General features: G+C 35.6%; 4 protein-coding genes across 4 annotated transcripts; 1 reads left to right on the forward strand and 3 right to left on the reverse strand.

The window, feature by feature from the left end:
• Nucleotides 1-8724: 8724 nt before the first annotated feature.
• LOC108978938 (endocuticle structural glycoprotein SgAbd-4) lies at nucleotides 8725-11642 on the reverse strand. The gene is made up of 2 exons (XM_018949459.1): nucleotides 11295-11642; nucleotides 8725-9227 (listed from the first exon to the last, which is right to left on the reverse strand). The coding sequence occupies exons 1-2, from the start codon at nucleotides 11462-11464 to the stop codon at nucleotides 8990-8992; spliced, it is 408 nt and encodes a 135-aa protein (XP_018805004.1). The 5' UTR covers nucleotides 11465-11642; the 3' UTR covers nucleotides 8725-8989.
• A 10126-nt stretch (nucleotides 11643-21768) lies between these two features.
• Nucleotides 21769-24590, reverse strand: LOC108978940 (endocuticle structural glycoprotein SgAbd-3). The gene is made up of 2 exons (XM_018949461.1): nucleotides 24280-24590; nucleotides 21769-22080 (listed from the first exon to the last, which is right to left on the reverse strand). The coding sequence occupies exons 1-2, from the start codon at nucleotides 24390-24392 to the stop codon at nucleotides 21807-21809; spliced, it is 387 nt and encodes a 128-aa protein (XP_018805006.1). The 5' UTR covers nucleotides 24393-24590; the 3' UTR covers nucleotides 21769-21806.
• A 6724-nt stretch (nucleotides 24591-31314) lies between these two features.
• Nucleotides 31315-42962, reverse strand: LOC108978986 (endocuticle structural glycoprotein ABD-4). The gene is made up of 3 exons (XM_018949525.1): nucleotides 42811-42962; nucleotides 36099-36229; nucleotides 31315-32395 (listed from the first exon to the last, which is right to left on the reverse strand). The coding sequence occupies exons 1-3, from the start codon at nucleotides 42817-42819 to the stop codon at nucleotides 32128-32130; spliced, it is 408 nt and encodes a 135-aa protein (XP_018805070.1). The 5' UTR covers nucleotides 42820-42962; the 3' UTR covers nucleotides 31315-32127.
• A 25469-nt stretch (nucleotides 42963-68431) lies between these two features.
• On the forward strand, nucleotides 68432-69268 carry LOC108978958. The gene is made up of 3 exons (XM_018949483.1): nucleotides 68432-68511; nucleotides 68575-69040; nucleotides 69109-69268. The coding sequence occupies exons 1-3, from the start codon at nucleotides 68494-68496 to the stop codon at nucleotides 69180-69182; spliced, it is 558 nt and encodes a 185-aa protein (XP_018805028.1). The 5' UTR covers nucleotides 68432-68493; the 3' UTR covers nucleotides 69183-69268.
• Nucleotides 69269-72089: the final 2821 nt, after the last annotated feature.

The following is a 72089-nucleotide window of genomic DNA, read 5'->3' on the forward strand; positions in this document are numbered from 1 at the left end:
ACGACTGTTTACGAATAAATTTCATTTTCAGACCTTACAACCACTTTAGGGGCATAGCATTTTCCACTTCAAGCCATGCGTGTCAACAATCTGTGGACGCGGCAGTTACCATAGGAAGTTGTCTGTGAATCTAGGTTAACAAGCCTTCTGCCGACTGCTTTTCAAACACGTGTACATACATATGTATGTGTGGATTTATTTTATTTTTCCTAATCTATGCGATTTGTTAAGTGTGTGGCTTTTTTGGCGTTGCATGAATGTCTTGCTAGCGAAAAAAGAGGTAAATTCCATAGAATACTGTCGAGGTTGTTGGGGCTGTTGAGGCTCAGCGCATAGCAGACGTCTCACGTTTGACATTTGTTGTGTTGCAGCGCTACACTGACGCCGCTTGCCGATTTGAGGCGTTGCCAGCTTACGGTATGCCATTATATGCGTCTCGATCTCAAATTCACTTATTTATTTCTTATTATTTTTTATGATTTTGCAAAATGCTTGTGTGCTTAGTTGGATTCTCCTCGCTTGCTCTTGTGCAACAATGGTGAAGAGGTCGCGTAAGATGTATACATAGTATGACAACATGAAAAGCTTTGTTCTGTTTGTGTTGTTTTTTGTTATTTTGATTAAACTCATTTGCTTCGAATGCATTTTACTTTCAATGCAATTGCAGTAAGATAAATAACTTACGTTGGTAATTTATTGGATTTGTCGCGCTTAGCATTGGCAGTTTAAAGCGAAAATGGAAATCGGCGTAGGCTTTTATTTCAGTAAGATAATTTCGCAATTGACACGCACAATTAAATTCAGAAAATCTGCGTTCTATATTGGTAGTATTTTAAGGTTGCAGATATGTAGGGTTTATTTTTCCATAGCCTTTTTTGACAGATCCCGCGTAAGTCGTGTCAAGCTGTCATATAATTTTCGTTGAGTTTTGTCAGGCATTTCATCATTGAAAGACTTACGCCTGAACAACGTTTACAAATCGCTCAACTTTCCGACTGACGTAAGGAACGACTGGGCGCATTAAACGTCGAGATCTTTGTTTGAAAGTATACAAAATACATCTTGTGCAAGAACTGAATCCGCTCGACCTTCCTAAGTAACAGAGCTTCGCTCTATGGGCTCTGGAAAAGTTCCAAGAGATTCAAGAGCTGACATGTAATCTAGAAAAAGCAACGGTTTGGTGTGGTTTTAGAATCATCGGTCCATATTTCTTCAAAAATGATGCCGGCGAGTACTGTGAATGGAGACCGTTATCCCGTCATGATAACCGATTCTTTGAAGTTGAGGCTCGTGATCTCGGCGACATTTGGTTTCTACAAGACACTTCGGGGAGCAGAAAATTTCACGTTTTGGGCCGGGCCACTAAGATCGTGTATTATCACACTGTTGGAATTTTTCCTGTGAGGATAAGTAAAGTCTAAAGTCTAAGCGGACAGGCCTTGGAGTAAACCATCGCGGGTGTCATTCGCCAGTCGAAATGCGCGAATGAGTCATCGAAAATTGGCCTCAACGGATGGACCACCAGAGAGATAGTTAATTTTAATTTTATTTATTATATTATATTATATGGTATTATACAAGCGATGTAAACAATTTTATTTGAAATGGTCACCTTTCGCTTTCACAAAAGCCCTCAAACGATTCAGCTATTGATCGAAAGCAATAAGCACTCTTTCTATTGACGTTAATGACGCTGCTAGAACCAAAGAATTTTTGAGACTCTCCAAATTTTTGTAGGGTATTCGAGAGGCTATGTTCTACAACTCTGACCACAAACCGTAGTTCAATGCAGCTTTATTAACAGCGGCTATAAAATCAGTTATATTGTTACTAAGGCGCGGCTGGAAGATTTTTGTTTTATGTGCTGGAGCAGAATCTTGATTAACATCTTTATCACGGCTATGTTTTAGAAGCTGCTGGTACATTTTTGCTTAAGTTTTAACCATATTTACTGAAAAAAAAGCAAACATGTCTTTAAAGGATGATTCAGAATGCAGAAATGCAGAATGAAGATGCATTTTTTGCAACTTTGTAAGTTTTTGCGTAGATTTTGTCATTTTGCTTATTAAAACTTTCTTCAACAGTAAATATTTTTTCATTGTAAAAAAATTACTTTCGTTAAAGGCGCCTGGTCCGGACTATAAGGTGGAATCTTCCAATCAGGCTCGTGTTAGTATCGATGTGTGTGGTCTGTTGTTGTCAAGATCGAACACAATCCCTACCCTATTGGTCTTTCTTAGCCGCTTCTGGAAAATTAGTTCCTAAAGTTGGTCCAATTGTCGAAAATGCAGATCCGAGTTAAGATTTTGGCCATAAAGGCGGATTTTCATAGCAGATGATACGCTGGCAATCTCAGAAGAAAAAAATATTTTCTAAAAGGTCAAACGATATGCTGCTGTATTGTCCTTATAATCATTTTCTTGCTGATGCACTCCAATACTCTGTTCCTAATTTAAAGGGTGATACATTTCCCTACTTCGAAAGAATATTATTTGACTCGCCGATGTGTTCATCCAATAAATCCATTAATTGATGCGATATGTGGGAAGCGGCGTCGTTTTTTTGAAATCTAATGTCACTGAGATGAGCTTCAAATTCAGGCCTCAAATAGTCGGTCAATCTATTGTCGCGATAACGGTCGTCATTGGCGATTATGTTTTCAGCGGCATCATTTTTGATGAAATATCAACCGATGATTCTACTTTCCCACAAACCACATCAAATCGTTGTTTTTTCTGGAGGATATGACAGCTATTGAATGTCTTTTGGTTGCTCTTCGTCCCCAGTGCGTCAATTTTACTTGCATACCCGCTGAGCAAGAAATGGGTCTCATCGCTGAAAAAAACTTTGATCGTTGGAACTTTTTGGAACTTTTCAAGAGCCCATAAAGCGTTGTTCAGGCGTTCTCATGATGAAATGCTAGGCGATGCTGAACAAGAATAACACGACGGCTTGAAACGACTCACTCGTGGTCTGTCAAAAAAAAAGGCTACTGAAAAAAATATCTCACCTTGGATCACCCGTTATATACTGCTTTACTCTGTATGAACCTCAGGAAGCCAATGACGATTGAAAGAATTTATTGATAAGACTTTTTAATATGATTGACCTTTGAAATTGATCCTCAACTTAAAATGTGCGCATATTTTCAAGTATGTAGATTACAAAAATCAATATACATACATAATTGTTCAAACTTTTGTTGGTTCACACAGAACAGATTTCCGCACTTTATAAATTAAAAATGGAATCAGATTGATCACGCCAATTGTAAAATATGATTTTGACAAACGCGACTGACACATGGTCGACGCTACCACTCGTTAAGAGACCGGCCGACCGGTGCAGTGCAGTGAAACACAGACGGCGGAGCTACATACGAGTATATTATATATTAGAACACTGCATTTCGGACAACAGCGAGAAGCCTTTTGATGTCTCCCATCGATGGCAATTTATCTAATCCTTATCGTCCTGACGGGGACAACAGACTTCAAGTAGCATTGTTGACTATTTCATAAGTATTTTGTAGTTGGACTAAAATCATGGTATGGGCAATGTTTTAATTTAATTTCTTATTTTTTCTAGAAGTAGTTACCATGCAATGCATCTAAACTTCTGACTCATTCATACACAGCGAAAACGCTCCCGCATGACGATTATATACATATTTCAACTTGCTGCAAGATGCGCTATCGCAAAGCCCACGCCGCCTTAAGAATCACAGTCATACATCATAGAGCGTTACTTTTGAATAAACCAACAACTCACTGTTCAAAAACTCCTATGCAAATGGCGACAACTTCCACGAATTGAGATTTTTGTCATGCAGCCAAACGTACCGTCACTCAGTCCAACAACTTATCTCAGCTATCCGCCTAAGAACTCTATGCTCGAAATCACGCAATTCCATTTCCATTTAATTAAGCCAGAGACATACCTATATGTACGGGAATGCAAAACAACTTGCTGCTTCAAAAGTTGGTATTTTTCTTCTGTTGATGTCTTGCGCAGACGCCACCATTTCCACCAACAAAAACGACAGCTTCGGAGCCGCCGTGGTACAACCGCCTCAAGCTTTTACTGCATTTCAAATAAATCAATGTGAGATATCAAATAGTTGACACATGTTCGTACATGCTCCCACTTACACATATGTATGCATGTGTGTGTGTTAGTGTGTTACTGCTTGGCTTTGCCATTGCTAGCCTAGTGACTTGAAAGTGATCATCAAATCTACCGTTTTCTAGAAGGTAAGCATATTACTAGTCAAGGGCTGTTGGGGAATGCCGGTCACGTGCACGAATCGAAGCAGAAATGCTCGTAACTGTCACATGCAAATTGCATACGAAGTGGCGCAATCACGTTGACGCTGAGCATGTGCAGACAGTACACATAGTCACATACACACACATTTCATGGGATAGCTGAGAATAAATAGCTGATCAAATAGTGTACAATTCTTGTTTTGAATCGCATTATTTTAAGCACCGGTTGAATTGTCTGTTTGCTGTTTGGTGCTAGGCGTTGCCGGCAGAACCACCTGGCGTACAGTGGCGGTCGTTGGACCTTTAATGGTGTGTCAATGTGTTTATATCACATACTGATGTATGCCAGTATTTATAAAATCTATTTTTATTATTTTGTACAGTTAATCAATTTGGCTTTTGTCAGTTGCGAATCTAAAATTATGCTGCTTGGTAGCGCTTCTGCAGTGCTTGAGGTTTTCCTATAGTTAATTCAAAGTATTGCATACATTTAGGATGACTTTGTTTGCAGTTAATGTTAATTTGGTGCACTTTACGGTCAGGCTTTACACTTTGCACATGAAAACAAAAAAATATATATGTATATATGTAAGTAAAACTTTTAATGATAACTTAAAAAAGGAAACTAATAATAGAATCAAAAATTATGAATTTCGAAGAAAAAACGTTAAGCAAAAAAAGATTTCAATTAGAAATGTTATACTTTTCTGTAGCCTGGTAGAAGTAAAATGGTGTCTTCGATTCGCCACTTCGAGCTTCATATTCAGAGTTTGATTATGCCAAACCTTACGTAATCTAATTACAGTAAAATTATCCAGTTGAATTGTAAATAAGAGCTTATTAAATTATTATAATCTCTTTATTCCTATATCTATTGGTTTAGAGCACCCTTTTCGATTTACACCAGACTTAGACGAATAAAAAAAGTTTTGAGAAAATAAGTTGACCCAAAATGTAAATTTCCTGTATATCGCTTCTTATATTCATAATTTGTATACCCTCAATAAGGTTTATTAAGTTTGCCGCGAAATTTGTAACACGAAGGAGGAAACATCGCAGACTATATAAATTATATAACGGGTGATCCATTAGAAGAGTCTGTTTTTGACAATTCCCGAGTGGGTCCTGGCAAGCTGTCACGTTATTTTTGTTCAGTATTGTTTGGTATTTCATCATGGGAAAATTGCGCTTGAACAACGTTTACAAATCGTTCAACTTTATTACGATAATTCCCGTTCTGTAAGGAATGTGTTTCGCTCGCCACCCTGATTCGCGACACCATCACCCATCTTGAGGCCCAGCATTCATTATTGGATAATATTCCACCGAATAGACAACGTCCAGCACGCAGTGAAGAAAATGTAGCAGCCGTAGCTAAGAGTGTATACGAGGACTGTGGAGAACCGGTTCGGAGTCTTTAACAGCAATCACCACAACACGTGCGTGATGGGATAGATACCGAGAGCTGAAGAAGGAAGCGAAACGAATTTGCAGACAAAAAAAGAGAGTTGCGTGAGTACGAGGAGCTTGACAAGTTGACCGACAGATGTAATGCTCAAAAATTCTAGGAAAAGATGCGGCGACTAACAGAAGGTTTCAAGACCAGAACATACCTTTGTAGAACTCCCAGAGACGATCTAGTGCATACTTAAATGATGGAGGAAACATTTCTACAGTCTGTTGAATGGCAGTGAAAGTACAACTGGATTCCCGGCCGAGATATTCAAATATGACTCTGAAGAGCTGATAAGTACTATGCATCAGTTTCTTTGTAGAATATGGTTGAACGCAGGCATGACCGATAATTCGAATTCAAGTATGCTCTGTCCAGCCTCCTCAACATCGCATACAAGGTTCTATCGAGCGTACTGTGTGAAAGACTGAAGCCCACCGTCAACAAACTGATTGGACCTTATCAGTGTGGCTTCGGACCTGGAAAATCAACAAATGACCAAATATTCACCATGAGTGAAATTTTGGAAAATACCCGTGAAAAGAGGATCGACACACACTACGTCTTCGTCGATTTTAAAGCCGTTTTCCACAGCACGAAAAGGAACTACCTCTATGCCACTAATATGGCTGTGTAAGCTGACGTTGATATCTACGAGCGGTTCGATACCAAACAAGGTTGTAGACAATGCGACTTCCTATCGTGCGAATTTTTAAATATATTGCTGGAGAAAATAATACGAATTGCAGAGCTAAATATAGAAGGTTCAATCTTCTATACGTGTGAAAAGCTGCTGGCGTACACCGATAATATTGATATCATTGGCCTTAATAACCGCGCCGTTAGTTCTGCTTTCTCCACACCAGTAAGGGTCTAGTAGTGAACGAGGGAAAGAAAAAATATCTCCTGTCTTCAAACAAACAGTCATCTAGTCCAGTAAAGAAGAATAAGTGTTTTCATTGCTTCGAGAAAAATCATTCTAATGGCAGTAACTAACAATAAAACAGATTATACATTTTACGCCTGAGTTAAAGGTATACAGGTTATCAATTTGTTTCGAAAAATAGGTTCAATAGTTTAAATTCCTATAAAAATTGAATACTAAAACTTATCAGTCATTGAATTTGATGTAATGAATACCGATCTCAATAAGTAAATGCGCTTTATTGTTTAGGTGTTACATAAACTTGAGATGCGGAATCAATCGCCACACTGTTAAAGTGTAAACAACACAAAGAAACCGTCGAAAAGTTGTAAATTCTCATTTTTATTATATATGAGCCAATTGTACACTAAATACGTTCATTCATTCATTATCTTAAGTCCTTTGACAAACTTGTGCTATATTACAAGTATTGATCACAAAACATGTGGAAATGGATCAAATGGACTTACATACCTCTTTTGATACTACAAAGCTATCAATTAATGCCTTAAGTGGGCGGGGCAGCACTTGTTTTCAGTTTAACCCCATTTAATTTAAAATTTGTTACAATAATCTGATTAACCATCATATAACTATAAACATGAATATATTGTATCAACCACAACAAATTGAGCATGCGCGTGTTTATCACTGAGTAACAGCGAAACTGGCACGCGTTGCTATTAATAAGTCTGTCGTAGAAGTAAGTTAAGTAAATCAGCATAATCGCTCATTAAAGTGCAATAAACTATATGTGACACCTCGAAACAATAACATGAAACCTCGAAATCGTATACTGTTATTCACCTGTACATATATGTATGCGTATTTTCCATTATGCGCGAATGCTTCCAATGGCAGATGACATATCAATGACGCGATATAGGCGAGTCAACTGAAGTAGTAAAATAAATAAACCGCAAGTGCAGAAAAATCCCATTTCGGCGAAACCGCAAGTCGTCCAAAGCTACAACAACTAAATATATAGACAAATAATTTACAAGCTTATATATGTATATGTAATATATGTATTCATATACATATATACATATTTACATAACATTATTTAACAGCACATGCGCATGCTCATTGAATTTACTAAATGGCGCGATCATTGTCGACATTAGCACTATATTTACACACTGTCACATTTGCCAGCAGCTTTGGCCTTTTAGTGGTGATAATGTGACAACAAAAACACATCACACACTCACGTGAGCTATTTAAACGGCATTTGGTGGGTGAGCATCGCTCTTGTCAATGGAATGCCGGTGAAGCGATTGAAGCGTAAGCCTGCGTAATCGTTTAATAAATATGCATACGCATGTAAATGTTTTGAATATTATTTATTGTTTTTGTATTGTACTACAAGGACAGTTTTTGATGGCAATTTAATAGTTATCCAAAAACACAAATTCGAGGAAATTTTTGTGTGATGCTGCTGGTGCCGCACATACCTACATATCGGTATTATTATAATCAAGGTTTAAAAAATTAACACATAATTGGTTTTTTATACGAGTTAATTTATCTTTCAGTACTTGGAATTTCAAAAAATATGTGTGTACTTAACAGCTTTCAGCTTTATGCTGTTTTGAAGTATACCTATACCCTTCAAAGCTTATGCATGGATTTATGTATGTACAACATATAGTATGTATGTAGTATATATGTATTTTGGTAATACCGAGACCTTCTCCTGTCAGCATCAAACGAAATAACCCGAAATTAAAAAATAAAAAACAAAAAAAATGTTCGAGACATATTCAGCGTGGGGAATATGGCATGGTATAAAATAGTTTTGATAACTATTACAAATAATTAATTATTTATAAAAATTTATAAAAATTATTAATTATTTTACTATATTATAAATAATCAATCATTTTATTTAATTAATCTTTAATAAATATTTTAAACACAATTATTTTCAATTAATTAATTTGTAACAAAAAAATTAAAAATAATTTTTACCATAACTCATACCTCTCCCTGTACCTTCGCTTCACCCTAGTCCATATATACTTTTGTTTACAATAAAAATCACTACACATACACACATATTTTTAAAGACCAACTTTATTTAGTTTTCACATAATTTTATTTATCATTAAATGGCAGCATTATCGTTTCTTTATTTAATTACTTAAAGTTATGCAACTATTGACTTATGGTTTTTTAACCTTTTCGCTTCTAATTAACTTAGTTAAATGTAATACTTATTGTTTACAACTTATTTCATTACTTCCGCTTTTATTTGTGCTTTATTTGCTTACTCTTTTTGTTGTTATTATATTTCAGTTTTTTTTAGCAAATAATTCTGGTTAAAAGTATTTGCTGGGCTTAAGCTGGCGGCACTGGCAAGTGATCGCCTTGTGGCTGGAAGCCGTTCTCATCGGCTACATAGCGCAGTGTGATGATGTTGCCCTCGGGATCGGAGTATGAGTACAAGCCGGTCTGCACCAACACCAACTCCTCGTGTTCCTCAATCACTTGACCATCGGTAGATTCCTGTTTTGGTACAACAATTTTCTTCAAATAACCAGCATTTTCGACTTTAATGCCATTTGAGGTCTCGTAACTAGAAGTGGGAAAGAGAGTTAAGTTTGAATTTCATATTTAAGATAGCATTGTTTGCAGTGATTTATGTCTGATTTTTCAATAGCATCAGGGTTCTTAAAAAATGTATTTCATTGTTCATCATTAATACTTTGCATTCTTTATTTGTAGTTTATTGCTTTTTAAGAAAGTAAGTTTACCAAGATTCTCTCAAAATGAAGCGAGGGTATTGGGTATATTAGCGCTAGGCTTAAAACGCTAGCCAAGAGAGAGGTAACTTTTAAAATTAGTAGAGTACTTAGCGAGAATACAATTATTGATTATCTGTTACAATTATTTTTTATAAATAACATACTCTTTTCGTGTTCTGAAGTTATTTGAAAAGCTGTTACTTTTCAGTACCTAGTAGTACTGTACAATCGTTCGACTTTCGCCTTTAATTTGTGGTTTTCTCTAGTATGTGTTCTGATTTGAAAGAGAGATAGAGAGAAGAGAGTTTTTTTGAAGGAGTAATGTTTTAGCAGCAGACCAGCAGCGGGGTTTCTGTCATTTGAGTTTCTCGCCTGATTTGTGGTTTTATCTCGTAGGGAGAGAGAGAAAAAAGAGCCGAGTTCTTTGAAGAAGTATATTGCCGGTTTGTTCATTGTCTGTTAGGGACCTAAAATGATTTGAAAAAATAGCTTTTTGGATGTAGCTGGGCACTGCGATAAAACCAAAGTGACAGCACCCATCCCAAAGCACAAGGCAGGCCTGGGTTTAAATAATTTTTCTTTATAAACAGTTATGAGTAGCGATTATACCGAAGATTTTCGCATTTAGGCATGAAAATTCGAAGAATTTTTTTTAAGATGTATTACTTTTTTTTTGGGAATTTATTAGTTTATACTTGTTGTGTTCTATAAAAGGTTAATGTATGAAAACTTTCTCCAAAATATAGACATCATAACAGTGTTATCATTTGCTACTAAAGTATTAATAACAATTCTTTTGCTATAGAATTTTTCGAAAAATCTTCTTAGAAACTCTTAAAAAATTTTGAAATACTCAGAAAAAATTACTAGTATGTTTTTTTTTAATATTTTTGAATACACTCGAAATGTTCCTTTTATTGAGAAAAGGTATTTAAAGAAAACATTCTTTAAATTATAAAAGTCCTAACAATTGCGTGTACTATTAATTTTTTAATTTCAGAAAATTTCGTAAGAGATGTATTTAAATATTTTGAAAAAACCCAGAGATTGAAAATTATTTTTCATATTTCAGAATATTCTCGAATCGTAGGCAAGAAAAAACTCGATTTTGATTTTGTTGATGGTATAGAAAGTTAATAGATTTTTAAATTTCAAAAAACACCTAACTGAGCTTAAATCGCCTTCGTTTGATTTAAAATATTGTCATTGTAAAATTTTCTAATGAAATAATGATGAAATTTGTTAAAGTAATGAAATGTTAAGCTATTATTTAACTATATTGAGCCAAAATATGTCTAAATGCAATAAATGGGATTTTCAAAACTAATTACTCCAATTTTTCATATGAACTGCATAAACACTGACAAATTAGTAAGTAATTAAAGAAATATATTAACACGAATTTTTAAAAGTAGCCATAACTAAGCAAAGAATCTGCTTTAGAATTTTTTTAGTTAGAATTTAACGGCAGATAATATTTGCATTTTTTGACACATTTATCTACTTGTGATTTATCAATTTCTGAATTTACTTTCCTTGTTTAAATTTGTGAGTATATTAATCAATGCTTGAAGTGCGATTGGTATTTCAAACTTGATTATAATATATTTAGCAATTTTGCATTGCAATTATTTCAATTCTACTGAGAGGTGGCAAAAAAATTATAAGCAAATTTTATAAATTAAGCTTTATTATAGCACAAAAATTAATAAATCGAAATTGAAAATTTTTGAAATAAGAGCGCTGTTCTCAAGCTTCAATGAAAAATATTTGTAAATAATGGCATGCAGTGTAAGTAATTATGTCCTTGCAAATACAATTGTTCTTATAAGAAAGACTTTCTAGAACACTCAAGAGTTCTCTTAATAATTAATCACACACACACACTCAATACACACCTGTTATTGTAGCTGCCATCTGGATTGGTGACATCGACTTGTTTGAGTATTGTGGCCGGTGTGGTTGTTGTGGTAACAGACGCACGCGCAGCAGCATCCTCCTCAGCAGGACGCGCCAAAACAATAGCGAATAGAACCGCCGACAACAATACAATGGCGAACTTGTACATTTTTTAAATATATATATATTTTTACTTTAACAAAAATAGCTCCGCGTAGCACACTTTGTTTCGTTTGCTTGGATTTTACTTTCAGTAATTAGCTTTCACAACTGAGTTGCTGATATCCTTTTGTGCCGTGTGACGGTGAGCGATTTTGTAATCCACTTGAATGTCGGAAATGCTATTTAACAACTGGCTGACAGGTACTTAACAGCAGCGCCTTTTTATATACGAAAAGTTTCTTGAAGAATCGCCATAACGCATGTGAAGTACACAGCGAAGAATCGCGGTGAATAATGAGAAAAAAAATAGCGAAAAAAGCGAAGCGGACTCCAATTACCGGCAATGCGTATACTGTAGACATGAACGTATGACTACATGTGCATATGCATGTGTAGTGGTGTGTGAGTATGGGTGACTGCGTGCGTGAGTGCCGGTGAGACAAGGGAAAGATGGGCGCGATAGATAAGAGATATAATGACTACCACTACCACGAAAGGCAAATCTAAAATTGAGTTTGTATGCGTGTGCGTGTGTGCAAATGGCACTAACCGCAAAGGTAAATATTCGCAAACAGCAAATAAATCGTATACATGTATGTTTGTCTGTGCGGCAAAATAGTACTGTACTGGCGAACATGTGCGAAAGCTGAGCACAATTTACATAGTTTAGTTTATTTCTGTCTTCATTAACTTTATTGCGAACGCGCAGTTTTCTGTGACTGCTCCTTTTTCGGCGAATGTGTTGAAAACCCAGAAATGATGAGTAACCCTAGGCATAAAGGAAGAAAAGACTCAATTACAACAACAATCAAGCCCGTACAAATTGTGATTAGTCGAAATTGTGTTCGTCATGCTCCCGATGAAATGTTGAAATTGTATTTCTTTTGTTTCGATTTTTTTTTTTTGAATTTTTTATCGTGCACAAGCATTGTTATTATAAAGTCCAGCGTTTGCTGGACCTACGGGAAGGCGTTACGTGCATAAATGTTGGCTACGAAAAAGCCGTTGTTCGATTCATTAAACAATTTTTGATAATAGGCTGGCCAGTCTGAATGGCAACAGCTTCAGTTCGGAAGCAAGCATATGACTTGCTGTTTTTGGCTGAAACAAGCCCAATGTGTTTCCCATGTATTGATAAATAACAGTGTTTGATTAAATTACGTAAATTAGATGATCGGCGCTATTGTATGGCGCTTACAGAATGTGGGTCACAAGTGTAAAATTCACATTACGTTTGCAAAAACGAAACGGCAATTTCGAATTTGTTTCATTTCAAGGTGTATGTATGTTTTCAATTACTCACGTGACAATAAGATAATTTTTTTGTGAATTGCAAAAAAAATAAATGAAAAATATTTTTTTCCACTTCTTGATTTCGGCATTTTAAGAATACACACAGAAAATATCTGGAAAAGTCGGTGTATTTTTCGGCCTTTTAACTTTATATAACGCATTAAGAGGATGCCTAGGAAACTGACTAAAAGGTACAATTGCATGAGTTAACAAGTAAGGAAGAGCTAAGTTCGGGTGCAATCGAATATTTGATAGTCATGCAGCTTGGAAAGGTCAAAAAGACATCAAAATTCCTTTAGGACTTAGCAAAACTTTATATTAAGTATCGACTTTAGTATCGACCCAATTTAAATATTTTTGCCAATACTACATATCATTAACATGCCACATACTAAAAAAATGTTCCCTGGTTTTCACAAAGTTCATAACATACAATTACCAATCATATGTATTAAAATCAGATGAATGCTCGAAAATCCTGATATAAGTTATAGGAAGTAGTCGTGGCTGTTGTGACTTCACCAATTTTCATAATGTAGCATAATGGTGTCAGCGGAACGTTGCATACCAAATTTGGTTCAAATCGGTTAGTCGGGTCTCGATGGCACGCCCATCGTCAAATCGGCTCCATTTAAGCCCTGTCATACCATATCGGTGGTAAAATCTATTGTCTCTAGCATAATTTAATTATTGACAGCGCTTTTAGTATTGCGTTTCATTCGTTTTCATAGTGTCGGCAGGAATTTTTGTAATATTACTACCCTTAATCACTATGCCAAATACGACCACGATCTGTCAACCAGCGTAACAATTTTTACAATAGATAAAAATATTGAACAAAGTATTTGTCTCATATTTTGTAATTCTAACCAAATTTTGTGTGCGGAATCAATGCGAATTTCGGAAAAGCCTGAAAATTCTGTTTTATCAAAATCACAAGCCTACGAATGAGCCAAAGCCTTCAAAGATGGCCGAGAGATCGGTGAAGACATCGCACCACATTTCTTGACAGCAGTTACCGATGAGACATGAGTAGCAATTAACTATATGAAAACAAGTAAGCAATTATCGGAATGGGGGGGAAAAATGAGACGAAATCGAAAAAAAAAACGCCAAAGCCGCTCAAGAATCAAGATAATGCTTTGTTTTTTTTTTTAAATTCTAATTTCGGATGTACAGACCCTTAATAAAGAGTTCTATTTGGCTGTATTGAGGCGTTTGCGTGAGAAAATTCAACCGCCATATTCCACAGATTTGGTTCCGTTAGATTCTTTCTGGTTCCCCAAACTGAAATTGCCGTTCGCTGACGGAGCTGAAGGCCATCCCAAAAAATGTTAATGATAAATGTTTCGAGGACTGGAAAAATCCTTGGGAAAAGTGTATTTCCTCTGGTGGGGACTACTTTGAGGGCGACAAAATAAATATTGATGAATAATTAAATATCTTACGTTTTATTTACAATTTGCAGGTTTTGTCAGTGTATTTAAAAAATAATGAAAGCTCGGCGACCGCTGTTCAAAAATTTCATATAAAAAGTGTTTTTACTTCGTTAAGTGTGAAGATAAATTGAAATGGCGGCAATTTTAAATCTTGCGTTGATTTTGTGACATCCTGTATAAACTTTTTATAGAGTTCCTTCAGGCTGCAACAAAGTTTATGGAAAACTTAAGGGGCAGTAGGTTCATTTTTTTTCTTACTTTTTTATTTATTTTTTTTGTATTTTCTGTTCCCGTATACCCTTAGAATTAATGAATAAACCCACTTTGTCATTGGAAGGTTTCGAAAAAGGCAAAAAAAAAAAAAATAATAATAACGCTCGACGTTCGGAGCTCTCGAAGTGCATACCCCAAACTTTAAACGAGTTTTTTCAAAGCACACTTTTTTGAACCGACGGGCATGATTCGGGTCGAACTACTCAACCGATTTGCCAAATTTTTTTTTTTTAATGTTCACAAAACGCCTGACTATCTAGATTCATAAAATTTATTGACCATGTTATGACAAAATTTATGTAAAAAAACATGGAGAAAAATAAAAACGTTAATTACTTTTTTATTTATCAACATTTCTTCATGATTATAGTAAGGATGATAACCATTCACGTACTTTTTAAGAATAAATTGGGCTTTTGTGCTCCAGATGATCCAAACAAGGGGGTTTGTTAAACTAATAAAGTGTGATAAATCAATAAATAAATATGTCAGAGACATTAAATTTTACCACGAGTTGATGCGTGAGTGCTTTGTAGGAGCCGTGGTAAAAATTAGACGATAGACAACGTTCTGACCACTTTTAGGTAAAATCATATATCTTGGGGATAGCTCGACCGATTTCAACCATATTCAGTGTATGATACTCTATTGACAATGAATATCAATAAGCAATCAATATAACGGAATGCAAATTTGGACGAATAATGCCTTTCAACTATGCCATCTTAAGACAAAAATAGTATAAATGGAAGCAAAATTGTTCAACCCTCTGGGTATCGAATATGTGGACCCTAGAGCCTATAGTTGAGTTTTGATCGAAAATATCGGCTAATCTATGATGATAAGGTGACATTGTATTTATTTTGAAAATTCTTTATTTATTCTTCCAAATCAATTTCATCCCCTTCAAAGTAATTCCCTCCCGATGCAATGCGCTTATGACAACAGATTTTCCAATCTTCGAAACACTGGTCATTTTCCGGAATGGCCATCGTATAAAAACGGTGTTCCCGGAGCGGTCTTTTGAGCTTGGTGAACAGCCAGAATACGGTGGTTGCGGAACGATATGGATTGAGTTTTTGGCGAAATGATCACGATTTATCGTGGAGGCTGAATTTACCGACCGTAGTGCCAAAGATACCTTCTTTGCCCACCCTTCTTTGCCCACCCTGGCGCTCCAAGCACTCATAAAAGGCATTTTTGGTCACATCGTCCTTCTCTTCCGTCGGGGCGTGGGCGCAAACCAGCGATATGTTGAAGAACCTCGCTTTGATGCGGATTGTGGCTAGACGTTCATTCACCGGAGTGAATGATAGTACTCGGCGACGGAGTCTCTCTCCCACCACAAATCCCACACCAAACTTGCGCTCCTTTATATGGCCACTGTAGTAAATGCCACAAGGACCTACTCGTCTCTGTCCCTGTCTCGTCCATCGCATTTCTTGGACGGCGGTGATGTCAGCCTTTATTTTCATTCGGACATCAACCATCTGGTCAGCGGCACCTTCCCCATTAAGGGACCGGACATTCCAGATGCATGCCCTCAATTCATAGTCCTTAATTCGTTTGCCATGGTCGTCATCAAAAGGGGGGGTCTCTCATCCGAGGCTGTTGTTGCGTTGTCATTGGGGTGGTTTTTTTTACGTGGCGGGTCCCAAACCCAGCGCACAATCCTATGCAGGGAATGTTTCGCCTTCTCACTTTAGCTCACCTTCAAACGGATGTTCTTAGGCTACCCAGAGGATACTTGGTCAAGGACCGGAAGTCGTGAGCTGCTTGAGTCATATGTAAAAGAATCGTTTCTGGCCACTCCCAAGTGAATGGCGATCAGAGAACTTTTTTCACTTGCGTGAACTTCTACACATGACTCCATCCTCCTGACTGACAGTACTACCAACCTAAAAAAAAAATAATTCTCCAAATCCTTCCACGCGCGCAGTTTAAATTCAAATGTCATATATATAGTTGGAATTTGGAGAGAATCATTTCCTGATAATAGTATCCCTCTGCATGAAAAATGGTTTGAATCTTCCTTACTTGTTATATTTACATTTTTCCACGCTTGCGTACTTCGTGTTCAGCCATTTTTAATTGGAGCTCGTACAGAGCCATCCTCTTCAGTATTTATTTATATGTTATCAGTTTTTAATTCCGATTTGGTAATTAAATATCATGTTTTCGATTTTTAAATCCGATTTAGCACAGTAACCTAAGCTTTTAATTAGCACATCTTGGATATTCTTTTTTTTAAGTTTTGTTCCCAAATTCGATTTTAAAATATTTAAAATTTTGATTTAAAAATTACAATTCTGTTCTGCCGGTCCTTCTCAGCAGTACTCGTATACTCACAAGTATATATTGTCATTTATAATATTTTAAGCATTTGAATGTATTAGGAGGTTCCCAGGCCAGGGGTTTGACTGTTTCTACTACTGTTTCAGTTTCAAATATGTAATTAAGCAGCTGTCGAAAGATCTTCTTCCACGTATCACCATTAATTTACGTGTCTCCGTTGTTTATTTCTGTAATTTCAAAATACAACGCAGACACAAAATATTAATTTTTAAATGACAAAAATTCTTTACAGTTACATTTGTACATACCGCACAATAATGCAAAATATATTAATACAAAATAATTTTTCAATGTCGTCAATTAGCAATTTACTTCAAAATATCTGACGTAATTCATTTATTATTATTATTATTATATGTATTTATGTACAATGTATGTATGCGAGGAATATCCCATCCTCGAACGTTAACACTAGACGCGAAATCAAGAAGAAGGGTTTATTAAGCGAAATAATTATAAATTCTATACTAATTGGATATGTAAATCACTTTCGCTTTCAACCTTTCTGAAATGCAATATGAAGGTATACATATGTACATACATTTGTTCTTATGTATTTATGTAGATATATGTACGAATATAACTGCTATAAACCAGAGAAGGTCCACAAACGACTGTGGCAGTTTTGACGCACTAAAGAATAGTTTCGAAACTAAAGCAGATGCGCTAAAAATAAATACAAACATCACAGTTATTGCACTGACACTCATGCACACATATTTACTGCATACTGCGGTAGTAAATATTGTAGATTAAATAGAGTGGCACGAATTCGTCGACTCACTCACCAACTGACCGAGCGCTTGTCTAAATGTCTGCTACATGCCCCGGAGTAATAAATTGATTAGCATATAGTTTTTGTTTTTGTGTGTGTTTTTTTTTTTTACAAAAATTAGCACTTAGACGCGACCAAAACGATACAATAATATTTGTTGTTGTTACTACATTTTAAGTGAGTAGAGAAGTAAACTAAAAATTATGGTAATAAGTGATTTAACTTGGCTAATACATACGTTTATATGCCACGAATGTGAAACTAATGGGTCCTAGGCGTCAGCATACATATATACAGTATTTTATGCAAAAATGAAGCATACAAAGTAGTGTTTCGCTGCAATCGACTGCTGGTAGTTCATAATCGATTTTGCGTTAACATTTTCAAATTCAAATTATTGCTAATATTAATGACCTAGAGCGCCACTAAAAAATACGTATATAAATGTATGCATACATATGCTACAAATACGAGTAAATTAAAAATGAAAACTTAGAAAAACGGTAGTTTTTCTCCACAGTTTCTGTCATATACTTATCATATGCACCAGAAAAATTTCATCTCAGATATTTATTATGATAAAAGAAGTATCCGGAAATTATAAATAAAACGCAAAATATTTAATTATTCATCAATATGCATTTTGTTGCCTTCAAAGTAATTCCACCCAGATGCATGTCAAACTCATAAACCCTTGCCTCATATGCAGTTATAATGCTCTTTATGAATGTGGGATCGGCATTCGCGCGATCAAACATATCCGAAAAGATCTGTTTTCGGTAGTCTTTGTGAAAAAAATTAGGTTTATCGGGACGTGTCCAAAATATCCACCAAAGTCATTCAAACGGCCTCGCAAGAGGAGTTCAGTTCTCTTGGCATCTCTCTAGCACTTGCCTGACGATTTTCAAGCAGTATATTCTGCGCTTTTTTAACATTTCCATTAGTTGAAGAGCTCGATTTCTAACAATCGCAGTGATTCAGGACACCAATTTTGTTTGGAAATACAAAATTTGAGACAAATTCTTTGTACTATATTTTTATCATTGCAAAAATCGCAACACACTATTGAGGTGTATCGACTTAAGCAGCTGCTGAAAACAAACTGGTTGACGCTCATATTTGGTGTAGTAATTAAGAACAGTCTTATCAATTTAGAAAATTCCTTTTTTTTTTTTGTATACATCATATCATTTACATGGGGAATTTAGTAAGAGTTTCTGGCTTCGTTTTTATCTCAATGAACTCTCTACTACAAGGTGAATTCCAAAGTAAACAGGACCTACAAAAAAAAAAAAACAAAAAAAAAAACCTTCTGCTTCAAGACAGCTTTTTGCACGGTCCACAAACATGTCGAGCGAGTGTTTAGCTCGTTGGCCGGTATGGCCGCCAGTATGCCGGTGCAAGCCTTGTGACCTACGGCCTCTACGTCTGCACAACGCTTTCCTTGCATGGGAAAATGCATTTTTGTGAAAAGGAAGAAGTCCGACGGTACCATATCAGGTGAATACGGGGAGTGGTTAATGGTTAAAATGTGATTTTCGGTGAAATAATCGTCCTTCGTATGTTGGTTTCTGAGCAATTTTTGGTCGTCAGTCAATTTGTTTGGAACAAACCGTGCTTACACCGTACGTAGGTACAAGTATTTGGTCGAAATGCGATAAATCGATGCTTTGGAGATGTTCAATTCCATTTCCATGAATTTCAATGATGATTTCGGCTGATTTTTGATGAATTCACGCACAGTTTCTATGCAATTTTTGATGATCACGGATCTTGATTGGAACACATGTTGATCGTCATTTATGTCCTCACGACCAATTTGAAAACGTTGAAACCACTCGCGCACTCTGCTACGGGATAGGCAATCATCACCATAAACTTGTTTCATCAATTGAAATGTTTCGGTAAAATGTCATGAAATTCTCACTTAACAATCGATAATGATAGCAGATTCTAGTGCACCTGTCGAGATATAGATGACGCCACCAGGGGGCGCTAGATTCAAAAAGTCCTGTTAACTGTTAACTTTGGAAAACACCTTGTTAATTGTTCTTACCTTCATCATGTTTTCCTAGTACACAGTTATTTTGCTAATTTTTCGGTTTAAAAACTTGTAATTCATAAGGTTGCTGCTACTGTGAGCTGATGTTTGTGATGATATGTTTGATAGTTCAGTTATTTTTACATTTATACACTAACTGGAAAAGTCGCGAAAAAAATCCATTAATTGGCAATTTCGGGGAGAATTTAATAACGTCCCTCCCACAGGTACTCTCGTCTCTATTTGTAACAAGCAGGGTCAGCTCATTTCCACAAACATCTTTTGAGACGAAGTTTTCTCTAGCAAAATAATGTGCTATTAACAATAAGTGGTAATCACGTTTTGTCAGGTCCGGACTATAAGATGAATACATAAGAATCACCAAACCAACCAAAWGGTATGGCGTTGCCGATTAGACACAATTCCTCTAATATTAGTCATAATTAACAGCTTCTTGGCAATGCCTTACTTAATACTCTTCAATTGTTGATAGTGTAGAACCATATTAAGAGTTTGGATATAGAAGAATAGCTCATAGCATATGGATGATTTCCTACCAATTCCATCCAAAACGTAGTAAACCCGGGAGCCATAACGCTGGCTTTTTTATTGATCTCAACATTTTTGTCTCTGTTTTCTTGAATGTGCCTCTAATTTTCCAAAATAAAATTGACATTATAATTAAATATATATGACTGTTATTTTCTTTTATGTTTTCTGATTTTTATAATCTACTTAAAAATAAATGAGAGCAAATCCTTTTAAATCTTTGGCAGCTTTAATAATATTATCAAATATATTCTCGTTCTATTGGCTTCATAAATTTTGAGAAGTTGTCGTTTGTTTATTGATTATTGAAGTCGCGATGAAAACAAAGACTAGGGAAGCTTCTCATGTTCACTCTTTATTTAATATAAAAAGGAAAGATACGGTTGCACTAACACACTTGAAGAAATTCACGTGTATGTCGATGGTTTGACGTCCAAATATGTTTACGAGCAAAGTCTTTCACTGGTAATCCCCCGGGAAAAGTCCTATAATTTATATGCTCGCTACTATTGTGTGATACAGAAAACTTGAATTTAGCAAAGAGGAGCACATTAACCAAAGATGGCGGCTCAGGTCGAGCTGAATGAAAATAATACAATAGAATAGGAACAAATAAGAAATGTCAATTAAATAATGGTCTATTTGAGGTATGTTTCATGATCTCTTCCAATATTTATGTTTTGTTTTTAAGAAAATTAACACGAGAATAATTTTTTAAAATTATAAATTAAATAGAATTTATTCCATAACCTCAAATTATGGAATTATTTCAACAATTAAGCGGCTATCAGATACATATTTTGACTGAACGTTGTAGATGTAAATGCGGGTGTGTGTGTGTCCACTTGAGGTGTTTAGCATTTGAGGCATTATGTAAGCTGTCATCGAACGTGGCTAAGTACATTTAATGCTTCCAAGCCTAAAGCTTTGATTTGATTATACTTTATTCCAGTCACGTTGTGATTATGGAAATAAATTGCCGACTTTTTGACAAAAGATTTGCAAGTTTATAGTGGTTTTATTGTTCCACCGCTAACGGTTAAAGAAAGCAAATAAAGGCGATGTCGGGCAATAAAAGAAATAAAACAAAATGAACTGAAAAAGTAAAATCAAGTCCAAAATTGTGCGCGCTTTGTTGTAAAAACGCACAAATGGCGAATACTGAAGACAAATAAGTTTATATGAAATACAAAAATATGCTACACACATAGACAAAGCGATATGAGCGTGTGTTTGAACCAATATTTATGCTTGGTATGTTTTGAGTTTGTTTTGGGTGAATAAACTTTGAACGCATCGCTCGCCTACACCCAACCGCCAGTGTTGTAGTCCATCAATTCGTGAATTAAATAAGTTACGCGCATTTAGTTTAAATATTTAAATTATTATTTCTTTACAGAAATTTCGTAATCGCGCACTTTATTATACATTTTTACACATAACATATGGAAATAGACAAATTATATATAATTGCCTTTAACATTGCTTTTAGAAGTCAGTCCAAAATATATTTTTCTTCTACTTATTTAGCGCATTGCATCGCAAAGATCACAGTTCTCTTCTTTTCAACTAGTTTTAGCTCGTTTCCGCTCGCACGTGTAATCAGCTTGCTAGCTTGTTTAGTTTAATGTTTTTTCGCCGCCGCTTCTGGGTTATAGGGATGCTCTTCCAAGTACTTCAAGGTCTTCAGCACCGATTCGGGCACAGGTGGTGGTGTTGGAAGGTGTGCGCCCACCGGTTGGTAGCCGTTCTCATCAGCTATGTACGACACCAAGTACTCCTTGCCGTCATCGGCGACAAAAGCAAATTTACCCTCGATCGACTCGCCATCATGCTCTGCGTCCACCTTCTTCAAAACGCCGTCTTGTGAGGCTTTCGAACCATCGCCGAGCTCGTAACTGTGGGAAACAGAGTAGAAAAATGAAAAACGAAAGATGAATTAAAATTTCTAAGCATTTATTAATAGAGCTGACAACAAAAAAAAAGCATTCATGTTGTTCTTGTTAACAGTACCCGAAACAAGTGGATATCTGAAGCGTTTGTGCGCATTTCAATTTGTCCACACTCTGAGGTGGAGAGATAAAAATTTCGCGATGTTCGTTCGTACGTGGAATGTGATCTAATTTTGTATGGAGCTTGTGCTTGATTTGATGGGAAGATATGTATTTAAGTAGTTTATGGGAGAAATGCTGCGTTGAGCTGCAGGTGTAAATAATTTAAATGTATTTTTTAATAGAAATTTGGTGGATATTTTATAGTTCAGTGTCCAGTTAATATATTCTAAGAATGAATTAAATTTTTGAAACCATTGTTCGAAGATAATTCCTTATCTGCGTCAGCACCAAATAAGAGCGCTACGTGACTCGAAATTGGCGTCTATAATCTAATAAAAAAGTGTAACTATTTATTACTTGAAAAGCAAGAAATGGGTGCTATAAATTAGAATATTATGGAAGATAAAGTGGAACATACTATTTATGGTGTTTGAACCACTACGTGACTATGGACACAAAGCAAAAGCAATGAAATAAAGCAGATTCTTAAAGGTCTCAAATTCAAAAAGCTAATGAATGTGCTCAAAACCTCCTCAGTATATCTCATTAAAACGTGAACAACAATAACTTCTTTCATTCATATAAATCCAGCATTGAACCAAAAAAAGTTTTTCTGTATTTTTTTGTTCTTTTTCAATACTTTAATATGAAGAAAACCTCAACTGAAAATCACCGTATTTTGATGGAAGTTTATGGAAAAAATGTTATAACTGAGCGAAGTCAGCAGTGATTTGTACGTTTTAAAAGCGGTGAATTTGGCCTTGAAAATGAAAAGCGCTCTGGGCGGCTAAAGAAATTGGAAAATGAGAAACTGGCATCATTAATTGATGAATATTGTTGCCAAACAAAACAAGAGCCTGTGCAAATCACTCAAGCAGCCATTTCAAAACGTTTAAGACCAGCTGGACACATTAAAAAACGAGAAATTTGGGAATTAAGAAAATTTGAACGACACGTTCACATGTCAGAAATATTGCTTGAACGCTTGAATGAAAGGAAGCGGTTGCGTGTCGGATTGTGACTGTTGAAGAAAAATAATTCACTACGGCAAAGCTACGGTAAAAAAATCAAAGTTTAAACTTTGTCAACCAGCCAAATCAACCGCAAAGCTAGATATTCATCGTCAAGACATTGAGGTCAGATCGGATACTAATATGAAAAGTAAAGGGAACGACTTTCCATCATAACAACGCTCAGCCTTGGGTTTTGTGACCGTTTCAAAAATATTTGGTCTAATAACTCAGACCTCACCCCTTCTGACTATCCCTTGTTACAGTCAATGCAGAACGCCTTCACTTAAATATAATTTACATCAGAAGAGGGTATAAAATGTTGGCTTCATTCATTCTTGTCATCCAAGCTGTTGTAGTTTTTTTGAAATGGAACCCACAAATTGACATAAAGAAGAATAATATCTTAGCTTCAGACTTCAGAAAAATGAGTTTGAATTATAACTCTGTCATTGTTAATAGACAAGTATTGTCTATTTTGTTTAAGTATCAATTATTATTATTATTAAGTTTGGTGTTTTTAAACTCAATAACAATATTTGTATTTTGATTTAAGACTACCATTTTTCAATTGAGTCATAATCAGCAACATTATTAAAATTGAAAAGTATTTATGTTGGAATAAATTAGAAAGAAGTTCAACTAGTTTTTCTAGCTTCATTTTATTAGTTTAGTTTTTAATAACAATAAAACTCAAAAACTCACATTTGACTCAATATCTTATTAGAATAATGGCTTGATTGTAGAAATATGAATAATTAATGCTTTCAAAATCTTTATTTAATTAATTTTTCTACAGCATAAATTCTTATATAATCCTGCTCATTTTAAAGCAAAAGTAAGTATTGAAATCTCAAGCTACACTAAAACGGTCTCACATTAATCAATACAATAGTTCTTCAATGCTTTCAATTTCTTCCATATGTCAATTCAATGCAACACTGTTTGATTGATTTATGATTCCGCTTTACAACATACACAACATATTCACCACGCTCATTATTCAACTTTCACATTGCTACTTAAGGCTTACTGGTAGTGGAATTTTCCATCATATTCCACCATGGCTTCATTGGAGATCAATTGCACTTCTTCCTTTGCCAGCGTCGAGGCAAAGCACAAACAGACGACCAATAATAATTTCATTTCGAATCTTTATGTTTGACTAGAAATTCACACAAACGATAAGAAGAACAGCTGATACTGTTTTTAATTGAATTTAATTCGACAAATACTATCAACAAACAGATACCAACTACCAGCACAAAATTATTGAAATTGAGATTGAGCAGAGAAGTTCACCTAAAAACGCGACACGCTAAATGACAAGCTCCATGCACTAATGACAGACTTTTATACGTGCGTCAATGCCATCATCCGGCAACAGCAGCCGCCGTCGCCGCCGCACAGATCACTTCGAGATTCTTGATGACAAAATAGCAAAAACAACTCGATGCTTAAAAAGCCAAAACAAAGATAATCTTAAAATTAAGCGACTATTCAATGTCGACGAAAATAAAAACAATGTTTTTAGTGGTATTAAATAAAGTCGTATATTTATAATAAATAATATTGAACTTGTTTTTGACTGCAAGCATTTCATGATTACACATATGCTAATGTCGGTATGTGAATGTGAACCGCGCAGCATACCCTGCAGGAAGTTTTGATAATAAATCATTCTCATTTTGTGAAAACATTTGCCTTTAGATATGAGGGTTAGCTGTAAATAATCAACTGAATTTGTATCCTTCGTACTCATGAGCCGACCAGCGACAAAGCGTTTTGGCACCATTCAACACCCACAAGAGTCGGTTGGCATCGTCTTAGACTTCGAGGAAGCATACTACTGCTTTGTGTTTAGTTACCAAAGGACCTCCTCTAAAAGCAGTTAATTTTAACATGGATGAAAAAAGCAAGATTGTAAAGCCTTAAAAGGGGTAGGTAGTTGTGTATGAGGAAATATCTCTGTCCCGTTAGCATGCTTAACAGTTGTGGTGGTGTAATGCTAACACGAGTTCTCTAGCAGAAACTGGTTGATATTCTATGCTCTAGTATGTAGAAGATACAGGGATAATATTTTTGCCATTATTAAGGGGGTATTCTAGTATAGAATTTTGAAAAACTCGATGTTTTTTTTGCATATTATTAAAGACTGGACCTTTAAGAATATATTCCCAAAGGAATTTTGAAAATTCCTATTATTTACCGACTTATAGCTATTTTAGTGACGCAGCGTGCAAACTGGCTCTAACGGCCGTTAGCGAAATGTAAGTATAGACTGCCTGCAGTTAGACTCAAATCTTTAATCACGTTTTTCTCGAAAGTACTACTGACATGATTTCTCATGTTCTAATGAACCGATTAACTTGAAATTTGGTGTGGACCTTCTTTATATATCTCTCTATGGTTGGAACTAGTACTTTAAAAAATTTAGATTTTTACCAATTTTAAAAAATTTTGATCTTTGCCAAAAAACGGGCAAAAAATTAAAACAGTCACCATTTACTGAATTTTTTTTTTTTTTTTTGTATTCTTAAAATATCAATAAAGAATCTTTATCTGATAAAAAATTGGATAGTAAAAATGTTCTTAGTTTTTTTTTATTGGACTTTAAAAAATGCCGTTAAATAGCATTTTTAAACTAGAATAACCCCTAAGTAGAAATATCCGCTTTGGAGACAACTGGATGAAGGAAAAGGTTATACTAATGCGATCAAATTGAAAGGTGAATTTTGTCTTTCAAAGAATTCTTCTCCCGCTGCAATATATTTATTCCAATGAATTTTCCAGTCATTACAGCACATAACCGTCGTGTGCAGAGCCTTAATCGATTCAGCTTTCATATCCTCAATTGAGTCAAAACAGTGTCCTCGGAGTGGTCAAGAGAATTTGCTAAATAGCCAAAAGTTACATGAAGGTAAATCAGGCGAATGTCGTAGTTACGAAATGATCACGAATATCCAATGCAGTATGAGATGGTGCATTATTCAAAGAAGTGCGATTGAATAAATTCACTAACAGTACTACCAACTTACTCAAGAAAAAAAATTACCGATCCGAAAAACACGCGAAGTATAAAATTCACCTTTCAATTTGACAGTTTCATTCAGATTCAATTTGACAATTTCCGACCAGAAAACCGTGTTTAGATTCCGATTTGAATTATTCTTTATGCGAAATAGAAGTACAAGTGAACACGCTGTTAAAACTGTTGGTTCTTCAAACACAGGAGGCACCTTCTTTTTAAGAGAGAATGTGTGTGTATATATTTAAATGACATATTTTAGCTTACCACAATATCGCGGCAGTCGTTTCTTCTTTTCGCAATTAGACGCCAATTCGAGATTATAAGTACAGCCAGGTCCATCCTCACCTGATCTCTCCAAAGGAGTTAGGTCTCCATATTCATCTGCTTCCCCCGGCGGGGAACTGCTTCAAAGACTTTCAGAGCTGGAAAGTTTTCATCCGTTCGGACATGACCCAACCAGCGTAGTTGCTATTCTATTCGGAACTATGTCAATGATCATCGTTCCATTGATTGTGGTATTCGCCGTTGCCAATGCGAAAAATATCATAAATCTTCCTAAGAACCTTTCTCTCGAAAACTCGTAATGTCGGTTCATCAGATGTTGTCATCGGCCATACCTTTGCAATGAGTGACTCATAGATTTTAGACTTTGTTCTTCGAGAGAGGACTTTACTTCTCAGTTGGCTACTCAGTCTGAAGTAGTACCTGTTGGCCAGAGTTATTTTGCGTTGGATTTCGAGACGACAGGATATATTTAATCTTATTCTCATTCACTACCAGACCCATTACCCTCGATTTCTTATCCAGTCTGGAGAATTTAGAACTAACGAACTAACAGTTATTGGGGCCAATTATATCAATATTATCGGCGTATGGCAGCAGCGGTGCACTCTTATAGATTTCTTATAGATTGTGCCTGCTCAATTAAGCTCTACAGCACCCATAATTTTGAATTGAAGAAGTCGCACGATAGGGGGTCGCCTCGTCTGAAGCCTTGTTTAGTATCGAACGACTCGGAGAGGTCCTTCCCGATCCTGACGGAGTTTTTGGTGTTGCTCAGACGAAGAGGTGGTGAGTGTCGATGAGTGTCGTGAATAATTGACCAGTTGTTAATTTTTCCACGCCAAAGCCAGATTGATAAGGTCGAATCAGTGTGTTGACGGTTGGTTTTAATCTTTCACATACATAGTAAGTTCGATCGAATCTTATATGCGATGTTGAGGAGACCTATCCCATCATAGTTGTGGGGTCCTTTTTGTGGATTGTGGAGCTCGCTTAAATTCAAATTGAATATTCTACAAAGAAGCTGCTCCTTATCAGTTCTTCTCCGCCGTATTTATATATGTAAGTATATTATATATTTATAGTAGAATAGCTTTTTGAAACCTTCAAGGGTCATTGGAGGGTAGCCAAACGAACATTCAACTATCATAAATCAAATAGACTGGAGTCTATTATCTCTCTCTCTCTCTCTCCCTCTCTCTCTCTCTTATTAAAGAAGCTTTTGACAAGAGAGCAGAACTCAAATTTGACTTCATATTTTCTACAGGGTAGCTATAAATTAATTTAAATTAGCATAAATGGAATTTAATATTATCAGAATGCGAATGTATTTTTGGGTGAAATTTGAATTTCAGCAATGCATCAAAATAAAAGGTTTCAGTATAGGCGCCAGCAACAAATTACAGCAACACCTCTGCTAATCAGTATTCTCGAAAATCATTAGCAGAAAGATTTATGTGTGCGCTGTGTGTGTGTGCTCAACAACATTTGTATAAAACAAAACAAGTTAAAGCTTCGAAATCATTTTGGCTTTGTTGTTATTTATATTCTTATATTATATAATCTATATATTTGGATTGTAAATCATAAAATCATAGACCATAACTAAAAGCGGTTATATTGTAACTGATTTTGTCACTTCATTTGTTGTTTATTTTTCAGTGAAACAAATTTTGGCAATTTGCATATAAACTAGATTCATATCTGTATATAATATTTACATATTTCTTTACGAATATTAGCCAGTTGTTTGGTCAGTTGTTGTTGTAGTTGGCGGATTTCAAATAACGACCAGCTGATAATCGTAATATTAGAATAATTAGGAGACAAACAATTAACTTTACGGTACATTTACGGTAAATCGCTTTATTTAACTAACGGCTTTATAAGGTGATGTACAATTTATAATAAATTGAAAAGTAAACTTTTGATTTAATTGAAAGTGATTGCGTCTTAAGTGCGCATATAATTTGATTCTTGGCGAAACTTGTTGGACATATTTTGGGCAGCATGTGTTTAGAACTCCTTTATTAGAATACCGAAGGTTTCGTTTTATTTATATGAAATTTGCAGGTAAGATATAAACTGGAATATATATCAAACTGCTTTTCCTTCCATGGCAACCGTGGGAAGTCCGTCTACTTTGATTAAATTTAATTTAGGTGCTATTATTTTAGTATTAGAGTTTAATGGTTAAACAACGGTACGTACAACTTGTTGAAATATATCATCAACATTGTTTTGTGATTTATAAAACACTCGATTTGGAAAATTGTCTTTTGTCTTGTGTTTATTTTCAACACCATAAAATACTAGTGGAATTTGATAGTTGCAAATATTAATCAATATATACTGCGTCTACTAACAAGATCGACGTGAGGTTAAAATGAAATTTATAAACACACTCCAATTCGGTCAAAGTAATTTCTTTTCTGTTATGTAGATAATTTTACGTCATTTACGATTTGAAAAAAATGTCGGTCTAAAGACCACTGCTCTGGGCAAATCTTTGGTGCCGCATTTCGGCTCTACTGCACTTAATGTTATCTGCGAGTTACCAAAATTTGCAAGCAATGTGTCTATAAGGCGGCGTACCGTCTTGATGGAAATAGAGATTGACTGGAAATCGGTCAACATCGTGTTGCAACGCTAGAAATTGGTGGTAACAGAGTTTCTTGCCTTATTTCGAAATAAATAAGATCTCATCCACAGTTTTTGTGTATGCAATTTCGTTTCCCACGACTTAAGTGGTTTTGTTTAAATGGTGCCCCTCTAAATGGTGCTGGTCAAAATTATAAGTCCCAAAAGCAATAAAAATTTATACTAAAACAGAAAAGAATTCTCCAATATGAAATTTTTGTTGTTAACTTAAAGAAAATTTTTTATATGTGTATGTTTGTTAATAAAAGTTTATCGGAAGGTATGTATGATAAAATGAGAATAAGGTATGTTGATACTACACACCCTGGAGCCTGTCATGCCTCATTAATTTGGATTACGAGTCAATTAAGAACTTCAATGGAGCAGGAGTATATGCGAGGCACATTGTGCCTAGTGGCGAGTTGCGTCCCTAATAGATTTAATGTGCACATCTTTCAAAACACTTAAATGCAATCCAACTTGTTCAAAGAAAATGATTTTGGCAGATCAGAAAATCTTTATAGAGTGGCATGGCATGGCTACCTGTAAGTAGAAGCTTATCCTTAAGTACTTGCTCTACTAATTACAGAAAAACTACCTTTAAGCTATGCCATCACTAAAAATTAACCAATTCAGAACATGATTTTTTAAGCGCCTTATAACGGGTGATTCAAGTAGAGGTGCTTCTTTCAATAGCCTTTTTTTGATAGAGTCATGTTAAGCTGTCATGTTATTTTTATTCAGTATTGTTTGGTAGTTCTTCATGGAGAGAATTATGTCTGAACAACGTTTAAAAATCGTTCAACTTTATAACGAAAATTTTCTTTCTGTAATGAATGAATTTCGCGCGCCTCGCTCAACTTATGGTCAACATAATCGATCTTGGCATTTCATTCTGAGGAACCGGCTTGTGGGCTAGTAAACTCAGCGGTCCATATTTCTTTAAAAATGCTGCCCTCTCTCACCGGCAACGGCGACCGTTATCGCGCCGTGATAAGCAACTATTGGATGACTGAAGTTGAAGCTTGTAATTTTGGCGACACTTGGTTTCAACAGTACGGCGCCACTTCCACACATCGCTTCATTAAATGAATTTATTAAGAGAACACTACGGTGAGCAGACAATTTTACTTTTTGGTCGATTGGCTACGTAGATCGTGTGATATAAACATTTGAGAGAGATAACCTTCAACAAGTAAGTGCCAAAGTATAAACATTACCTATTAAAATTGAAGTTTCTGTGTGTTTTCAGTAAAAAAAAAAAAAAAAATAGAGAAACTAGAAATGATTCGCTCGTTTTATCTATGTGTATGTTTTTGAATGCGAATTAAATCTTTTGGACTGCAGTTTAAACCCCTTATTTCTAATATTATGATTTTTGCTTCACAGGTTAAAAATTTCCCCATTAAAAACATATATAACTTGGGATTTGTCTCTTTTTGGTGTTGAGTTCTTTCGCAACATGTATTACTTATTATTACTATCTACACATGAAGTGTTTCGCCGGCATTGAGTCTAGCAAAAGCTTTTGTTAAATGAAAATTGTGTCACTTCAGTGTTGCTTTTATACTTTAAAATTTCAAAAACTACATATTTCCAAATTCTTTGATGAAGATCTAAATTACTGAAATCCCAAATGCTGAGCAAACAATAACCTTCTAAGTATTCAGTAAAAGACATGTTTTAATTTTTAAAGAATCTTTAATTCTTCGTTTGCATTTCTTAGTTCATTACACAGATTTGCATAACATTTGCGTATAAAATGTACATTTAAGAGAAATGTAAATAATCGTCCATATTATTTACTTTACATATGATACAACAACATTATCTTGATTTATACACTAAAATTTCCGTACGTTTCTCGAGTAAAATATTCAATAATTTCTTTCTTTACAAAATATGCATTTCCTTTACGTGTTTTGTTTATATAAAAAGCAACAACAATATCACAAGGGACCGAAGCGATAAAGTTCCGGCGACTACAAAAACAAATTAAGAACAGCAGCAGAGAGAAAGTTGAGACAGTGTTCAACGAAGTAAGTGAGAGTAATTGAGAGCTCATGAGTAAGAGGTGCAAATTTAAATAGCTTACGCTGTGAAAGTGCAAAGGACTAAAGTAGCGAAAGTGGAAATTTTGAAAAGAGCTTAGAGCATGCTGGTGATATGTTGTATTTGTGTTAAACTTTTAGTAATATTGTGATTAATTGACTTTCGTAGTGCAGTGAAATGCTGAGTATCATTGTAGGCAGAGTATAAGGGTGTAGGATGCGGTGCACACAGCGGAAGTTGAAGCAAAGTGCAGTGGCGTGAGTGTTTTCTACATTTGCTAAGAGTAGTGGGAGTAGTGAGCAAATGCCAGTTGATAACTACTACATTATTAATATTTTTTATTTTTGTTTTGTTTTGTATACTTGATTATTATATGTTTTTGTTTAATATATTTAACGGTTCATTCAGTCAGTGTACTTAGTAGTTTGTTCGAAGCTTTTCCTTACATACATTTACACATCAGCTCGCTACACAATGCTTCAACTCACCAGTGCTATGTTGCTGCATGATTTCAATTTCCATACCCTTCGTGTGTGCATAACGCGTCTTTGTATGTGTGTGTGTGTGTGTATTTGATATAATTATTTTAATTTTTATGCGTATGAGCAACGTGTCCACATTCGTCCCTAGGTAGGGGTTTGTCTAAGTATATTTACATATTTGAGGCTTTTTAGTATAGTACAGCAATCATTTCGAAGGATTCACATGGCAAGGAATATATTGATAAGGATATTAGAGGAATGGATTGTTTAGAACTGTTGCGTTGTCACATTATTACAGTGTGTGTGTGTGTGTATGTGTGCAGCGCGAGAGAAACTATTTTTGTGCTTTAACTGCTTTCTTTCGCATGGCACGCATCGCTTGCGGTTGAAATGCTTAACGACGCTTCGCTGGGGGCAAGCTGAGCAAGTAGTCGAGTGCCTTCTGGATTGCTGGTGGGATTGGTGGTGGTGTGGGCAAATGATCGCCCTGTGGCTGGAAGCCATTCTCATCGTCGGCAGCATAGTTCAGCGTGATCAGGTTGCCCTCGGGCGAAGTGTAGCTGACCGAGCCGCGCGCAATGATCACATCGCTGGTGTCCGGTGAGGTGGCCTTCTTCAGGGTGCCGGTCTCCTCGCCCTTAATGCCGTTAGAGGTTTCATAGCTGGCAGAAAATAGCAATGAGTGGAAAAAGCGTAAGAGAGAGAGAGAGAGTAAAAGTGTGTATTTAGTAAAATGTTTTTTAAACAAATGTATATGCATATATATATATCGGAATCTAAATATTTTATAAAAATATACAAAAATGCTACTTATCAAATTGCCTAGCTTTCTAATATTACTGTTGCTTAATTGTTTTCCAAATGCTTCGCCTTTGACGTAGACACATTGCAAAAGCATTTCGTAAGCGTTTGCAGATGATCAGAACCGGTAGTTGAGATATTTGCTTATTGCCTATTCCAGCATCGAACGGCAGGAACAGGTATTTTTTCGGAATTTCACTTTGATTTAATTAAATGCTATTAACTTTTGTCAATTTAAGTATAGCGCAATAATAAATGAAATTTATAAATTGTCATTGGAAGATTTGCGGTATCGTCTGCTCGGCGGCATTGGCCGTCGACAACGTTGATCAAGTAGGAGGCGCCATAAAATTTAAATGTCTAAATTTCGTCGAAGTAGCATAAACAAGTGAGCCGTAAAATGATCAACTTTGTAGAAAGTTGTGCCATAAAGTATAATCTAATGTAATTTATTTGTATGCTGTGAAATGTTGCTTTGGAATGCACGAATTTTATTTTAATTTTTGTAAAACGATTTTGGTGCATTTTGCAAATTTTAATTAAATTCACACGCAAATTCAAAATTAGCAGAATTGAGGTACAACAAAGATATAGAAGAGAACTTTCACATTAAAAATAAAAGTGAAAAGATTGGACCACTGTAGAATATAACAGCCATGCAAACTGACTGATCAAGTTGTTGTATGGAAGCTTTGTATTTGTAACGGCTATTGTAGCTTCGGTGCAATCGAGCTTAAAGTTTTTTCTTGTTTCAATAACCTATGGGACTTATAAAGAATTTTTGTAACGTTGGCGATGGATCGTCATAACCGAGTTTAATTTCTAAGTGATTATAATATAGTTAAGAGAACTTTACAGTTTCAGAATAATGAGTTCGGAAGAATGTTGGAAAACTTAGACCAACTTAAGTGTTTTACCATGCTTTATAATAGGATATATAGGATTGTAATGGTTAGTTGAATCAATTAGAATATTTTTGCGCAGAGTGAGGTAAATTGCAGCTCTTTCAATACGTTCAACAACTGTTTGGAAACTTTTTTGTTGAAATTCTTTTGAAAAAATTACTTTTTGAACTTAGCCAAGTCAAAGTTAATAGAATAGAAACGCTAACTTTTATTGCCATAAATGATACTTTAGAAAAAATAAACATTGCATGAGGTGCCTTATACTCCAGTGTGTTTTTTGAAGGTTTATGGGTTACATAGGTTTACGGTTTCGAAAAAATCGAATTTTTCCGAGGCTAAGTGTGCAGCCTTTTAAGTCGGTTGGCAAGATTTCTCGAGAACTACTCAACCGATCTTCGTGAACACATTATACAGGTCTTTGAGAAACAATTCTTAAAGACTTGCACAAAAGATTTCTTTCGATTAGAATTGCTTGAAAAAAAAAATTGTTGAATTCTTCACTGAAATTTAAATTTTTTTGTAAAAGTGTTTGTAAAAGAATATATTTTTCCAAAAAATTCATAATTTTTTTATTAATAATGTACATTTGTACCAAATATCTATTAAAATCATTATTTTTTATATGAGAAAAAAATTTTTAATAAAAGGCTGTTTTTTACCCGAGGAAACCCAATTAACCTCTTAAGAGAATTCACAGATCCAAAATAATTAGTTCGACAACTGGTGTGGTAAAAAGTAATTATATAATTTAAAGAATTATAATGGTCAATGTTTTATTCAATATATTTTACTTTGAAATTTTTTTAAGTTTGGTATGAAAACACTTAGCCTTTTGAAGACATATCTATTTTATTTAACGTGAATTTCACAGTGGATTAAACTGCACCTTTTTCAATACTTTATTTAAAAAACTCAGCTGAAGCTTTTATGTTTGAATTCTGCGGGAAATTTTTTTGGAAAAGAAATGAGTTTTTGAGCCACGTTTAAAGATAATCAAATAGCATAGCTTTCTCAATTATCATAAATAAAACGGTAAAATGATGTATGTGGAGTATACCCTTATACCCTTATGGGTTAGCCAAACTACAACTATGCTAAGGAAGTCATACAATTTTTGGTTTAATACGAAAAATGTTAAATAAAACTGCTTTTCTTATTTGAATCCCGAAGGTTATAATAAAAAAAATTTAACTTGAAATTTAACACAAAGGAAAACATCGTTAAGCTAATTGAATAAATATAATTAAATTTAATTTATTTAAATTTGCAACAAAACAAATGATGTTTGTTGATTTCTTTCTACTTTTGGTTTTTTTTTTTAATTTTTATTTAACTTTTTTAACTGAAAATTCGACATTAGTAGTTATGATTTTTTAGTCTGCGCTTAATGTAAACAAGTTAAGTTGAAACTTAATAACCCAGAACATGCAAAATAACAAAAATCGTAAGAAATATAGTTAAGATAATTTTAAATTGGCTAAGAACATTTACTAGTATATTAAAAATTGTTTATTCGTGGAGCAGAAAACCGGCAAAAATGTTGTTTGCACAAAGCTAGTTTTTGGCAGAAATAACTAATTTGCTTTTAAGTTTCAATTTCAAATGCCTGCTTAAAGTGGATAAACTTGTAAAATCAGTATAAATTGTCGACTTTATAGGTCTACAAGTGTCCATTCAGCCATTTATTATCGTAATTAATAGCACATGCACACACTTATGGAATATTCCAAATAGAATAGTTGCGGTTTATTACAAAACTATGTAAATTATTTGCTGCTCTTGATGTAAAAAGTAAGCTTTACCATATGCATGTTTTCTATTAATAATTTTTGTATTGTTGCTGAAGAGTAATATAACTGGGAAAACACTTAAGCTCCGAACTTGAACTTGTCTGCACTCGTAAACTCATCGTTAAATTATTGTGACTTCATAAAATGGCGTCAAAATACATACGTGTTTATTTACGACAAGCTGCAGCTATTAAATTAAAGATTTGGTGGTTAAGCATGGAAAATATCGCAGATAAATCAGCGTTTTATTGAATAAGCCAAACTTGTATGGCTGCATATTTGCGTTGACGTGCGTTGAGTAAATTAAAAATTTATATGTTCGGCATTAGAATCGCAACGACTATACTTATACTAGTAAAATTGTCATTTTATTTTAATTTTAAAAAATGGTTGAAAGCCAGACTCAGCGCTTTGTTTCACGGAAATCTAGTTTATCTCTAATTTATCTTTAATGTTTAACCTTCTGCTTTAAGCTCTTCCTTCTAAGTGAGTTATGACAGCATCAATGATTTACGTGGCGATTTGTTAAAATTTGGCATTCAAAGTCTTTTAAAAGTTGTATAAGCTTTCCTTGTTGACAATTAACTAAAGTTAAGCTGTTAGTAGCGCGCTCCAACGTTAAATATTTTTTGTTTTATCACTTTAATTTTGAAAAGGAATTAATTTTTTTGAAGTTCTTTGCATATTTGGCACATTGAAATTCATAAATTCGTAATACCAGTAGTTAGTTAGCGTCATGCTTGGTTATTTTAAACAGCTGTGGCTTGTATGGCGGCGCAAGTTCGTGTCTTAAGTCTTTTGTGTGATGAAGTGAATAATAAAATGCTAGCGCCGCAAAGTAGGCAATACTTTTGTCGCTTGCTACTCACTTGTAGTTGTAAGAGCCGTCTGGTTCAATATTCGATTCTTGACTAACAATTGATGCACCTGCCTCACCCTGCGCTTGCGGTGCGGCAAACACTGCGGACGCGGCGCAGCCGATCAAAAGTAATGTGATTTGCTGGAAGTAAAAGAATGGACGAGCATTTATTAGTTAGTTATGTATGGAATATATAATGATAAATGATATTTATTCTGATTTTGAGTAATTAAGAAATTATTAGGAAGTGGTAAATTAATACAGTTAGAAGGCCGACAAAAAGCAAATTTAGCAGCATTTTTCAAAGAAAACTAAAAATAGAAAATATTCGGATATGACAACGATTTGTTAAAGGCAACGGCTCAAAGTTCTGATCTAAAGAACGAAAATGTTGGTATATTTTTTTTTTACTGATGCTGATTAGGGTACCACTGGTCGTTCTCATGACAGGCGTGTCCGGATTTTTATCCGGCCAAGGACGGGTAACTCTGCAGATTTCTGCCGCTACAACAATAAAAACAACTCAGGGTACCACTGAACTCTTTTCAAAGCCTCTTCAACTATTCTACAATATCTTAAGGTTTACAGGAGCCAAACCAATATTATTTGTATTAATTTGAGTGAGTTTAAGTTAAACAAAGTAAAACAGTTTTAAGCAACAAATTTAATGAGTTGTTGTTGTTTCAGTTATAGTTGCATTTAATTGTGTTGTTAAAGATTCTAAAAGAAAATTGGAAAAAATTTACAGTGAGTTTTTGAACATTTCCGAGACATTGCTCGTATAAAAGTTTAACTATTGTAATTTCGAGTGGAATTTGACTTTTTAATGCATTTTTCCGAAAATTTTCAGTAAATCCTCAAATGAAGCGTAGAACAGATTAAATTGAAATTCGCTGTTTATTGTTCCAATTGATTGGTTTTTTTCCATTAATGACATGAACTTTGCAGGGAAAAATGTGTGCATATATTTATATATAGATATGTGTATATAAGTACATATGTATATAATACCATCAGTTGTATCAATTTGCAATCACTTGAAAATGCACGTTCTTCATTAAAGCTCAAATCAAATTTTAATTAAGTGTGCTTCCATTGGTGAATACGAAAGTGAATGTAGGTTACAAATGGCGAAAGGCACTCATATTGCAATCAAAAGATAATGCTCAATTAAGAAGCCGAGTGTTTTTGGTATTGATTGCAGATAACATTTATATTTGGAGCAAATAAGTAATTTGTATAGTTATATACATTAAAATGAAGGAATTTAGCAATCAGTTTCCAAAGTGCTAATCGAAACTTTATTAGTGATACTTAGATATAGAGAGAGTTAAAAAAATATTTAATACAGTTAGTATTGCGGTACATGTGCCAGGACAGGCAGCCGAAAGAAAAGAAATTAGAAAAAAAAAATGTTCGCTGCTTTCAAGTATACAATGAAATGCTTAAGCTTTTTGAAAAATCATTGCTTGAATGAAACGAATGTCTTAATTTATTTTTGTGCTTGCTTTGGCTATGTGAGTGCAAAAATTTCAGCTACTGAACTACTATAGCATTATCGAACCACTGCAGCATAAGGCTGCCATACAAACTGTGTGGTTAAAATTAAGTCTTTGTATGGACATTTTTTTTTTATTTGACTGGCTATCTACACGAAATTGGGCGATTGCGAATTCCTTTGATTTCATAACGTGTGCGAATAATGAGAAGTTTGCATAAGTGCTATCAGCAAACGTATTTCACTTTAACCAACTACAACCACAACTTTAACTACGTACATAACTAACTTTGAGTTACTGAAATTTTTCTTCATATCCACACACACACACACACACACACGTGCAATCAAGACAATCGCCACCCTTAATTACGACGGCATAACAAATCACCAACTATTATTGCACAATTGGCAGTAGTTCAATAGTTAATCAATATTTTTACTATTTTACTTATTTCCAGCATTTGCCCATTGTATTTTTGTGGCTGGCGTCGTAACACAGTTGCCAATGATTTATTTAAGTGCCAAGCAACAAAAACTCACAATTACAACTACTCAAATCGACAGCGACTTGACAGCTCATTGCGATGCCATTTTGAACACCTTTATTTATGAACGTGAAATCTACGCCTCGCTTATTTGCACTCGTATGCAATAGCATACTGATAGTGAGCACGAGTGTGAGCACTAATAGGCACAGCAGTGTTTGTTTTTGTTTTTGTGTACTTTTTCAAATACAGCCATAATCAACTGTTTATTTGGCGGCTTTCAATGGGCAACAACAATGCGCTTAATGCATTTAATTACAGCAATTTGYTTGATGCATCATTGTTGTTGTTGTTGGCGGTATTTTAAAGGGCGTACTTGTCGTGTTGATATTTCAATTTGAGCCGCGCATCTAATTTGCATTAGTAATCGCATTATTTGCACGAGACGTGCAGCCCTGCCGGCTTGAGCTGCGCGCGTCTTTGTCAATTTCGCATTTTTGTTTTAATTGTGTGCGTGTGTGTGTRTGTAAGTGCTGTGAAGGCAATATTTAGCGCTCTTTTAGTTTAATTTATTATTTTATTGTAATATCTGCCTGCTGAGTGCCTGAGTGCCCATTCACAGCGTCTATTGTTGCAGGAAATGCGCACTGAAAGTCGAAGTGCCTGACAACGATTGCACGTAAGTGTGAAGGCTTGTTGTTTTTGTTGCGCAAGTCTTGCGTACAAATATTTCTATGCTTTATTAGATTCTTGTAGAGTTTTCAACAGTATTTTCAGACTGCGTTCTTACAAATTTAAATTATTGCCCAATGTTTTCTGTAGAATCAAGTGCATAAATTAAATATTGAGCAAGCGCTCGTTTGCACGTTGTTGTTGTAGTGCTTGGGTAAGCAGCGACCGAAAATTGTTTAAATATTTGCGCAAAATATTTGGTGAATAATGTTGTTGCGTTCGAGCTGCGCCCACAAAAAGGTCCAGCATATGGGACGGTGTTGCCACTGCGACGACGACATGCAATACCACGAAGCGATATGTGCATATGTTTACACATGTGTATGTGTGTGCTCACTTTACGACAATTTTTTTTACAGAAAAACGTAAATTTTTTGCCTGGTTTTGTTTGTCTGTCGACATGTCTGGGTTGATATTTCACGAATAACCACACGCCAACAAGTCTGAAAACAATGCTTGTTATATATGAATAGATCTTACATATGTACATATATAAACACTCAAATGTATTGACATAGCTTTGCTACAGTCTAGTCTGCGCTACGTTGTCATCCGCTGGCATTCAGCAACTCTTCAGTGGCTCTGCGCGCTGCTTGCCAGTAAGCGACTCATCTACGTCGCGTTGACTTTTGCCACCAGACGCTGCTGGCCGCGCTGATCTTTATGTGGTATTTCACCCGCTAATCGCCGCTTTTAGCGGGAAAATTGTGACAAAATTGCCCCCGTTGGAAGCGCCTGTTATGCGCGCCGGCGCATTTGACCTTTTCACATACCATAATGTGGCATGCCAATTGCCGTTGGCTTAGCTGGCGCACCAAGCTGTCGTTGCAGCTCCGCGCCTTAAGCGCGCTATCAGATAATTGAGCAACATTTAATTGTTGTCGTAATGTGATGAGTGCGGAGTTGGCACTGCTGCTGCCATTGTTGCACAGCAGAAGATGCCACTAACGCCGGTATTTAGCTTAATTTTACTTAAGTGCGGTTGTATTTGTGTCCAATTTTCTTGATTTCATTTTAATTGCTTACGACTAGCACAGCGCTCGATAATTTATACTTTTTGAAAGCTTCATTTCCTTATCGCATTCAAAACTGCTGTTTGTGGTAAAGACCTGGACGCTTCGTCTACAATTAAATGTTTGAATTCGATATCGGCGTCTATGTTTATGTTTGCTTTTGCCTTTTGCTGTGGGCGTTCGTGTTCACAGTTCATAAATTTTACTGTTTTTCTGTTTGTCATTTTTTATGTTTGGCTTGTCAGATTTGCTGCGCCAAATGACCCCACGCTTTGTGGCATGTATTAGCTTAAACCATTGTCTTGTGGTTGTTGTACATAAATAAGGTTTATTTGAAGTGCTAAATGTCAATTGAACTTAGTGGGGAGCTTTGTCGATTGTAAATTGTGTTTTATTGCGATTTTTTTTTAATATTTGTTGTTATTGCACGCTTGGAGTTTTCAAATACTTTTTTTATATAGTTTTTGTTGTTAATTTAATAATTTTATGGATTTTTTGATATAAGAGAAACCTCTCATATTGCAACAAAATTTCAGTTTTGGTTATAAAATGGTTATGGATTGGTTATATAAGCCTGTAGAAGCTGAAAATGGTATGTATATATATGTCATATGATGTAGTGGTTTGTTATTTTGAATTTTAGGTGAAGACATATTCATATCATTTTATAAAACGTTAAATATTCAGCATGAACAATTTTATCATTTTTAATTCCATTTGATTATTTTTAAGCAATTAAGTTAACAGACCCTCATTTTGTAGCATTCTTGTGTGAAACTATAGTTTTTCGAAACAACAAAACAGTATATATTTAAAAATTAGTACTTTCAGATAATATTGATTTTTATTAATTTCGAATTACAGGACTTTACGCGCATTTTCTTCTAGGCAAAATTAATGTTGGCTGACTTTCTTAACTATTGAAGGATGAAGATTACCGCTTTCATGGTTCCATTACAGAAAATAGTCAATACAGCATGGAGTCTTAGGTTTATCTGGATATTTGGCCTGCGTTTACAGCTATTTGAAAAAAAAAAAAAATCGCGAAATTTTCACTAAAATTTAAATTTTTTTTTTTTGGTAATATGTCTGCCAAAAATCCAATTTTCAGTTTTGTTTTTCATTCGTTTAAGTTATAAGTTAAGGTTTTAACTAAAAAACGTATTTTTTCACTTTAGGTGATCCTGGAGATATTCTATCACGTCACAATGTCCGAGTTTACTTAATACTTTTTTCCAAAAATTTCAGAATTTCTTTCTTAATAGTGCATTTTTGTAATAATGAAAATTTCCAATAAAATGTTTAATTTTAATCTAATAAAAAACTTTAAAAAATATTGTTATTTTTTGCCGAGGACACCTACATACCCCGTAAGAAACTAGTATGTGAGTTTCTACCATAAATCAGACCACTTCTAAACTACATACTTTATGTTTAAGCTAAGTGCCTGCAGTCGACAAATAATAAATTCCAAAGTTTTATTGTCATTCAGCATTTCAGCAAGGCAATTCTTATATTTGATGACCACTATAGGGGCGTTGAGAAATGAGTTTGATATTGTTGCTTTTCTTGTTTTAAAATAGAAAATGTATATTTTACAATGATTGTCAGATGCTGTTGTTGTTATATTAAAAAGGAATTTAGCATATTTACGTTATAAATAAAATATATTTGTTTTTAAGTACGAAATTGTGGTTTTTAAGTTTAATTTTTTTGTTACTGACATTAAATCTTCATACTGCTGATGCAAAGATAGTAACTTCTAATCTAATCCGCTGTAGTAATTTTTAGCAAGTATTCAAATAAGGAAGACAGAAAGGTTGCTTCATAAATAAATATTACTTTTAACACATTTTAGTCCTAAGTTTTTTTTTGCCTTTTTTTTTAAAGCATAACGCGTGATGTAAGTAAAATTGTAGAACTAGCACAAGAGTAAGTGGTATTCTTTTATTGAAGATCCCTTTAAATTTTATTGTTTTTAATACATGGTTACAATACCGTTATTAACGTTGCACTATCATGCAAGTCGAGTAATGTAAAAAAAGAAATAATCGAAAAGCAATATATTTTTGTAATTTTGTTGCTGATGGTTATATTTATTCGCTTCCGGATCTTCAACTGTTTTGAGCTTGAAAGTATAAGTGAATAAAGTGTGCCACTTTGAGGACAAATTCGATAGTTACCCTAAACATCTTTTAAAGCAAAATTAACAACTCGTTAAATATATGTGTTATTTTTCAAGAAAAAAATATCCATAAAATTTTTCCAAATACATAAATTATAACCCCTAATAGTTCAACTTATAATCAGAAACTTATTATTTGTTTTTTGTTTAGCTGTAGTTACGGCTTAGCGCAAATTAACTCCTTTTTGATAAGTTCTGACATTTTGTGATTGAACTTCATATTTATTGATTTTTAAACCTTTCAAGGATGTAATTCTGATAAAAAATCAAGTTTAGGTTTTACATAATACATCGGAAAATTGTTTGGAGTATTTGATTCTTTGGCCTATAAAGGATGAGATAAGTCACTATTATTATCAGACAATCATTCTTAAAAAAATAGAAATAAGACCCCGATAGTATGAGTATATATATATCTACAAAACTATTATAATGTTTACTGCTCATCACTTGGGTTATACAGTAACTACTTCAGGTCTTCTAACAGATACGATCCATTCTACGAAAATTCGATTTTTTAAAGCTTATTAAATGAAGTAACATTCACAATGTAAGGCTACACCTGCTTGAAATACTTTGTTTACAAACGTATACGAACTCTACTGAGGACATTTCAAGCTAATGAATTCCCAGAATTTTGAATGAGTAACATCTTTGCTAATGAAACAATGCCAATGCAGAGGACCTGAGTTTTAAACCACAAGTTTCAGAGCTTCCTTCAAATATTTTTACACTTTTCGTAAACAGTTTACAAAGCGTTAAATCACTTGCAAGTTATTAAAGCTTAACGCTTACTCGCCACTTACAATTTTCATTTTTTCACAATTTTTTTTCAACACTTGAACACTGTAACGTTATCCTTCGGCGCACTCGGCGTTTACTTGTAACTTTCTGTCTAACGGTGCAAGAACCCTGCTGTTGCTTGTGGTTAATTGCACAAATGCTTTGTTAATGATCTCATAGCTGGCTGGTGGCGATATTTATACGCGCATGCGATGAGATGCAACCGGGATGAGCTGAGTTTCAGCTGAGATAAGCTGAACTATGCGCGCGCTGCACATGGTGTATGGAGAGGCAAGAAGCAGCACCACTATGACAACCGGCAACAGCGACTGCGGCAACAATACAAAACTAACAACAACAATACAAAACTAACAACAACACTACAGCTATTGTACGCGCAGATAACTGAATGGCAAGTATTGCTAGAAGAGGTGTCAGCATCAGCTGAGATGTTGTCGATGCTGACGATAAAGCTGCCGCGATATGATGCTGTTGGTGTTGTTGGCTTCCGCGCCGCAGTCAGCAGCAAAGTTCGAGTTGCAGCCGCGCTGCCAAAGGTAACCAATGCAAAGCACAGCAAGACAGGTTGAATGCAAAGCAACAACAACTCACAAAGTGCTGTATGTACGTAGGCATCAACAACAACAACAACAACGCGTATAAAAATGAGTAAATAGCGTTATGTAGTTACCGGTAAGAGAAGCTGCGACAGCTGCGTCTGCAACCAAGCGCAGTGACGCCGACGTCAACATCGGCAGCGCTGCTCAGTCAAACAAAAGTGCAAGTACAAACCGTTTACTTTTCATTTTTTTTTKTTTTTKTTGTGAGTTTTTGGTTTTGTGCTTTTTGCGAATTAACTCTAAGCTGTGCCTTTGAAATTTGTCTTCGGCAGCGTCGTAACTCAACACTTTGTCGTTGCGCTTGATGCTTTTTCAGCAAGTTTTCAAGATTTATTGAGTTGAAATTCGGTCTGCGGATGTGCACACCTAAGGCCGACGTGAGGTTTTGCGGTGACTTGCTGCCCCAGCGCCTCACTGGCTCGGTGCCACGGTGTGCTTGTTGTTGTTTGTGGACCCTTTACAGCGACGGCTAAAATATGTATGAATGGCTAGGTGACTACGCAAGTATGTGACTATGTCTGTGCGCACATGTTTCACCCATTGCCCTGTCTGTGGTGCGCGCGTTTTGCAGGTTTTTTGCTTAATCTCATTTGTGCGACGCGGCGCATGCGCAACCTTAAGTTGATGAGCTGCCATATCGGATGTGGTGGCGTAGTTTTGATGGATGTGTAAAAGCGATAGGAGCATTTTGTCGCTCCAACTTATTAACACTTCACTAGTTAAAAGTATGTAATGTTTTTGTTTTGTGCGAAAAAGTTGCACTTGCCCTGGCTATCTTCATCTATAATAATATAAATTATAGAAAACGTGTTGCAATTATTAAAATGAAATTCGCCATTGCCAACAACAATTAACTGCGCATATTTATTAGGTGACCCTGCTGGTTGGCGGAAATTTCCGTTTACTGTTAAACAATCAAAGCATTTTGCGTCTAAATTTCTGTAATTAGTTTTTTCTTCATTCTAACATAATCAGTTTTCCAGCGGCAATGCTCTGTGGTTCACGAAATAAATCGTTATTGCCTTTAAATGTATTTCAATCAGTGCTAATCGGTGTGGCGCATCAAGATGATGAGTTGTTGCCGCAGTAATTTTGTGGTGGTGGGGCAGTCGGCAACTCGCCGCCGTTAATGGGTTTGGTTTTGGCTTGTTTCGAGCTATTGCGCGATTCATTACTCGTCGTTGCTTCCCATTTTCTGTTTATTACCTACTTTGCACGCCCGCTGCTGCCATTGTCGGGTCAAAATGTCAATTTTGTATTTTTAATTTGCTTTTGGCGTGTGTATATGTGTGTGTTTGGCGAGGAACAGTGTGGCAAGACTAATTTTTGCTATCATACTTTTTTGCTCTTTTAAAACGTACTTCTAAAAATTTTTCTTCAGAAAATTACACAGAAATGTTTTCTTTATATATTTAAAACATCTTATCATTCACTTAATCACATGAGAAATAATTCCCATATGCAATTTTGTGCATATATACAAGAACAGATGGCAGTCTTGGCTAATAGTTCATTTAAATTATCTTAAGACAACCAACAAAGCGGCGGGACCTATGGATTGCCGGCCGAGCTATTCAAACACGGCGGCGATGAACTGATAATCTTTGAAGAATATGGTCGGACGAACGCATTTAAGTTTGCTTTGTCCTATCCACAAAAAGGGAGACCCCACGATCTGCGCCAACTATCGTGGTATTAGTCTCCTCAGCATCGCATATAAGGTTCTATCGAGCGTACTGTGTAAAAGTTTAAAGTTCATCGTCAATAAACTGATAGGACCTTATCAGTGTAAATTTAGACCTGGAAAATCAAAAGCTGACCAGATTTTCAACATGCGCCAAATCTTGGAAACGACCCCTGAAAAGATAATCGGCTCACACCACCTGTTCGTGCTTCCAAGCTGCTTTTGACAACACGCAAAGGAGCTACCTTTATTTAAATGAATACGGCAGTGTAAACTGACGTTGAGCTAGCAAAAGCTGGAGATAATAATTCGAGCTGCAAAGCTGAATATATGAATGAAGGTATAATCCTCTACAAGAGTGTACATCTGCTGACCCCGATGATACTGACATCATAGGCCTCAATAATAGTGCCGTTAGTTCTGACAGTCATAACTTCGAAGTCGTCAATAGTTTTGTCTGTTCGTCGATTTCCAAGCTGCTTTTACCAACACGAAAAGAACTACCTTTATATAGTACTACCAACTTACAGAAAAAAATTACCGATTCGAAAAATACGCCAAGTATAAATTAAAAATTCACCTTTCAATTTGATCACAATAGTAGTGTGGAAAAGCTGAAAGGTGCACTTCTTGTTGGTTCTAAAACAATGAAAAACAAGAAAAAACGTTAACTTCGGTTGCACCGAAGCTAAATACCCTTCACAGGTGCATTTATGTTAGTAACTATATGTTCAGTTTGTATGGAAGCTATACGCTATAGTGAGCCGATCTGAACAATTTCTTCGGAGATTACATTGTTGCCTTAGAAAATTATCTATACCAAATTTCGTGAATATGTTTTGTCAAATGTGAAAATTTTCCATACAAGAACTTGATTTCGATCGTTCAGTTTATATGACAGCTATATGTTATTGTGGTCCGTTATCGGCAGTTCCGACAAATGAGTAGCTTCTTGAAGAGAAAATGGTGTTTGCAAAATTTCAAAACGATATCTTAAAAACTGAGAGACTAGTTCGTATATATACAGACAGACGGACATGGCTAAATCGAATCAGCTSAACATACTGATCATTTATATATATACTTTATAGGGTCTCCGACGCTTTCTTCTGGCCGTTACAAACTTCGTGACAAAATTAATATACCCTGTTCAGGGTATAACAAAGATTATATCTAGGCTTCAACTCCTTCGAACATTTAAGCTTGGAAAAGTGTTGTGTTGATAGTCAAACATTTCCTCGGCAGCAATTAATTACTAATTTATAAAGAAGTTGAGCAAAATACGCTGACAAGCAGAATATATTTAAATTTAGAAGCGAATTTGCTTAAAAAATATTGTAAACTGGAAAATTATAAAAGTATGTATATTGAAAAAAAAAAAAAACGATTAAAAAAGCCATTTTTTGGCAATAAAGATGGCGAACCCGACTCCCCAAACAATGACGATGGAATAGATGTTCCATTGCCCGACTAAAATGAGGTTCGAAAAGCAATTATCTGCCTGAAGAACAACAAAATAACAGGGGTCGATGAATTACCGATCGAGCTATTCAAATACGGCGGCGAAGATCTAACATATGGGGGGATGAAAGCATGATCAATCAACAAAAAGGGACAATTACCGTGGGATAACCCTTAAATAAAGAGGCTATTATCGAGCGTAGTGAGGAAAGCCTGAAGACCACTCACGTCAGTCCTTTGGGGTAAATCACTCAAGACTGATCTGTTAGTCACCGACAATTGGTATATATTGAGATAAAGAAAGAAAAATTAAATCGACAGTAGATGATCTTCATAAGATTTAGTTAGTTTCTATACGATCGAAATTATGTTTATAGCATTTGAATATCACAAAATTAATTTTATATCAAATTTTTATTTTATTAGTTACAATTTACTAACCGGTCCACTGTGCAACATTAGCAATATGTTTATCTATAACTAAATTTCTGTTTCGGTGTATGACTCTGCATCGCCGTCAAATGAAAATGAAAATTCGCGCAGGCAATTGCGCCGAGAATTTCGTGACAAGATTGCCCCAAAAGATTTCATTCAATGCACTGTGAGCATCTGCTTTTTTTTACAGCGTTTGATTGCTTTGTTCTTGCGGGTGTTGCACATTGTGCTCCTTCACTGTGTGTGTGTGTTGTGTTTCTGGCGTTATTCTTTTTTTCCTTTATAGTGGGATGGGACGCTAAAAGGCAGAAGCGTTGCTTTTGATTTGACTTCGATCGGGTCGGAGCGCAGCATTGTTCACAGCCATTGTCTCATTGTAAAAATGGGAGTACATACAGACACGCTGGTATGTTGAGAAATTTGCAATTAAAAAAACTATATATTTTATATTTTTTGTAAATAATATTTTTTTTTTGTAACAAAAAAAGTTGGTGTGTAGGCGTTAGGAAATTTAGGTGTACAAATATATTTTATTAGTTAAAAGCTTGATTAAAAAATTTATTTTCAAAAATATATTTAGGCAATGATAAATCACTTATATGTTTTTTTTTCTAAAAAATATTTAGACAATTAATCGCCGCACATTATTATGTAATGAGGTGCGACAAGTTGATTGCGCCGCCTTTTTGGACACCAGCAATTTTTCTATATTTTGGGGAATTTTTTTTTTTCGAAATACATACTTGCATGCGAGTGTGTGTGTTTGCTTGTATGATGGCATAATTGAGCAGGTACAAATGTCACTTGTTTCTTGTCTCAGCTGGCATTGGCTCGCAGTCAAAATCTTCAGCCGTGTTTGCGCCATAAAAGCGCTTGCATTGACATGTGAGTAATTCACGTACATAAATACATCTTCTGCCAAGAGGCCCATAAATGCTCAAAGAAAGATGCAACAAGTTTTTCTACTCGCTACCTTGTTGTTGTTTAGTTGTATTTTAACCACTGACTTGTGCTTAAAATTAGTCAATCGATGAGAGAAGTTCAACTTGATGCACACACATAAAATTAATAATAGTTACAATAGAAGAAGAGAAGAGCAGAAGCACCGGTTGTGGGTTGTTGGTTGTTGCCAACCAATTGCCAATTACAGATTGCAATGATCAATGCAGCTGACTTATGTCGTACTTCAATTTGCATGTGTGCGTGTGTGTATGTATGTCGGGTCGGTTGGGATGCCTGCATTTTTAATATCTCAATAAAGTTGATAATAATTTCATTCGAAGGTCAACGTGTTCTTTAAATTCACTTTTTATTCGCATTTGCATCTGATGCCTCACTTGCTCAACTACAGTCACACACACACACACACACACACACACTTACAAACATATTATATATGCAATTTGACTGCAGAAATGTAATGCATGTTCGCTGGTAGTCTTAAAGTGGCTAATTGATGAGCATCAGGTTTGCTATAAAATTGCCATAATGATCCGTTTAACTAATGTTTAAAAGCTTAACATTTGCATAAACTCTTGCTAATGCCCAATATTAATTGCACCATTCAAAGTAAGTACACTTTGATTTGTTATTTAAGATGATTTTTATTTGAAACTGCAGTTCTTAGAGAGCTTATCTAGTTCTAAATATTTTTTTGTTAATAAGCGTTAATGAATTTCCACGGCGTTTAACATTAGAGGGTTTCTGACAGAACCTTGTTGAAAAGGTGAATTACTTGGGAATCATTATTGATATTAAGTTACGTTGAGGAGAGGTTGAGGAAGGTATTAGTTGGATTATATTGTTGTAAGGGAGCTATTGGGAGCAGTGGGGTCTCTCACGAAAAGTCTTGCTTTGGCTTTACGAAACCGTATTTAAACCAATATTGTTCTGTTGGTATTTGTCTGATGGAACGCGCTCGGTAAAGCCACACTCACTAAAGAGCTGGAACGTGTTCAACTAGAGGCTTTTATTGGCATCAGTTGGTCACCATATATAACACCAACGATGGCACTTACTGCCATTCTACTGAAGGTACCCTTGGACATAGCCGGCAGATGCATTGCTGCAAAGGGTGCTATCGACAACTGAAAATTGGACACATTATGTCCCAGGTTCTATGGGGGAAATTTTGAAATACCTCCCACTTCGACGGCATCCATAATAACTTGGATCACTATGCCGTGTAACATATTTCTAGCGGCGATTTCTCTAAGCATATACTTCTGTGATATAGGTGCATGGGGAAAAGGGGCGCAGTAAGCCTTTTCAAGGATGGATCGATGCTAAAGAGAAGGATTGGAAGAGGTGTGTTCCGTAAGAAGCTCTCAATAAACTTTTGTTTCATACTGTCAAATCTGTTTAGCGTCTGTCAAGTAGAAGTGGACACCATTAAGACAGTAAGTTTCTAAGAAGTGCGTCATCAGGGAGGTTTGCATCCTTGATCGCTGACAGTCAGCTCAAAGATAGCCAAGGTTTGCATGATCTCACTAGCAGTAGCATCAAGCTACTTCCATATTCAACTTGTCTGGAACTCGTCGCAATTTGTAAGATTGATGAGCTTGCAAGACAAAGCACCTACACCCAAAGGGTTTCTCTATCTTGAGAGCAAATGTACTTTTCCGAAAACGAAGAAGTCGCACAGTGCCATATCAAGTGAATACGGGGAGTGGTTTGTGGTTAACAAGTGATTTTGGTGATATAATCGGTCAAAAGCGTCGATCGATGATTTGGTTTTAATATGTTTTATATAAGTCCCTGAACTACAATAAAATCTCCAGCTGTATTAAATATTTATCTATTTAATTATTTGGTTTACAATACCTTTACCAACACCTCCTTTAAAATACCTTATTTCAGCTCATAATTTTTTACTTGCCAATATCAAGCTTATAAATGTACTTGGGTTTTATCAGAAGATCGTAAATACGTACATACATATATGGAAAGAAGAAAGGAAGAAAAGAAGATCTTCGGTCTTTGGAAGGCAAAATGAAAAAACATCAAAAGGAGGAATTAGTTATTTGATTGCATTTCAGGTTTAAGAAATAGTTTAACTTAAGCCAAGTTCGATAAAATTTATTTTTGATAAATAAACCTTCTCTAAATTGAATTTTTTTACAAAAGTAAACTAAGAATACTATATTTTTGTTTGATGGATTAAGTCAGTATTTTCTTGGTGCTACGATTATTGTCTATTTATAGAGTTTAACAAATCCAATCGTAACTATGTACTAATGTAATTTTATACCATGAACAGGGTAAGTTAAGTTTGCTTAACGAGGTACGTTTCTCTGTCCGTCTGTTCGTCTGTATATTTACGAACTAGTCCCTTAATTTTTGAAAAGCCGTCTACAAACTGACTCATCGAAACTCTTATCGATTGTAATATTTTGTATTTGTTAAGGGTATTATAGGTTCGTTTAAATCGGAGTTAACGTTTTTTTCTTGTTTCAAAACACTAACTCTCGCATTATTATACCTAATCAGTATCTCATTTAATACTGTAAATTGGAATTATGTACAGAACTATGATTAAATGCAAAACATGTTTATATGTGTCATATATAATTAAGAAATAGAAGATATTCTGCGACTGGCATGCCTTGCAAGTAGTTCCGTTTTCCAACCAAAGTGTAACAAAAAAGAAAAAAAAAAACTACAAACGGCTCTTTATAAAATGTCTCACCATCAAGACCAATTTGTGTCTTATTATAAAATGACTCATAAATCTAAACGCATGCGCACACATACATACATGCACCGGTAGGCCCAATACTGTTTACTGTGCAACAAATTGAAAGCACACGGTGTGTTCTCAGCCATATATGCTTACCATGCAACCCAGTGCACTTAATTCGATACGAAATCAATATGTATAACAAGGTTATTGCCAACAGCAGCCAACGTTTACGACAAACTGGCACGAACGAAGTAAACAATCATAATTCTTAAGCGGAGCAGCAGATGACTGCGTTTAATGTACAATTAGCAAAACAAGTGGCAACTTGCAACAAGCAACAACATGCGAAATAACCAAAGCGAATTTTGCTCCAATAAATCAATTAGCAATTATTGCAAAGCGAGTATTAATGTGTGGCGGAAAATATATAAATATGCAGAAATTAGGTTTGTTTGTGTAAGTGTGTGTGTGTGTGCTTTAAGTACAGATGAACGCAGACATTTTTGCTTTGGAAGTGCAATTCATCTGCGAAGTGGCAAACTATGTACACACCAACAATAACAACATCGCGGATGCAACATTAGATGTGTGCGCAAGGTCAATGTTTACAAGCTGCAAGATTATGTATGAGTAGACACACACACTGACCCACACACACACGTCATAATAATACCTTTCTGTTACGTCTATGCTTAAGCAAATGCCATTAAAAGCAGAAAAAGCAAATAAGAGCAAAATTCAAAAACACAGAAAATAATGAATGACAAGCGATAAAAATGCCATGAAAACCAAGCAGCAAATAATAATACTTTTAATACGAACAATCATCGTGTCTTCTGAAAAGAAGAGCGACTGCTAGTTACCAACACATATTTACATTTATATTTGTCTGTTTGTTTCTGCTGCTCACCTACATAACTGCGAAGACAATGGCAGCGGTGTTGCCATTCCTAACAGTGGCAGCTATTAAATGGCAGGTGGTTACATAAGAAAACATGAACAAGAAGAAATATTAACTGCGGTTGCACCGAAGCTATAATACCCTACACAAATAAAAATGCTTCCACACAGGAATTTGATTTTGATCAGTCGGTTTGTATGGTAGCTATGAGGTCCAATATCAGCGGTTCTAATAAATAAATAGCTTTCTGGGGAAAAAGGGACGTGACCACTATTCCAGGGCGATAACTCGAAAACTGAGAGACTGATTCGGCTATAAACATTAGTATTCACTAATGAATTTTTAAATATATTTTATATGTACTTCGACGTTTCCTTCTTGGTGTTCATTGTTCTGGGTACTTCATAGTCAACTTAATACACCCTGTTCAGGGTACAATGACTCGTCTTCGGGTAATGCAGCGTCAATCGTAAACAGCAACACTATTAATGCAAAGTAATAAATATAATTATGTTTGATATTATATTTGATGGGAAAAAAGTCGAAATGGAAGATGAGTTAAAGCTAGCGGTGTCTCGGCATATGCTAAGCAAAGAAAATTAGCAATTAAAGCGAAAAATGATGTGCATGACACATAAAAGCTGTTCTTGTATTCACATTCTTAAATACGTAGCATACATAGGTAGCTTAAATATGTACTCAAACAAAAACGCTGGTGCTACGAGTGTGGCACATATGTAGCACGTCAAAAGTGAAGCCAATTAAATGAGTGTGGGATTGGCATATTTATGTGCTGACAAATGAGCATGCGCTTAGTTGTGGAAATGTCTTAATTATTGTAGAAAATTATAGTCATCATTTCATATACATATGTTACGCGCTTTACATCGTTCTTAGAATTATACACCTTTTTATTTTAATATGGTTTGTACGCTTCAACATGTTGCAACAGAGAGTGTAACACTTTGTTTCAACTAAGCTAATCAGCAGAGATATAGCATTATATACTCGCACATACATATAATACAAATGATCAGGATGATGAGACGAGTGGATATTTGAGTGACTGCTTTTGGTTCCGACCCTATGTCCGTTCATCTGTCTGTACGGGCAAGGAGTAACTTGTGTAAAAAATAAAAGATCTTGATTATTGGGTGATGTTCGTTGACACCATAAGACGTTCAGCCTTGTAAATAGGCGGAATCGAATTTTACCGAATTTTATCGAATTTTTACCACGTCAAATGCGTGTTTTCCATACAAGCCCTTGATTCCTATCGTTCGGTTGCTATAGTAATCCGATCAGAACAATTTTTTCGAAGATTACATTGTTGCCTTAGAAAATAATCTATACCGAATTTCGTGAATATATCTTGTCAAATGTGAAAGTTTTCCCTACAAGAACTTGATTCCGATCGTTCAGTTTGTATGGCAGCTATATGTTATAGTGGTCCGATATCAGCAGTTTCAATAAATGAGTAGCTTCTTGAAGAGAAAATGACGTTTTCAAAATTTCAAGACGATATCTTAAAAACTGAGGGACTTATTCTTCTTAATTGGCGTAGACACCGCTTACGCAATTATAGCCGAGTTAACAACGGCGCGCCACGTGGTCCTTTCAACGGAGGTGACTCTTCCTTCTGCTTCCTACGGCGGGTATAGCTTCGAATATTTTCAGAGCTGGCCAGACTATTTCTTATATATACAGACAGACGGATATGGCTAAATCGACTCAGCTCGACATACTGTTCATTTATATATATATTTTATAGGGTCTCCGACCCTTCCTTCTGTGTGTTACAAACTTCGTGACAAACTAAATATACCCTGTTCAGGGTATAATATTGGAGATATTGATTTCGCCAATTTTTAGCACAAGCGCACTCTGTTACCAGAAAAAGACGCGAGGTGAAACTTAATCATTGATTATCTTAGACACAGATCACTAATTTCGGTAAGATGTCAGTCATAGGTACGTAGGTGCACAGATTCGGTATCTGGGGACTTGATAAGCTATTGTCCAATTTCATCCAATTTTTATGTATATTGAAAGTAGGCGTGGATATATTTCAATTTCGCCCATTTTTACACAGCAGACGTGTTATGTACAGAATAACAACTCCTATGAAGCGCTTTCTTACTGCTTCGGCAGTAAGACCAAATGGTATGTATTGAGTTAACCGTCTTTTAGTTACTTCAGTGTATGAACATTAATTCTTAAAAGTTATTTAAAAAGCTATGACTTCAATTAGAATTTTAAAATAATAAAAAAAAAAATTAAACAAACAATTAACATAGCTAAAAAACAGAATTAAGGATATTAATTACAAGGAAGCCGAAGTAGCACCAAGGTTTAATTACATCTTCGGAGATTTTGATTATTGTGAACATTTTTAAGTCATCTGCATGTAGCAAAAATTTAGTACAAGAGAAACAAAAGAAAATGTTGTTGATAAACAGTATGAAGAGAAGAGGAAATAAAACGCTTCCTTGTGGCACGCCCGATGACGCAATGAAAGAGTTGGATTACACCCAATCGATAATAACAACACAACGTCTATTGTGCAACGTCTTGATCCAGTGCAAGAAGACAGAGTGAAAACCTAAAGAGAATACTATTTTAAGCAGAATATTGTGTGAAACTTTTTTGAGAAATTTGCTAAACACAACCTACTTAAAATCCTGCGGAAAAGGCAGGTATGATTAAAAACAGATAAATTAGACAAAGAAGAGTGACCAGAGACAAATCCGGGCTGATTGACTTTAATGACGTTCATTTAACTGTAAATAATTTATATTTACCAAAAAACTCAAAACTTTTTGGAAATTGTAGTTTAGAAATAGGTCTGCAATTGGGCACTATATACTTTTTACCACCTTTACAGATGAGGTAATGAATGTCAGTTTCCAGTCTGAAATAAAGTGAACAGATGACAGAGATTTATTGAAGATAAGTATTAGAGGATATTTAAAGGCTGGAGAATTTTTTATAAGTACAGGGGTACAATTTTGAAAGAAGACTTTATAGCTGAAAAGAAGAGTAGTTCCAAGCTCATTAAACATATAATTTGATTTGAAGAATTCAGCAAACAAGTTGGAAATTTCACTAACAGTGCATGCCGATTTATCACCCCAGATTAAAGTAGAAAGAATGGGCGAACACTCCTCTCTAGATTTTACAAAGTTCCAAAAGGACTTTGCGTTCGACAAAATCTTAGACTTCGTGCTGTAAATAAACCTTTTATAGAGCAAATTATCCAAATTATTAAATAGTTTTACGTAGTGTTGAAATTGAACGCAGGAGGCATGAGTTTATGTTGAAGAGAATTTTCTGTAATACTTATTTTTAAGATTCTTTAAAATAGAAAAACAATTAAAAGTATTTAATCCAGAAAATAAACATCCAATTAAAACTCAATCCGTCAATAGGTTTGACAAGAGCGAAGAGATAAATATCAAGTACAAAGTTTAAACGAGAATGATGAATGGTAGCAGAAGTAATGGAAGAGAGACCATCAAGGAACCTAAAGTTTATATTATCGCTGAGAAAAATTAAGTCAAGAAATCAATCAAGACTATTAGAATAAGAGCTAATTGTAATCAACTCGTGAGAAGACGAAAAGTAGGTACAACTTAGAATGAAATGTAACTGTAATAAAATAATAAAATTTTGAAGGAGGAAAATCACTCGACACAATAAATAAAAAAAAAAGTTATGTAGTTTATCACAAAAAAGAAAAAAAAATTGATTGGAGTACACTAATTATATATGTGCTGATTAGGATTGTCTCAAATTCGCATAAATAAACAATACACTTACTCTTACAGTTAGTTTATAAAATGTTATATTAGTCTTCAAAGATGTCATATGTATTGCTTAGGACAACTATAGTCGGCTTTTTTTAACATGTCAAATTAGTGTTTAATATCTCAGAAATTTTTTGAAGTGTAAGTTGCCTTTTTTTATTAAGATTACAAATTCTGCATTCAGCCTTAGCTTAGCCGCAGTATACAATATCCACTATATTTAAATTAATGATGAATTTTCTACATCTCTTGCGTAGAAGTATGTAGCCTTGAAATTGCTTTAAAATATATCTAATATCTTTAAAGAGTTTCCATTGACCAAACTAAGCCTGCTTGAATTTTCGCTGTAAGTGTCTTCAAGGCATTCTGGATACCCTCCCTTGACCGTGAGCTATCAGTGTCAAGAACACGTCGTGTTATTGCATCTATTAAGTTTAATACGATTTAAAACGACCTCCATAACAAATGTCTGCACTTAAAATACAAATAAGTTGAATTGATGCGCGTTAAACTAAATTACAAAGTATTTAAGATGAAATAAATTTTAATTAATTCGAAGCAAGCGAATTCAAAAATGTAATGAAAGATGTCAAAAGTGACGAAGCATTAGAATTTTTATTATTGTACTTGTGTTTATGCACAAAATAATATAACTTCATTTGAAAGATGTTCCAGTGATATATTTACATACCAACGCATATACACAAACATATAAATAAGCAGACAGTTATTGCTAACAGTTTAAGACTGCGCGACCGTAGGTGACACTCTTTGGCTCAAGCTTCGATTTGCTATGCTTTTAGTGCTTCTGCGGTGCATTTAACCTTTGCTGCCGAAAACCGGCTCTGAGTGATCTTACTAACTTGTATTTGATTGTCATTATTTTGTTCGCTGATTTTGGTGCTATCACAATTATTTGTAATGAAGGAATTCTGAGATATAGGATAATAATAATTATTATGTATAAAATCGTTTATTTTTCGGCATTTTCAGGTGCTTCATTTATGAAATTAAATATGATAAATAAGAGTAATAGTTTTATATGTAAAAATAATCGGGTTGAATTATTTGGTGTGGATTGAGGCCAATCGATGACGGTATCTTAGAGTTAATGGCTTAGCAATCGATTTAAAGGTATTCAAAAACAAGAAAAAACTTTCTTTTGGGCTAAGTGAAGAATATTCTTCACAGATAAAGAATTTTCCATATATAAACTTAATTTTGATTTCTCAGATTTTTGATCCGATGTGGAAAGTTTTGTCAGAAATTTCGCTTATAATAATTTCATTTTGATGGTTCACTTTGTATGAAAGCTATATGCTATATTTTTCAAATATCTTGATATTTTTGTGGAAAATGAATGCCAGAAAATTTTCAAAACGATATCTCGTACTTCAAATTCTTTCAAAAAGCAACAACAATTCACATAAAACTTTTCCTGTATACCTAATTATATTTTAAAGCTCACTAAATTTTAAAACATATTTTTTAAGTACTTTTGTCATCTTACCAAATGAGCAATATTTTGAGGCTCTCCAAAAAACCACAAAATATAGTATTTTCACAATATTTCGTAGGAAAAAATTAGCTTTAATGCTTAGGAACGCGCATTTTCGTACAAGTACTAGCACAAACAATTGCTTCATATGCGCTTATGGCTGGCGTGCTAAATTTTTATTAGCTACTTTAAATCGTTTGTTATGTCTAGGCAGTTTAAGATTAAATTTATGCACAAAAATCCAATATTTGCATATTCGTAAATTGGCATAAAGATATTTATGCTAAGCATTGCCAACGAAGGACTTAAGACACAAACTCGCCAAAGCGTTTGCTCCAACATATGGTGTTAATATATGCAACGTACACAGATGAATACATACATGCACTCATGAATATATTTTATATATATATATATATAATACATATAAATATACACATACTCACACACTGCATACTCAAATGCATGCATTGACTAAGTCGGTATTTGCATATGTTTCGGCTAAAGCAGAAAGCATTACCGTTTTTGGCGCGAACTTGACAATTCATTCATATTGAAATGCCGTTAATATTTGCTTACTATTATTTTGGGTTTCCACAAATGCCAAAATTTAAATATTTGAATGTTGCATCTTCTGATTAGTAACGGTAGTTAGCCGTGTCAACTTTACGCTTGAGCAAGTCTGTTGAAATGGTGTTTGAGGTGGAAAGAATGCTTATGAAAGAAGTTATGTGTGAACTTTTGTCTTTCTTGCTGGCGTTTTATGTCTTTGCGGACATATAATGTTTTATTACATAAGTTTTGCCTAAGCATTTGTTGATTTTTCACAATATGGTTCATTGGAATTTCTTTTCCTTGATAAATATGTTTTTATATAAATACACTTTGGAACTTTTTTACTGAAAGCTTAGTTTTGAAGTTAAATTAATATAAAAATTGAGAGAAAATCAAAAATCATGGCCACAAACTCATTTCGAATTTCGGTTAGAAGTGTGTTCGAAAGCAAGGCGTCGGTGGAGAGTGTCGTCGGAAGCAAATGACTTCATTTCTACTAGATTACCGGTCACAAAGTCATCGGCAGTGAGATAGTGAACGATTATTGCCAACAGTGCACAGCATTTCGAAAACGTAGTCGACATTGGTAAACTCATGCATTGTCCATACGCGATCTGAACAGGAGCATGGCGAGGAAAGCCAAAACGCGAGGAAACGACATTGCAGGGAGCAAAACTGCAAATATGTTTAGAGCGGGAAATCAGAATTACACATAGTTCGTACTGGCACTTGATGAACAGTAGGAACACAAAATGCTCACGAAATGGCGCTGACAAATTCAATAGTCTGCAGGAAATTTTAAGACCAAGGCACCAGCTGCATAATGGAGTATTTTTTATGCACTTGTCTCGCAGTGGCAATGTTGTTGTTTTGCTTGTGGATACTTGACTAAAGCTCTTTTCTTTCCTTTGTCTTATTAATAAGTGGCGGGAGAGTTAGTGTCGGTTTACTGTTGGCGTTTTCGATTTTCCAAGTGTTAGAAGGCACGCTAGAAAAGAATAATCGAAAATTAATAAGTATATACTTAAAAGTTACATATATTTTAATTTGAGTATAGTAAAATCTCTTACCTTTTGCTACAAGTATTTACAATGGTAAAATTGATCTGGAATAACAAACTAGCTAGCTTTGAAAAAAGTGATATTAACATTTTTATGAGCCAGTTCACGAATTCAATGGTCTAATTTTGTTGCTATTTATATACAGATGTTTCCAATAGAGCAGTGCCTACAGATAGCGAGTAAAAATATTGTGAATGGATAACGGCTACTTTTGTTAGTATGAAGATTCCATGCAAATGGTGGATGGAGTCGACTTTTCAATTATTTGATGGGCCATTGTATTGAGAATAATTTAGTGATAGTGTACGAATAAAAATTCTCCTGAAGTATATGAGAAAACACAGAATTTCAGAAGTTATGCCATCATTAGTGAAATGTAAAGGCTAGCAATGAGAAAGAACATAACAAACTAGGGATTTATGTTAGAAAGAAAGCTTTCATAGAAATCAAGCTTAAAAGCTATGTCAAAGAAAGCATCTACTACACATGTACACCTGTAAAAGGAAGTTGCGGCCAAAAGGGAGATTAATACCTCATGTAACTTATTGTCTTTACACAGCAGCTGTAAGGCCAATTATGGTTCGCTGTTCATAATTATGCTGGCCAATTACAGAAAAGAAATATGCGGTAAGATGTATGGAGAACATACTAATACAAAAGGAGCAATGGAGATCTTAGATTGAACAAATCTATGTAATAAATCTTGTCCTTTTTCGATATTTAGTAAGTTTCCATTGCGTGCTCAAAACTAGAAATATATACAAGTATATGTTTTTGTAACTGTTTTCTTGTTTCCGTTAGGATAGTATAGTAGTTGTATAGATAAGTTGTCATCGAGGTCATACAACGGAAACTTGCTGTTCCGGCGGGGTCGGTCCATAGGAAGAGGGGTATCAGATGTGTAGCGTTAGCTGGACATGCAAAGACGTGGTTTGTGTCATGGGGAGACTCGTTGAATGCAGGTCATATATTCGATATAACGGGGTCGTCGTTATAGTTGAGGAAGTACCTCTTGATGCTTCTAAGAGGCAGTGACGCTTCAAGTAGGTGACCACGGAAATGGCCCAGCATATACTGCTTGGAGAGGAGTTCATTATCATTAACTGGGAGAAAGACATCAAGAGACATCCCATTATAGTCCAGAGCGAAGGGTTCTGATCTGAAGCTTCCGATGACTGAGTTTCACTGCATCCAGGCGACCATATTGGTTGGGCGTATTTATGGACCAGCCGGCCGATTGTCTTTCATTTTATTTTATTTTCCCATGTGCTACCAGCTAGCGACTTCATATTTTTGTTGGCTCTGTACTTTGGCAATAATCGCGGTTGTGTGAGGAGTGAAGGAACACAGGCCATCGAATGTCGAATTGACTGTCGGAATTTTGAATGTCATGGACTTCAATATTAAGGTCAAGCCTGTACTCCTTTGTCCAGTTTGTATATATGTTCGCTGTGGATTTAGTGGCGGAGAGCGTTAGGTTCCGTACAGCGAGGAAGCGAGAAAGGTCGGAGAGGTCCGTTTACTTTTGAGCACATGCCATCGATTCTATTGATTGACATTATTATCGAGCAGTCATCAACGTACGAGATAGCCACGGAGCTTTGAAATCACTAAAGACTTCGGGTTTTATCAAGATAGTGAAATAGAACATTGAATTTTTATTGGATCTAACATTCCATTTATCGATAAATCTGTAAGAAGTTTGAAGGCTATACTAATATCCCTGGTAGCTGTGATGAAGATAAACTAGCCATCACACTACAATTAGACTCTGGTGAAAAGAAATACTTATCTATGCAGCTGGGCACTTGTAGATGCTTGGCAAACTGTAGCAGAACGACTATAATGCCGTGCACACTCAGGGAATAGAGGTACATAAACCATATAAGACATAGCTTCTTTTACAAACTTTGAAATTACCAGCAAGCGTTAACTTTTGTAGCCATTTAAGGTGTTTGATGTTTTTTAGTGGTGGGAAGAATTTCCGACAGAGAACAAAAACAAACCTATTAATACTTGCCAATTTGGAATTGACTTTTGAGTGCGGCTCACTTATGGGGGGCTCATTAGCGTAGATAACGTCAAATTAATTTAAATATATATTGCTTATTTACATATTTTTCGAATTTCGTAGGCTTAGATGGATTACGCCAGACGGCGCATACGCCCACGTAAACTTGACAAAGCACACACATTCAAACAAACATGTGTGGCATGTTTGTCTTTTTTTTTTGCTCGCGATCAAAGGAATTTAGCTCTGCACGCACTAAGTGCCTAAGTGCCGTCAATTACGAGCGTCTGAGGTGTGAATGCTGAAATGGCAATTCTTTTTCATCTTCGTGTTTTTTTTTTGGAATTTTATTCAATTTATTTTATTATGGCATATCAAATTGCAAGTAATTGTTTTGTGTACAGTTATGCATTGCCGACAATTTGCGTGAATTAAATTATGTACACAATTAAAAAACACTAAAGATTTTCTTTGCAACAAGTCTCGGAACGCTGCGCAGCGGACTGTTACCAGGTAATCTGCAGGCGGGTTGCTTTAAATGTGAAGGTCAACGCTGGCCGCCGAGCATTATATGGCCATTATATTGGATTACATACTTTTGCTAATATAATTGTATATTTTTTTGCCGTCGATTTTTCCATTCAACTGCTGCTTCGTACATTATTATTATTTTTTTTATTAAATTTTGTTTTTTTGCCTTGCGCTCGTCGCTAACAAGTTGCAGTGGCAAGCGCCGCTACTTCTTGTATGACCATCCGCGGCGCTGCCTTAGAAGCGGTATTGATATCTGCTGCCTTGTTGTTGTTGTAGTATTTGCGCGTGTCTCTTGGATTATTCGCTGCTGCATTGTTGGTCGCGGGTTGCTTATGGCTGCTGCTGGCTGCAGTTGCAAATATATGCATATGTATGTATATGCATGTGGGTACCTGTTGTGATTGCTGTCACCGTTTACTGGCGTTGTTTGTCACTCTCGTTGATTTCGTTCGCATAACTTTTTCTATTAACAAATGCTTTTGGCTGTTGGTGTTGCTAATATTTGAATTTTGATTAGCTTCATTTGCCAAAGCATGCACAGTGGACCAAAGAAGCTATAAATGGTAGCAAATTCTGTTTGTTTTCCACTGAATGCCAACTGGTTTGTTTAGCGCAATGGATTTTCTTATCTTTCTCTTTAATACAAATACAGCTGTTCACTACGAATGTCCTATGCTGCGACTCAAGCCAAAAATGTAGCCCTTTTAATGGAAAAGGAGCTTGGGTCTCGCACACGCAAAGTACGGAAATGCTTCAACTAGAAAAAGCTAGTAGAAAGCGGGGACTGTTGGAACGAATATAAAAATCTTTTGAGAGATTACAAGAAGTTGATGCGCAGGACAAAGCGAAAATTCTGAAAGAACTTTTGTAGTGGCTTTGAAAAGACCAACAAGGCGACGAGACTCAGATAACTATTATTCAAAAGCCTCGCCCTCACGCTCTAATTCGCAAAAGTAGCGGATAGTAGATGGAAAACTGCCAGAAAACATTAGAAGACCTAGTCAGTGTGCACTTTACGAAGGGAGTAGCGCAGTAAACGTGCCCGAACACATTTTTACAGAGAATAATTCCCTTCATTCGACCCATAAAAATCTTCCGGTATGTACATAATTATTCCTGCACTATGTCTATCCGTGCAATTTCTAAAGACGATTTTTTGGGTATGCATGAAGTTCAGCCAGGTGCCACACTTATGAAGAGAATTTAGAGTAGTTTTCATACCATAGGCACGTAGAAACAACCCAACTGAATCGAAAGAGTTCAGGGGTATAAGCTTAACTTTCCTTTCTGCTGAAAACGTTAGAGAAAATCTTGGAGGTGCACATTAGGGCCGGAGTGTCTCTTGCGGAATTATTCAGAATAGTATTCAGTCCTGCTATATAACGCTGGATCAGAAGAAGGATAAGTCCAGAATAGAACGGTGCTAGAATGACTACGGAAGTCTGTACAGATACTCCATAAGATGGAGTGCTATTTTGGCTAACATCCTATAGGATGACTACTAGTCATTGACCTAGTAACTGAACTCCATCATGTATCGTCAAAGACCAAAACTATGGTATGCATGACTTACCAGACCAACCTAACCTATTTTTCTTTTTTTATCACCAGTTGAATACTTGTTTAACTTTACATTCCAAATTCATTTGGATTATATTTATTGTTATATTTAGTATAAGCTAAAATCGCTGAACAATGCTGAGATCAACATGAACTTGCTTAGCATCCATAGTCAATGCGGAGTAGTCATCCTTTATGGTGACAGCGCTTGATATGAATTTCAACAGGTACTCTGTCCTGGATATTTCTTAAAGTATCTTATATCGTGCAGCCCCAAATGCTTGAAGTGTCGCCTTGCCATGGTTATTTTGGCGTCTTGCTTTTGTTACTTCCTGTATTCTTCCCCATCAGCCAGGCCCTTTCTGCAAGCGCACATAGCCACCAAACTTTGACCAGCGGGCACTCCAACAATTTTACTATTATCGCTTCTATCAAGGTGCAAGTAAGTACTTTGTATATTATGAATCTATTGCTTCACACATAACTTTTGAAGTTTTGCATCGCGGGTAAATAGTCAAATGGGGATTTAACCTTCCTTGGCAAATTTCTGTTCAGATTGTCGTATACATAGACAATGCATGGGTTTACCAATATCGTTCACGTTTTTGGATGACAGTTGTATACTACTCATGGTATCTTGGACCTCTATATTATTACCATCGATGCCTTTGTGACGTGAAATCCAATAGAAGTGAAGCCGCTTATTCTTGGCGACACTCTCCATTGTTACCCTACCACCCTTGACACTTTTGTCCGGAATGAGGTTGATGTTTTGATTTCTGCTTGGTTGACAACTTAGATACTAACTCTGACTAGATGCTGGCTTAGCGGCTTTCAGAATACCAAATACCTCTGCTTGAAATATATTGCAGTGCTCTGCCGTATAAAATGCTGACTTATGCCTAACTCCGGACAATATATCTTTACAGCAATGGAAAAATAGATGAAAGTTCATTACTCTTTCCTTCGAAGAACCCAAAAGTTGTTCAAATAAAAATTTCTTCTACTGCGACAAAAACAATAGACATGTGTACATGTGGGTACACATGATAAGGCTGACATTACAGATATAATATATTACATATTTTAATATAAAATAGTCATTATCATCATTGACATCAGGAGGTTTTGGGTATCGTCCTCGTTTACCAGGAAACCTATTCGACCAGCATTGTTCGACTATCCGGCCTAGAAGTGATTTGTATGATAACATCTGATGACACAGTGTTGCGAGTTTTCGAGAGTAAGGTTCTGCGGATTTATGGTTCTTTACGCGTTAGCCACGGCGATGGAACGATGAACGCTGGTTAAGTTATTTCATCCGAATGGATGGAAACTCTCCAGCTCTGAGAGTATTCAATGCAGCATCCACTCCTTGAAAAGGCGGAGATGGACTTGGATACACTTGGGATCTCCAAATGACGGCACGAACTGGACAAACGTCCATGATATTGTAAAATATTTCATCAACTTAGCTCCACTGTACGGAATATATGCTGTCGAATTATTGCCGCAACCGGTGCAACAACATCTGTGATTTATGAGGTACTTGACCATTGGTCACTAAGTCAATGCGTGCTTTAGACACTTGGTGGTATTTCTTTTTACCCAAGTTGCTGTGGTTGCATGTATTGACATATGCAAATATGTGTGATGCAAAAGCGTATTAACCCATAGCAAAAAGCCACTGAAGCATCAAAATGAGGGTGTCTGCCGTATTTATATGAAACGATGCCATTAAGTCATCGGTCAATTTGGGGAATTCAAGCCCACTAATGATAAAATATTTATAATTGCAAACATATACATACATGTGTGAATACATTAGAGATGCAAACGAAACTAAATTATTTGTCTCGACTTTACTCTAAACTGGCTGATTATTTCTGATAATTGATACAGAAAAAATAAAATAGGAATTTTGATATTAAGTTTTGCTTAACAAATTTGAGTATCTAACAGCTAAACTTTCACTAAAGGTGCCTACGAAATCATATTCAATCCAATAATTTTATAAGGTTAATTCGTCGGCTGGAAGGCTCTAGAAAAAGCTACACTTAAGGGGGTAATCTACTCTAGAAATCAAATTATGGGCAGGTTTTTGAATTTTATTAAAAAAAAAAAAAAACCAAAAATATTGATAGATAGCACAATCAATTTTTTATGGTGGTTCTATTGATATCTTAAGAATACAGAAAAAAATTTTACAAAAAAATATTAAAAGATAAAATAATTAGAGGTGGGGGGAAGACAGGTGTAAAAAAAATTCTCGCATACTGGTGACATTGATTCGGACTCTCCTGGTGGTCTGAAAAAAAAATGGCGAATGCCTGAAAATAAAAATCATTTTTTACGCTTYTTTTTTGAAATTCCTGAATTTTTTTTTTAATATTAAAAACAAAGGATAAATGAGTATATAAAGATAAAGGATTATATAAAGAAGATTCACACACAATTTGAAGTAAATCGGTTGTATAGAACTTTAGATAATGCTGGTAAGGTGTGGAAAAAAGTGGTTTCCTACCGGGCTAGGTACTGCGTCACTAAAGTAACTGTAGCTCTTAAAATAATTTTAATTTTTAAAAATTCTTTGGAGGATATGTTCTTAAGGGTATAAGCTTTAAATATATGAAAATAAAAAATCGAATTTTTCAAAATTCTAGTGTATAATACCCCCTTAATAAAGAGCTTGAGCGTGTCCAAAGAGCGGCTCTTATCGGTATTTCCGGTGCATTACGCATCACACTAACAACAGCAATTACTGTCATTTTAAACATAGCAACCGTGAATAACTGCGTGGCAGACGCCAATCGTGGCTGCTTTCTTTCTGCTAACTTACCGACGAGGAATTCGTGGTTGGGGAGATGTCGCTGGAGAAAAGGCGTAGTGAGCTTTTTCATGGATGAGTCAAAGCTAGTAGGGAAGGTTATCTTTAGGTATCTCATCACTGGAGTGTTTTCAGGCAGACGTGGCTCCTATAAAGGTGGCGATAGACGTACTGCTACGAATTACCATCATTCACTCCGACAGACCAGTAGTAGCGCTGAGCTACTGTGCGTTCAAAACATTTATTAGAACAAACATTTCGTTCTCTTTTAAAATAGTATCAAGCTACTTCGTCATAAGACTCGTTTGGGTGCCTGGTCATTGCGGAATCGCTAGCAATTGCAAAGCCGATTAGGTAGACAGAGGGGATACCCTTGCCCCGCTCAAATCGGAATAGGACCGAGTTGGATCGATATTGGCGTCTTTCATTCTAGTACTAGACACATGGAACCCTTGTGCGTTTTGCATATCGTGGTCGATAACCAATTTTTGTGCTGCTTCTTTACCAGATTAGAACGCTAAAGATCTACTGAAGTCCCAACCCTGAACAAAACCCAGCCTTTACACGACTGAAGTTGAAACTTCTTAGTAGTCTTACTTCGAAAAACAGAAGATTACACGGCTCAACAAATTCGTCATAGGCTCAAGGCGATTTGTCGATTTGTAATGGTCTTATAATCCAGTACCACAAAGGACCGGCATCTTAGAGCCCAAAAGAGATCAGATGGCGTTTTTGCATTTCATGAACTGGAATAAACAAAGGAAGCGTCGACTTTGTGGACTTCTCTCAGCGAACCTCCGCCGGAGTAGCCGAAGACTGCCTTATTGCACGGAATATTTTGGGATTCACAAGTTAATCTTCACCGATCAACTGGAGAAAGGCAAAACTATCACTGTGTATTATGCCCCTGTTTGTTTTTTCAATTGATTAAAGGAGTCTTCGATACTTATCATTTTTACTATGACGCTTTTATAAGTTTAATTAATAATTTTGGATAATAAAGCATTGCTCAGTCATTCGACATTTTCCGGTGCTATATTCGTTCAGAATTAGAAAAAGGGTTTTTGTAAAGCTCTTACCGATATTTATAAAGCTTTTTCTGAAATTTGCGATTTCGATCATTTTGAAATTAGTCCCGTGGGTCCCAATATACATGCACATCTTTAGTATGTATGGATATGGCCGTCATAATCTACCGATATTGCTAATATTTCTAGATTATGTTTTTGCTTATTATACCCTCGCATCATGCTGTACTGAGTATAATAGTATTGATCACTTAATTATTATTATTTTTTACTTATAGCAAGATGTTATAGGATATGGAAAATGTGTGGGTATGAATGTGTTTCCGGCGCTTCGCTTAACTTACTACTATCATCACCATCTCCCATCTTGAGATCCAGCATTCATTATTGGATAATATTCGACTGAATAGATTACGCCCAGCACGTAGTGAAAAAAATATAGCAGTCGTAGCTAAGAGTGTGCACGAAGACCGTAAAGAGTCGATTTGTGCAAGAATTAAAGCGGCTCGACCTTTTCAAGCGACATCGCTTCGCTCTATGGGCTCTTGAATAGTTCCAAGAAGATTTGACGTTTTCGAGTAAAGTCTGGTTTAGTGATGATGCCCATTTTTGGTTCAATGGTGTGGTGTTCAAAAAGTGTGGTGTTGCTTGTGGGCCAGTGAAATCATCGGTCCATATTTATTCAAAGACTATGTCAGTGAAAAATTAACCGTCAATGGCAACCGTTATCGCGCCTATATGACCGACTATTTGATACCTGAGATTGAAGCTCGTGATCTTGGCGAAAATTGTTTCAACAAGATGGTACCATTTTCCACACATCACTTCAATCAATGGGTTTATTTGATTCAGGCCTTGGGGCAAAACATCACGCGTGTCATTCGCCAGTTACCAGCCGAAATGCTCAAACTCAATGGATGCACCAACTGAGACGTAGCCGCGGACAACATTTGAAAGAAATAGTTTTCAAAAAATAAATACCAAAGAAGAATAATAAACATTCCTCATTAAATGTGAAGTTTCTTTGTTTTTACTTTAAATAAGTAGGGAACCTCGAAATGGATCACCCTTTTCAACTACAGAAGTAAAATCTGACATGTAGTTTACTGTTTTGAGGCACATCTGTAGTTTCAAACTTGCTTATGGATCTACTTAAAAATGAGCAAAGACTACATATTTAACTTTACATATCCCCATACACCGAATATTGAGTTATCGAGTGTCCATCGTATATACTGGAAAGATTTAGTTTAGAAATTATATTGTTAAGGCTTTCTTAGAATATAATTTTCGGCTGCGTTCGAACTTGTTCACACCTTACATATTTTTCTTTTTAATTGCTCAACAGGTAAGATAATAATAAATGAACGGATTTTGTGGCGTGGCAGCTCGTCAGCATTGCCACCGCCAATTAATTGGATGGAGGTAAAAAAGCGCAAAAGTCACACTGAAACATTATTATTTTTGAGTCGCGCAACATGGTGCTTTCAAATGTTTTTGCCATGCGGCCAACTCATATCCGCCAAGCGGTATTTGCATATGCGATGTTCTGAAACGTTGACGCATTTTTATGGCAAGTTTTAGCAAATTTATTTTCGAAACAGTTTAAGCCTCGTTCCCATATGCGTGTACATGTGTGCGTGTGGCGGAATGTTTATTGACATGGCGCTGCAAAATTTACAAAGATTCATTAAAAGTGAATATTAACGGAAATTGCCTTAAAAAATGAACGAAGCTGCCAAATCGAATGATGGTGCGCTCGTCGCTGGAAACGTGCGTAGATTCTCGCTTGGTGCGGATGACACAAGCGTTTCGTTTAAATGTGTCTAATGCACTATATATTGCCATGTTAAGCCAATTTACGATTTATGCTGAATATGGGTGACGTAAATTAGAAAATATTTTTTTTCCCAGGGAATTTTATGACTTACACAATTTCGAGTATAAAATGGGAATCTTTATGTTCAAATTCTACAGTTGCGTCAAAGCATCATTAGCGCTTGCATCCTTAACGAGTGAAGGGTCCTCACGAATTACTGAAAAATGAGCAGTCTAGTTAAAGTATACCAATATATTATATAACTATGTAAGATTTTCTTAACCAAATATTTTATTTCGACATAGTTTCAGCTCGTAAGCTTCATTGCTTTGTTCTTCTTCGCTTTGGCGGCGGCCCAGCAGAGCGCAGTGACACCGAGCGCGATCATCAACCCTGCGCGTTTTGATGCCCGCGGTCGCTTCAATCCCTATTATAACGATCTTTACTACAAAAATCGTCCGTTTAAAAATCGCGACTACTACAATCGCCAATACTACGACAATTTATTTAAGAAATACAATCCTGGCGTAGCCGCTCCAGAGGCACGCATACTCCAGCAGGAGAATGAGTTGAATTATGATGGCACATATAAATACTCTTACGAAACGGAGAATGGCATACAAGCCGAGGAGCGCGGTGTACCAGTAAAGTTGGGCACCGAAGAGCAGAAGGAGGTGGTTGAGGGCTCTTACTCATATGTGACTGCCGAGGGCTTGCGTGTGATTGTCAAATACACTGCCGATGAGAATGGTTTTCATCCAACAATATCATGTAAGCAGCGCATGTTCTAACTGTAATTGGTATAACTGTTAATTAAATTATTTCGCTCTCCCACACAGATGACGGCATTGATGCTGAGCGCTACGCCCGCGTCCAACAACCTGCCGACACTGTAATTATACGCCAAAATTAAATGCTTTTGACATATGTGTTCGCACTTTGCATTTACGAAGACTTCAAAAACGATGTTAGTGACATCCGAAATACACGAATATTTTATAAAAAGAAATTCAGCTTATGTATTTTTATTTAATGGGAGGAATTGAAATTTGCCATCTAAGGGTATTAAAATGCGTCAGAACCGTCTATGGTCTTACAGTTATTCTTGTTTAAGTCAGGAATTTTTTATTTAACGAAAGCCGAAGCTCAACGAAGTCAAACAAGACCAAATGTGCATTTTGATGATGAGTGCGAAATATATCCCTAATTTGTATACTCTAGCATCAGGTTGCAATAGAGTATAATAGTTTTGTTCTCTTGACTCTTGTTGGTGGCTATCTCTAAGTCCGTCGGTCTCACTCTGCAAGCGATAAATTGTGTAAAAATGTATGTAATGTTTCTTGACTTCGTCCAAAGGTTTGTACTGCGGATTTATAGAATCGATCTAATGCCACGTTCACAAAATGCTATTAATTCAAGCTTATAAATTGCTTTCAATAATTGCTCAACATTAGGACACTTCTTGCAGAACAAGCATCATCTCGTGCGAGTTTAGTTTTATAAGATAGGTTGAAATACAGTGGCGGAGATCACCCGATTTGGTCGGGATTTATTTAAACATATTTTGCAAATTCCATATACACGAGGAATTAAAAAAATTACGGGTTTTTTGAAAGAAATTATTTGGTCAATCGTCAACATTAATAATAATTATGCACTTGCTATTATGGGCAAATAATAGTAAGACTTTTCAAACCAAAAAACCCATTCGACGGAATATTTTTTTTTTAATTGGTAAAGCATCACTAACATTATCGCCAAATGTCACATCAAAATAATAAGTGATGTTTAGTATACGATTGCCTTTCTGAAGTACATAAAGTGATTTTGGCGATTTTTACGATTAGTGAAATTATTCCACAAAGTGGTTGTGTGGAATCAAATTTCTGGTACCGAAATTCTCAAAATGTTGCAAAAGGTCTTCTGTCATAATTGTTTGTCGCGAGCAAATGTTTTTGATTGGTACAAATTATTCAAAGAGGGTCGAGAACGGCTTGACGACGATCCATGTCCAGGAAGGCCATCAACATCAACTGATGATCAGTTAGAGATGTTAGTGGCATAGTTGGAATAATGAAAAGATCAGTGAAAACCATTTTGAAAGATCATTTGAGTGAAAGCAGGATTAGTTCTAAAATCGCTCAAGTTTTCCGAAAAACAGCATCGCGTTAACGTCTGTGAAGCAATGCTTTCCGAATCTCAATATGTTATGAAACGTATTATTATTGGCGATGAATCTTTGATCAATGCTTACAGATGATCTATCGGCCGAATATCGTGGAAAAGGTGAGCCGAAGTCGAAAAAACCATGTCAAAGTAGGTCAAAAGTCAAGGTTGTTAACATAGTTTTCTTCGGTTATCAAGGTGTGATACACTTCGAACTCCTTTCGACCCGCCAAACTGACAAAAAGGAATAGTATTTGAGTGTTATGCGTTCTTTGCCCTATTTGTAAAAAGAAGTTGGAATTATGTGCCGACAACACTTGGCTTTTGCATCGCGATAAAGCGCTGTCGCATATTGCTTTGCTTTTTCGTGACTTGTTCGCCAAATTTGCAACCAATATCGTGTCGCAACCACCGTATTCACCTCCGTTTGCCTTTTGGAGATTCAGCAAACTCAAGGGACCGTTTTGAGACAACGTGAATCGCTATGTGCAGTGAAGGCTTTTGACTTAACAACTCGTAACGAGGATTGGAAAAAACGTTAGATCAAGTGTATTAGGGCTAATGGGGTTCCTTTAAGGGGGACGACATAAATTTTGAAGAGTAAATTAATAATTTTGAAATTGAAATTGATTTGTTTGCTAACAGTAGTTTACAGCACCTCTTTCAATCGTCGAAACACTTCTTAAATTGGAATAGGATTCAGCTTTTTCAGTAATTTTCATATATCCTGTTACAGTATTCTTTTTGTCAAAAATTCACGAACAATTTTTTTGATCTATTTCATTTGGTAAATAAAAATCGCTAAACTTATAAAACCACACATTAAAAGCACATATTAACAAGTAAGGAAGGGCTAAGTTCGGGTGTCACCGAACATTTTATACTCTCGCATGATAAAGTGATAATCGAAATTTCAGGCGTGGTTGTTAACCGATTTCATCCATATTTGGTACATGTCATCACGGTGTTAAGAAAATATCATATACCGAATTTCACTGAAATCGGTCTAGTACTTCCGGAGATATGGTTTTTGGTCCATAAGTGGGCGACGCCACGCCCATTTTAAATTTTTGAAAAAAGCCTGGATGCAGCTTCCTTCTGACATTTCTTCCGAAAAATTTAGTGTTTCTGACATTTTTTGTTAGTCSGTTAACGCACTTTTAGTGATTTTCAACTTAACCTTTGTATGGGAGGTGGGCGTGGTTATTATCCGATTTCTTCCATTTTAGAACTGTATATGGAAGTGCCTAAAAGAAACGACTGTATACAGTTTGGTTGACATAGCTATAGCAGTTTTCGAGATATGTACAAAAAAGTTAGTAGGGGCGGGGCAACGCCCACTTTCCCAAAAAAATTACGTCCGAATATGCCCCTCCCTAATGTGATCCTTTGCGCCAAATTTCATTTTAATATCTTTATTTATGGCTTAGTTATGACACTTTATAGGTTTTCGGTTTCCGCCATTTTGTGGGCGTGGGAGTGGACCGATTTTGCCCATCTTCGACTTAACCTTTTTATGGAACCAAGAAATACGTGTGCCAAGTTTCATCATGATATCTCAATTTTTACTCAAGTTATATCTTGCACGGACGGACGGACGGACAGACAGACATCCGGATTTCAACTCTACTCGTCACCCTGATGACTTTGCTAT

Source organism: Bactrocera latifrons, unplaced genomic scaffold, assembly GCF_001853355.1.
Source record: "Bactrocera latifrons isolate USDA-ARS-PBARC rearing strain unplaced genomic scaffold, ASM185335v1 scaffold_13, whole genome shotgun sequence".
NCBI classification, from domain to species: Eukaryota; Metazoa; Arthropoda; class Insecta; order Diptera; family Tephritidae; genus Bactrocera; species Bactrocera latifrons.

Excerpts from the sequence above, each read along its gene's own strand:
- LOC108978938 (XM_018949459.1), bottom strand. The coding sequence starts at position 11,464 with ATGTACAAGTTCGCCATTGTATTGTTGTCGGCGGTTCTATTCGCTATT. Across the intron at positions 9,228-11,294 it reads GATGGCAGCTACAATAACAG|TTACGAGACCTCAAATGGCA; the intron begins GTGTGTATTGAG and ends TCCCACTTCTAG.
- LOC108978940 (XM_018949461.1), bottom strand. The coding sequence starts at position 24,392 with ATGAAATTATTATTGGTCGTCTGTTTGTGCTTTGCCTCGACGCTGGCA. Across the intron at positions 22,081-24,279 it reads GATGGAAAATTCCACTACCA|TTACGAGCTCGGCGATGGTT; the intron begins GTAAGCCTTAAG and ends TGTTTCCCACAG.
- LOC108978986 (XM_018949525.1), bottom strand. Across the intron at positions 32,396-36,098 it reads GACGGCTCTTACAACTACAA|CTATGAAACCTCTAACGGCA; the intron begins GTGAGTAGCAAG and ends ATTTTCTGCCAG.
- LOC108978958 (XM_018949483.1), top strand. Across the intron at positions 69,041-69,108 it reads TTTTCATCCAACAATATCAT|ATGACGGCATTGATGCTGAG; the intron begins GTAAGCAGCGCA and ends TCTCCCACACAG.